Source organism: Homarus americanus, unplaced genomic scaffold, assembly GCF_018991925.1.
Source record: "Homarus americanus isolate GMGI-L3 unplaced genomic scaffold, GMGI_Hamer_2.0 scaffold58748, whole genome shotgun sequence".
In the NCBI taxonomy this organism is placed as follows: domain Eukaryota; kingdom Metazoa; phylum Arthropoda; class Malacostraca; order Decapoda; family Nephropidae; genus Homarus; species Homarus americanus.
The window spans coordinates 474,577-546,665 of record NW_024729645.1 but is presented as its reverse complement, the minus strand read 5'-3'; the positions used below and the strand labels follow the sequence as shown (position 1 = coordinate 546,665).

The following is a 72,089-nucleotide window of genomic DNA, read 5'->3' as shown; positions in this document are numbered from 1 at the left end:
AGAATGAAGAACCCAGGGTAATATATAGTAAATATCAATAAGTGTACCAAATTCAATGTAGTTATTTTGCAGTTGTAAATGATCACTAACCTCCTCTTCTAATTTTTCACAGTTGGTCCTCAGTCGACGATTCTGGTCAACCAAGTCAGACGAGTGTTCTTTCAGCCTTAGTGTCGTGTCGTTGACCTGAAAGAGACGGATTAGTAGAGGGCGAGCCAGTTTAGATAACGTCAGGTAAGTGTACCGTGTTGTTATTATTTTGTTAAGTTACTGATTAGCCCCGTGCTGGAAGGGGGGGATTGAGGATATTGTAATTAGGCTCAGTGCCCATGTAGATATTTCTGTTCCATTAGTTAAATTGAAAGAAAACGAATATTATGAAAAAAATAGAGACTCACTGATGGTTGAAGGAGAACTGATAATGCTTTTACCAAGAGCAGAGAGAGTTAGCAGTATTCCAGTGACTTATCGTTAGAAATAAATGTTACAGAATTAAGTGATCCTATTGACCAGATAGTACGTGGTGACCTGACAGTATTAGTAAACCTTAGCACAGTACGAGGCTACTTACATCATCAAGAGAGGCCACGGTGCCCCTGTATCGTGCGGAGAGGTCAGAGTAGCGTCTCTCTAGTTCAGCTACGGTAGAGTGAAGAGTTGATAGCTCATCCCGAAGCTCCTGGGGAATGGAATGGAATATTAATCACATGAAAGGTTAAAATTTGGGGGCTATTTTGTAGTAACACTGCATAACAATTGTTTATCTGGAAGCAATGAAAAGAAATGTACTAGTTTTGAGTTTGTTTTTGTTAGATATACCGATATACAATTTGTGTACAGCATAGCAATTTATGACGGTAAACACGTACCAGCCATATCCAGTTTGACCAAATTTAGCCTAACCTGATTGTCCTGCGTTAGGGAGAGGGGAAGTAGGGGGAGTGTAGGGATAAGAGAATAGGGATGAAAGGTAACAGAGATGGAGAAGGCTGAGGGAAGAAAGGGGTAAGAGAGGGAGAGTTTCTACAAAATATAAAAAAGGTCAAAACTTTTAAAAAATTCACAAATTCCCCCAAATTAAAAAAAACGGTGACGTCATTTCCAACCCCTGTGACGCCATCAGTGGCTGTGAAGTCATCACCAATTGCTATGACGTCATCACCATTTGCTGTTACGTTATCGCCAGGTTACAGTCGGTCAGGTTAGGTAAAGAACAGTCTCAATTTATTCTTTGCATTCATTATTTAATGCCTTTTATGCTTGCTTTATATGTCTGCTTTATTTTCTTGCTTGACAGTGTGCACAACAGACATATATCAAGAGTAGATGGAAGCTTTTAGAGGGAGGCCGGCCCCTAACCCCCTGAATTTGTCATATTGTTATGGGATTAATTGCTTCGCTAACCGTTGATTCATTAACCAATAACTTTTCACAGTCCCCTATATGCGTCGCTTATCGAGGTAAATCTATTTTGGTTGATTTTTTCACCATGTGTATGCCGGAAAAAATAATTACGTTGGTCAGATTATTTTTTTCCATTCTTTATGGACTTGTGCGAGAGGTTTGTCTTGGCGTTGTTTTCCCATTTAGAAAAGGAGTATTGAAAATCGACTCGAGATTATGATATACGACTAACAATTTACATGTAACAGAAAAGAAAATAGGAAAGTAGTATTTTTTAATTTGTACGGAAACACGAGATTTTGATATTAGACGAATATGTTTTTATTTATTTATTTTTTTCATAAATGTATTTTTGTTTTCGAAATTGTCACACACTTATGATATTATTTAGCGTTATAGAATATATTAAAGTGCGTATATCAATCAATCGTCCTGTTTTCGTACAAGAATTTGAGCAGAGACGAAAAGTATGGGGCGGACCCAAGACATTGCCGGTATTTGTACGTCTGGCAAGGAGTACCTGTTTGAAGGGGCGTTGATCGCGTGTTGTACAGACGTCATATTATCCTGACATATACCAATTGTCGTGAATCGTCACCATTAGGGGAGATTATATGACGTGCTAGTCGCTTTGGTCGCTGTCTCCTGGAGATCTTGACGTCAATAACTTGTGTTCTGTTAGTCTAATGCCAAGGAGAAAAAAGAAATAGACAATTCGAAGACCTATTGACAAGATTAGGTTGGCAGAATGTTTGATTTGTTTATATATCTACCTATAGGAAGCTTCTTTACCTATGATGTTGTAAACTGTGTAACATGTAACCAAAGCTTGTATACGACGTATTCCAATGACCTGTTACGACGTTACCTAATCTTGTGTGACCCGAATTTATATATGGCGGCCTCTCCTTATCTGACCTCGTATGACCAACCTGTATGTGTCTCTGGTAGCGGGTGTTCTCCTCGAGGGTGGCCTGGTGTCTCGACCTCTCCAGCTCCAGCTCGCTGAGGGCCCAACACCCACACCGCCGTCCACACCCCATTCCCGCGGCCTCTTGACTGTGGGACATTTTATACAAAAGTTAGAATTCATGTTTGTGGATCTAATGTGATATATAAGCTGTACACTGGGTATGTATTTTCAATAAATGTTGAGTAATATCTCAAATGTTTAGAACTTTTAAAATTTTTGGAAATATTAAGTCGTATGTAAACTGAAATTGAAATTTAAAATCACACGAATAATAATAATGATAATAATAATAATAATAATAATAATAATAATAATAATAATAATAATAATAATAATAATAGTGATGATCAAGTATGCGTATTTGTGATATTGGCTAAAAGAATCATTGTTTACATTAGTTGGCACAATTATAAGAATTCAGAGGGTCACTGTTCAAAGGATCAGGCCCTTAATTATATACTAATTTTGTACTATATTGAATATACAATAATTGACCAATACTGTAACTATATAATGATAAATGTCATACTAATGTTAAGTTTACTAAGTTAGAATATTCTGTAAATGTCAATGAAATATTATGTATATTATTAAACATTTAAATTAAGTTAAAATTTAAATATCACAACTGAACTACACAAGGAGGAAATATTATTGGCTAATATAAAGAAAACACTGGCAACGAGATATGGTTTTCTGTGCGCTGTTTTTGTATTATTATTATTATTATTATTATTATTATTATTATTATTATTATTATTATTATTATTATTATTATTATTCTCTCCGCTTTTAATAAGATTCTTGTGAAAATACTTCGATTTCAAGTTACAGCCTATATCCCATATAGTTTTGTAACTGCCGCAACTTTCCGTGGACATTGGTCAGTGGAGCAAACAATTTAACACTAAAAATTGATAAAAAATAAAATAAAATTGTACGTTTTACGTATTTTAACCACATATTTTCCCTCTTCTTCAAAACCCTGCAAACAAAGGGACCGATGTTTCTATACAATTACCATATTATTTAAGGACAAAAAATTAAATTACGATCGCGTGTATGTAAATCCATTCAAACATCATCAATAAATAAGAAATTGTCATATGAACAAAAATATTTTAGTATCAGTTAAATGTAAGTAAAGGAATAAAGAGAAGTTAGATATTAGGTAAACATTTAAGTAACTACATCATTTACATATTAGATAAAACGCAAATTTTAAATATACATCAATTAGATATTAAGTGAATGTCGTTCTTATTACGTGAATGTCGACTGAATATCATGTAGAAGTAATTAATTAGCTCGTAACCCTCGAGTAACTGTCAGAGAAACTCACATAAAAGTCAGTCAGATGAAAACAACCAAATTAAGTACCAAACAAACATAGATGTATTACAATTAAATAAATATTACTAAATATCAGGGAACAAGAAATAACGTAAAATCGGAAAAATAAATATAATCATAATATCACTGAACTTGTTTATTTAATTACAAGAATAAAATAGAATTCAAACCACAATTATGTTAACTCCTTCATTCATCATAACAGTAAGTTAACTGTGTTCATTAATTGCAACAACCAGGTAGTTTATGCTCGTTAATGGTGCTACTTACGTAATTGGGATTATTTAATATCAGTATGGTAATTGCATGCGTTAATTGAGGTTGTAAGGCAGTTGAATTTATTAATAGTTGCTCTTGGCTAACTACTTGGTTAACTACATTGTATTTATTATATTACGGGAGCGGAGTGTTGGTAATTGTCCTTGGTGAGTACTATTATCCTTGTGATTTATGACAAGGTGAATATTTATATAAAAAAAAACACCACTAGTGAACTTAATTCATTCTGCTTGTTACGTCCACAATTCTCACTTTCTTTAAAAAAACTAAGTACATAATCACTAAAACCTTTGTGATTAATTGCCTCATTACTACATGAATTTATTTGATCATCATATAGGTATTAAGGAGTTTCTATGCGTTCTTAAGCTATTAAACTGATATTTCATCGATTGAAATGTGTGTAAAGTTTATTGCCCCAATAACTTATGGAAATCTTTGGTGCCTGCAAATTTTATTTACTTCTGGTTATTGTTACTACACCTTTTGGAACTCTAATATCTGCTGTCGCTCTTCTATCGATAACAGACGACACTCAGTTTATCATTCTAGATACATTTGACTGGCCTAAGCCATTCAAGTCAGCTTCAACATTTTGGAAATTACCGTTTACATAAAATTTGAGGGCCACTAAAGCTAGTGCGGGTAGGAGTGGCACGGGGTCTCGTCACTCGACCAATATCACGGTGCAGTTCATCACTGAACCACATATTTCCCTTCGAGCAAATCCATAATATCTGAGAAGACTGAGATGTTCATCACTCACATTTAAGGGGTCTAAAGAATCCCTAAACACACTCTCCCTACGGAGTGCTCGATCGTGAGCTAAGAAAACTCATAACTTGATCCTCCTCCTAGTTTGAGCTCACTACTGCGGTGGAGTACACCGTATGTTATGCTACGACTGGTCCAGACCCGTCGTAAAATAAGGATAAACTTGGTGGTGTTAACGATGACCGTGAACCTAACTAAACATCAATTCCCTATAAGTGACACTCCTCAATCACCGCTTTCCTTAACTCATAAATCCGGTTCCCATATATCCTCCACGTTCCCTTATATTTCCTCCACCTCGCTCCCCCCACACACCTTGATAAATCACGTACTTCCACTACAGAAGCCTTTATTGATTTTGGCTAGTGTTGGTAAGAAGTATGCGTAGTTCTCCTCGTTCGATTATATTATGAGGGCTCCCCACTGTTTCGTGTGTCCATGAGAGGCAATAATAAGACTGTTACCCCTTCGAGTAACGGACAACCATCACGTCATCAACAAAGCCCGTAAGCTTATATTCTTGGTGAATAACTAGACCTCTATCTGTTTTTATTGTTGATAACTAGAATATTTATTAATCTAGAAACATTTATAATATACTTCAATTGGAGCACAGTAATGCATTATATATAACTTTTTTTAAATATTCTTATTTTTTTTTAGTAAGTTTCGAACTATGATTAAAAAAAAACCAGACGTTATTAAACGCTTAATGACAGTAGAAGCACCTGAAGCCCCCAAAAATTATTTCGTGTTTTTTATAGTGAGAAATACCTGAAAATATATAAAAAATTTCAGTAGACAGTTATTTGCTAACTAGTTTGGTGTCGTACAAATTAATAACATCAGGTCCTCATAAACTCATGTGTCTATACTTTTCAAAAGTCTTTCGCTTGGTTTAATAACACGTTCATGGTTCTATTTTCACATTGTCGAAGGATAGCTGTCTTATACAATAGTGGGCACCACATTTGTTACATTACACTACATTAATGTCGTACAAGGGGAGGCACAATAGGCACTGTTAAGCATTGGTCCAGACAATTGTTACTGGTGTATTATGTCAGACAATGGCTATCACATCACGCATGCCTTCGATTTCAGAGGCATATTAACTGTTCTTATAGTGAAATTGACCTTTCTATGATATCGGTGCTACATAGGAATTATTCTATATGTACTTTCTTTTGTGTAAATCTTCACTTGTACTTACACATCCAATTATGTACCTAAATAGAAAGCCTATATACGATCATCTGAGAATCTACTTGAATTCGTAAACCTGTGTCCATGTAACCTTCTTGACTATGAGATGTTGGCTTATACACCCACAGTGACCAAACTATTGTTGTCATATATTATTGTACAGGTGTTTCTCCCACGATGTTTAACACACACACACACACACACACACACCATGACAAAGGTGATGACGACAACCAATCATTACCAAGAGGAATAATGACATAAATAGTTCCTGCACCCCAACTGATCAATACTAAATAGAGTTTGTCTGGAGGGCGACGACTACAGGGTCATCAGTCACGGTGTCACCTTTATTTACGTACAGTTCCTCCACTCGGTACACAGTGTTTTAGTGGGTTAAGTAATAAAAAAATATCTTAATAGCTAAAGCATTCAACATTAGATTAACTGTCAATCATATCCACTGAATTATATTTCTTTTGGTTCGTTACGCGTAAATTATTTTCACAGTGAAATAGTATCACAAATATCTTAAATTTTAAAATGTTGTGATGTGGAAACTAAGATATGGTGAACAATGGACGTTGATGGACATTAAAATAACAATCTAATACAAGATAATTACTCCTTTGTTTATCGTTAAAACATCAAGAGAAATACATCTTTATCATTTTTTTGGTTTTCTACTGTGTTTATTTTCTTTTGCCTTTGGTATTCTTACCCTTCGCCTTTTCTGTCTCTGGTTTCCTTCCCTTCCTTTATCCTTTTATCTGATCCCTCTTATCATTTTTTTTGACTCCCTTCCCTTCCAGCTGTCTCATCCACTTCCCCTACATCTCCTCCTCCTCCTCCCTTCATACTCCCCCTCCTCCCCTTCTCCTCCCCTCCCTCACCTCAACCAGACATTGATTCTCTTGGGGGCGTGTTGGGGAGGGAGCTGCCACGTGATTTTGAGGTTCGTTCGTTCATTTTTTTCTTCTCCTGAATGGGGACGTAAAAACGTAACCCTTTCCTAGCTACCCGAAGTAAATGTACAGAGTTGAAAAACAAAAAGGTTGTGAAATCGCCCCGTGACTATATTGTAAATTACGCGCTGTCTTGGCTTTAATTAAGGAAATTGAAAACAAAGACTAGAATCTGGGTTTAGTCCAACTTGGGTACACTTTGTTAGGTAAACTCGCCACTGACTACTGGTGACTAGTGTAAGGTTGGTATTTTTGGAAACGTATATTACTCCTTAGCAAACACTAAACTTGTTTTTAATCTGGGGTTTGTTTATATACACCTGAGTGGAGCGAATTATTCTGAGCCGTAAAATTTTATTTTGAAACCTTGCAAACATTAGACTCACGTTGCTCCAGAATAATATGTAGTACTAATGATTTTCCTTTGAAGAATCCAAGGTAAATTGTTCCGAGAAAGCTTCTATGCTTGGATATAAATACGTGCGTGAAAATTGCTTTTTACTGTAACCATTTCCTCATAATACGCATTACATATTATATATACAGAATACAGGGGTCTACCCTCCCATTATGTCAAGAATTTTTCTTCCGTGATGTTGCCATCACGAGCTGCAATTATTTCTGCTTATCATATGCATTTTAGGTAATTTTTTGTCTTGGATATTTTCATTGTATTTCTGTTGTCTTTTGTATGGTGAATTTACGTTATTATGTCGGCACGGATTTATATCGGCTCGACTGAATAATCTGCTTTAATATGACCATAATTTTAGGATAATAAGCATCTCGACAGCGGGGGAGCCCCGAGAATAGCCCTAAACAATGTAAGCTGAACGGGGATCACACATCAACGTGCGGTCTCCACAACATAATCCTGGAGAGGAATTCTGTCTTGCTCCTCGAAGGGACTTGATGTTGATTTCCGTACTTTTAGAAGCTGTTTTTTTATGAAGATATGAAGTTATTTTGATTACTTAACTATCTTATTACATGTTTTTGAGCCCTTTGCTGTGACTGATCAGAAAAAAAAAATCACCACGTGGTATTCGCATCAAGGATTTTTCTTGTTCTTTTTTCAAACGTAACTTTACATTTTCAGGATATATGTTTTCTTTGGGCGTATTACGGTTGATAAAGACACAATAATCGACATCTGTACTACATTTGTGTTGTAACTGAAGAGATTTTCAACCCTTAAAATAAAACGTTTCGTGGTTGGTCGATCCTTGCCCCCCCACCCTGTCATTCTCCAGCACCGCCTATGGTTCGTGCACATTATCCACAAACAACATACTTTTCCACAGTTCCCCCACACGGAGAGGACACAAGTAGTCACTCAACGGCCAGTGTTTACTGTCACATCTATGACAACAACTTCTGTTTTGGTTTCATTATGGTCTTTAGCGTTTGGTTTCATGATCATTTTTGTCGAGTAATCATTATAATACTATCCTAAAAGAATTATCACAGAGATATAATGACTTTTGACTTTAGAGATACAAACATTACTTGACTAAATATCTAAGTTACTGTACCTTCTGCCGCTCACTCTGGCCTCCCTTTTTGCTGCGATATTTTTAATATTCTAAAATTAGGAACACCAATTTGGGGGTTTAGGTGAGTTACCCAGACAAAGAACTAAACTCTCTCTCTCTCTCTCTCTCTCTCTCTCTCTTTGTTCACAGTAAACAGATACATTGTTCATTATAAGTCACCAAATTCCCTTACTAGTTTTATTTAAGGTAATTTGATTAATGTGATGTCTCCCCTCAAACGCAAAATAAATAAATAAATAAATAAATTATCCAGTAATGCGGTTTGTGAGTAGTAGAATACATAGGAGATGAACGGTAACATTTGTTCTCCAATAAATTGACCAAGGCTAATTCTATGTCTGTAGGGTAAATAACAACGCCCATCTCCCCGTCACCGTACCCCATCCCCTCCCAACAAACCCCACTAGGTGTTTTAAAGGCCCACGAGATATTTTAAAGACTCCACAATATGTTTTAAAGACTCCAAAAGATGTTTTAAAGACCCCACAAGATATTTTAAAGACCCACAATATATTTTAAAGACCCCCACAAAATGTTTTAAAGACCCCACAAGATATTTTAAAGACCCACAATATGTTTTAAAGACCCCACAAGATGTTTTAAAGACCCACAATATATTTTAAAGACCCACAATATATTTTAAAGACCCCCACAAAATGTTTTAAAGACCCCACAAGATATTTTAAAGACTCACAATATGTTTTAAAAAGACCCACAAGATGTAACAGAGACTCGAAACCTCACAAAATGAAAAACAACAAACGCCACTGCCTAGGATAAGATTTTTTCTTTTCTTTTTTTACTTGGAAATAAGCTCCTGGGGTTGTTCTTCCTGGGGGGGGGGAGATAAATACTAGGTAATCAGAGGGCGAAGAATTTCCATACGAGAGAGAGAGACGTTATCAAAGGGATTATTTAAGCTACTCTGACGGCCATTGTCATCGTGTCTTTTGGATGTAGTTTTATTTATTTTTGTTTTTTCGTATCACTTTACACTCGTGATGGTCAGTTGGTTGTAAGTGGCTTTTGTGAAATGTTTTGTAAATTATATTATGTTGTATTTTGTGTTGTGCTGTGTTGTATTTAGAGTTGTGTTGTATTTAGGGTTGTCTTGTTGTACTGTGTTGTTTTAGGGTTGTGTTGTGTTGTGTTGTATATAGTGTTGTTATTATGCCAAGTTTTGCGTTGTATTGTGGCTTATTCCGTGTTGTATTGTGCTGTATTTTGTGTTCTATTTGTCGTATTTTGTATTGCGTGTTGCTGTACTTTGGATTGTATTGTTCTGTGTTTAATGTTGTATTTTTGGCGTTGTATTATGATATATTTTGTTTTTCTGTTGTTTTTCTTTTTTGTGCTATATATAGTGCATATTGCATTGTGTTGTACTGTAGTTGTTATGGTGTAGTGAAAAGTATTATAGTGTGTTATAGTGTGGTGGACTGGCTCTCTATGTACCTGAAGACTGTAAGTAAGACAGGTGGATCGTTGACTGTAACTGGTTGGGAGTGACTGCTGCCCCCACCCCCCTCCCCCTCCCCCCTCCCCACAGAGCTCTAGGAATAAAAGATGTACTCTTCACTGTCTGCTCTCCCCTGCCTTCTCTCCCATCACTCTCCCCCACCACTCCCCCCACCTCTCCGCACCTCACCACTCTCCCCGTACTTCTCCCCCCTACTCTCCCCCGCCTACTCCCCCCCACCTCCCCCACCTACTCTTCCCACCTACTCTCCCCACCTACTCTCCCCGCCTACTCTTCCCGCCTACTCCCCCCACCTACTCTAACAAGCAACGGGACTCTAATCTCAGCTGCAGTAGAGTATAATTAAATCTTTCTTGACTACGAGACTCATCACCAAGGAAGATTGAGGAGTCGAGAGGGCCGTTCTCCCCCCTGTGTTATTCTGGAGACTACTTAACTAATATACTCCACTTAATTGTCAGGGTTGTGATTGGTGCTCTTGTTACGGCGAGCAAAAGGTAATTATTGGTGAAATAGGGTGGGCGGGGCTTACCGAGGGTAGTGGAACTTAAAATAGGTTTAAGGTTATTCCAAGGGTATCTGAACCTAAGAATAAGGGCGAGTCTGACGGTGGAGTTGAACTTTATATAAGATTAAAACCTACTAGAGTGGTGGGTGTAGTCATGGGGACGGACGTGTAAGTTTTAATGATTCAAATGGATGTGTGTGTGCAACCGTGTGTGTGGGGGGGGGGGTATGTTTGTGTGTGTGTGTGCGTGTGTTAATACATTTTTCCGTGTATATGTGAATCATACGTAATCATAGAATGTGCTCAGTCGTGTAGGTTACGCTGCTCTGTCATGAACTCCAAGCGGAATTTTTCACCAAATCTCACAAAATCAATATACAACACTCCACAGTACACGTAAATGCGTATTATTCATACACATACACAAATTCCAATACTCTCATGCATACAGTTTTGGCCACTTGAACACTTGTATAACTCGCTACACACTCGCTCACATAACCCTACACAAGTACATAATGGTACAGTACGTATATACAGTACAGTACAAATACAGTACATCCATATAGGTACAAGCGTTGACCTGTTCTTCTATTAAAATAATATCGTCATATTAATTAACACTTAAACAATCAAAACCCATTAGATACGAAAATAAAAACAAAATCCACAGTAATAATATATAGTGTGTTTGGTAGGGGTGAGTCTACGTTTCTTCCGCAGTGGGGTCACGGGGTCGAGGTGGCCCGGTTACCCTTGCCGTGACTCACCCAACGTGTCGTGATGCCCAGGACGTCTTATCAGCTGGTGTCGTGTCCCAGAATGGTACTTTATGTTCCTTCACATGTGTGGAGGATTCTTCCGGGATTTTAAGTGACGTGGTAAAAGGTTAAATATGCTGGTTGGCCTTGGCGGATTATTAACAAGCAAAAAGTTGTAAACACCAGGGAAGTCTCGGGCGCGCTGATGTAAACATATAGTTCAAAATTAGTAGTGTTATGACCGTAGTGCTGAATTTAATGGTGCTACTATTACCACTACTACTACTATTAATAATAATAATAATGAAGGAACAATTATGTGCTGTACATGTCTACGGCGAACTGGGCATTCCTTTAATATTAAATTTCATTATATAACTCACAAATGCGGTCAGTCAAGAAATTTTTACTTTCAGTTGATTTCCTGTCTGCGGTCATGTCTAAATATATCGGGTAAAATCCAAGACAGAAGGATTATTTCTAAAACATTAACTTGATATTCGTGATTCATTGCCGTTCATCTAGACTCTCCAGCAGTGATGAAATGTAGTGTATCAGAGTACCATCCTTATATCTGAGGGTTGGCGACCACAGCTCTCCACGCTAAATGTTCTTGGGCTGTTTTTACCATCCCTCTAAGAGTCTAAGTTTTTGTATCTCTCTGGGGTCCCAGTTTTTAATTTCATTCATCCATTCCACTCTCTGCCTTCCCCTGGCCCCCCTACCCTCAAATTTGCCCATTAATATTCGTTATTATTTCCTCATCCCTCAAGTAACTTCCCAGAAGCTCCCTCCCTCAAGAATAAATTGCCAAACGAGATGCGTCACCAATGATTTATCCGTTTCAAATTCATTTTGCACAAAGTGGATAATTCCGTCGCTTGTATCATCCTAAATATGCAAAATTAGGAAATGTGGCTGAGCAGGAGGTAAATGACCAAGACAAACTGTCACTACAACAATGCAAACATCTTGTGAATGTTTGGCTTATAACACAGAATGACATTCAATAAATAACCAAATACTACGAAAAACAGGTCCACAAAAATACACAGAAAACGTATAGACTTATAGCTTACAGAGACGTTGTGGATCAACAAAGTGAAGTGTAAGAAAACAATGATTCTAACAGCAACATATCACGACCCTTTGAATTATGAGGGAGACGAGTAACCTGACACCTCGGGAACAAGGCTTGATACACTCCTCCGTGTGTTGGTGATGTTAAAGACCCACATCAGACCCGGCAACACACACTGATAGATGAGGGTGACAGGGAGCCCGACAATAAGGGAGAGGTGCGTAGTAATGTTGGAGCGAGAGTGAGTGTTACCTTCTCCTGGGATGTACACCCACACATACACTTCAAGATCAAAATGTAATGTAGATTTATGCAGAAGGTATAAGTAACAAAACCACGTGGATCAATGTAAGCTCTTCCCTTTCTTATAGTAGACGATAATGTATTACATATGATTTGATTTTATCAGTAACTGTACACGGAAGAACTTTGGACCATTCTTGAGAAAATGCTGAACTACTGGATAAAAGATCCTTCAGGAGTGTCCGCCGCCCTAAGACTAAAGATCCTACTATTAATTTTTCTCTTGCATCATTGAAACAGTTTAGTTAGTCGAAATAATCCAGATACAAAGCGAGTAACAACAACAATCAACATGACTGAACCCTTTAAGAACTGCATCTCTCCTAAAGTCTGTCAACACGTAACAAACAGTATCATAGTAACACATTCCAAAGGGTAAAATTGTCTCGGTATACGGTCTACTGAATATTCCGATTTATAACGAATAATAATGTTTCTACTTGAGGAATTGTCTTTTTCAGCATGATTTTTAGTAATTGTCTCGTGAGACTGAAATGTAGGTGTGATGTTTCAGTGCTGTGTTATTCCCGTGCGTGCATACATACCACCGCCTTTCCTACTGTGATCTGTCAGGCTAATCTACAGTCACAGATCGTTCATTTTACTCATTCTTCTGTTAAATGATTACCACAACCTACCAAACAGACATATAGCCAATAGTTCTTCAGTCGTTGTTGTCGTTCCGCTGTAGAACCTCCATCACGACCCTATCAGACAGACGTATAACTCCAGGTCGTCCTAGCATAACCCTTCATCTTATTTAACTACTTATAACAGGTAAACTTACAGCCACAGACCGTCCAATCATGAGTCGTATAATGCTCCTTTACCACGACCCCCATCACACTTACCTGTGCTTCCCCTACTGGAGTGAATGTTGGGTTACTTGCGAATCAATGAGTCCCCGACATGCATTTTTCAGGCCACAAGTATCACAGATAACTCACACACACATACACACACACACATCACACACCGTCATGTCTTGAGTGATTTATCGATTAAAACAGCACACGTCGTTAAAGCAGTGTCCTGGAATGTACTCTCGGTGTTGTGTGTGTTTTTTTTGTTTTTTATGCGTGTAGATCCATAGTGAGGGTGAGACAGGTAGGTAGTACAAGTGTTATGTTGGACGCAACATGTTCACCCTTCTACCGCCTGGAATAAACTGACTCCAGAACTCACCGCTCCCTTTCTTTCGTACCCCCCTTCCTCCTCCTCCTCCTCCCTCACGCACTCCTTCTCTACCCCACGCATTCTCCTACTAGTCTCCCCTCTCCCCACCGTATACTCCCCTCTCCCCACCGTATACTCCCCTCTCCCCAACGTATACTCCCCTCTCCCCTACACCCTTCCCTCCCTCTTCTCCGTTCTCCCCTCTTTCCCACACACCCTCCAGTCTCCCCTCCCTCAATAACACAGGTGCCAGTACTTCCACTTCTTCCTGGTGTTTACATTTAACCCCTTAAGAAAACTTGTCCTCTGAGGTCAGGTGTAATGTTTACATGGCGTCACCTGTTGTGTACTAGTAGAATTTTGTGTCAATTTGTCGAACTCTCATTGCAGTAGTAATAGTAGTACGAGTAGGAGTAGTCTAGTAGTAGTGGACTAGTAGTATAAGTAGAAATAGTATTAGTAATAGTCTAGAAGTATTAGTAGTATTAATGATAGCCACTATTAGTCATGTCAAGGGTAATCATTAGAGCAGGTCTCCACCCAACGCACTGTTTCACCTTCACATGTAATATAGTCCTTGACATGTTTTCTTCGTCAATACATCAATTCTACTTTGGTCGACACAGATCTATCCATCGGTATATTTTTCTGAGACATTGCCCACATACGGACACGTAGACACCGACACACAACGACACATATAAACAGACATAGAAACACACGACGGGAACACACACACACACACACACACACACACACAGATATAGACTCATTGACAGTAACACAGAAACAGACATATACTGTAAATGTCGCCCCTTGTGTTTAAGGTGTAGAGCCTGTCACTTCCTCAGCCACACGCTAGGTTAACGAGCCGTTTGAACTAGTACCAATGAGGAACTGACAACCCACCAACCATTACCCCGAACTCTATCTACCAATCGACAAAAATTCAGGTTCCCAATTATTGCTGCGTAGACAGAGACAAATGGCTTAAAATCGTTCATAGCATTGGACCACTAGCTTGCAAGGCGAGTACACCACAGTTCAGAGACTTTGCACTATATCTGTGACCCTCAGTCACTGTAAAACTGAGGTCATCTCTTAACAAAAGGAAAATATTTGTTATGAATGATTACAAGAACGAAAGGGGATAATGGCCAGGATAATATTAATTTTAAACATATAGAATTCGATTATTTGTCTTCGAGGATAAGTTAGGAAAAGGTGAAGTTAGGACCAGTGAGAGAGAGAGAGAGAGAGAGGTGGTGATGAGGACCAGTAAGGTGTGTCAAGGTGGTGATGAGGACCAGTAAGGTGTGTCAAGGTGGTGTTGATTGTTGTTGTTTATTGTGTGTGTTAGTCATCATCTGAGCGGAGGGCATTAAAGGAATTCGGTGAAAGCTGGAAGGTCATGGCAAATTTTATACTCAGTGGTTTGTAACAGAGTGGAAGTAGTTGCTGCTCCACATAGTAGACTAGTGGAGACACGCTAAAGAAGGTCATGTATGAGAGGCCCCAGTACTTAAACCTCTTCTCATTCACTTCCTCTGTTCCTAGTGTTATTTGTTGTTGTTACAGGTGTTTCAGTTGCCAGGTCACTAAGCAATTGTTCACTGGGTATTAAATCTCCACAACACACAACTTTTGGAAAAAATCGATCTTCGTTTGTTATTCTTCATTGCATTCAGGGTCTTCCAAGGGTCACGGTCTGTAACATCATAATAATAAAAAATTTAAAATTTATAGATATACTGTAGGTAGTTGTAGTTCAGACGGTATTTATGAAAACAAAGATGACCGACCTGACCCTGGCTTTACCCCTTAATGTATTCCGGTAAACAAACGAAGAATTACTTATGGAATAAACATATTGACATGGAGGCCTTCTGCAGAGGGAGAGTTTTCCACGTCGTAATATCAAGGAGAACAATTTTCACTTCCTTCTTTCTTGTTTCAATATCTAAAGTACAGAAACATTTTTATGTCCCCATTACTATTTGCCAAAGGTCAGGGGCCAAAACCAAAAAATAATAGATGGGAGAGTAAGTGAAATAAGGAGAGTGGAGTGCGTAGAGTTTTATACTTTTACAAAATTGTATACAACACCCGTACGTTCTTTGTGTGTGTGTATATATATATATATATATATATATATATATATATATATATATATATATATATATCTTAGCTTCCAATATGGGACAATAACTTTAAAATCAGTAGAAATATTACTTTTTTTCCTATGTTAAGGTACTTTGGCGGCTATGATATTTCGGCATCTTTTTTATTCTTCATTAAACAGTTCTGCATTAGACTGTAACTAGATCCGGGGACTTATTATGGCCGATGCGATCTAGAGTCTGGGGCTTGACTGATGAGGCTTGTGTTGCTTCATATCTTGGCTAGTACACTACTCGTCTACTGTGTGTGGAGGGCTTTACTTACGCTCTGGAGGCCGTTAACCGCTCCCTGGTGTTAACTAACGAAAACTAATGATTCAATGACTCTAAACAATTGAGTTAAAAACAATTAAAGGTGTAGAAAATTTCATGAAATATATTAACAAAGGAGGTGTAAACATTGAATAAGTAATGAATGAATGAATTATATGTTAGACGAATTAAATTTTACACACAATTTTGATATATTATAAAACATACCAAAATTATCCTCCTTTCCTCTATTCCTCTATCCATCCATCCACTCATCCCTCCTCCTTCCCTCCTCTCTCTCTCTCTCTCTCTCTCTCTCTCTCTCTCTCTCTCTCTCCCCCTCCACCCCCTATTCCTCCCTCCATTCATCCATCCCCTCCCATCCCTCCTAAATCCCCCTCCCTCCCTCCCTCCCTCCCTCCCTCTATCCCTCCATCCCTCCCCTCCACCGGGTCAAATCCTCCATTACTACTTCCTCCAGCCCTTCCTCCCCTATCTTACTCTAGCTTTGCTCCTGTTTCACTCCATCTTACTTCATATTCTCTTCTTACTTTGTTTTTCTTTGTCCGTCTTTTATTTTACCTTTTTTTGTTTACTCGTCAATTGTTATATTCTCCTTACTTTTCCTTTTAATCCTTCTACTCCAATATTTAATCCTTCTTATTTTGTATCTTTCTTTTCCTGTTCTTACTCCGTCTCTTTACTTTTCTTTATCATTTTATTTATTTTTTCTCCTCCGCCTTAACGGTTTACTTTTACTACTCTGGCTTTTGGCGTTTCAGCTTCCATGTTTTTCTCTTTTTTACTCCCTGATTTTATATTCCTTGCTGTCTTTACATCTTTTTTATTTTCCTTTTAGTTACTTTCCATTTGTCCCCTGTTCCTTATTTCCATTTTTCCTTAATTTTTTATTCTACTTGGCTAAAAAATTATATTAATTACACAGCTAAATACTTCATTCGACTTTCTTTCTCATGATTTTTTTCCTTTTTCCATCTTGTTGAGCTTTCTGTTTTTTTTACTGGAGAAATTCAGAAACAGCAAGACAGGTTCAGTAAGCCGCTAATACAGGTACACCTATGTTAACAAGACAGTGATACAAAACACTACTCACGATCAATGAATATTATTATTAAATGGTATTGTATTAATATAAATGTTTTAAACGTACCTTAGTTGAACCCGAGAAGTGGATGATATAAACTAAACGACCTTCCACAACCTCCCTGACGGCAGTGTACTGGGGCGACCCTCACCATCCTCCCTCAGCCGTGTTAAGACGTATCAACACGCAGGACCTCCGTGCAAATAATACCCTGATATAACTGTGTATGTAAAGACCGTCAAGGATTATACCCGTTAGAACAAAGAGTTTTTGATACTGTACAGTGGAGCAAAATGACAGCAATTATTATTCATGTGTAATCGATGACACCAACGTGCACACAGCAGTAGATGTGCACTCGCGCCCGTACATGCAGGTGAGGTGCACATGGGGTTGTGTACGTGGCGTTGAGTCACGCGGCGTCAGTTTCACCACGCCATGAGCGCCACTCATGCAATCACTTGCACGGGACACTGACTTCAGCTTCATTAATACCTGTGTCGCACTGCCTTATAATTCATTAGAAGTAGATAGATGAACAATCTTGGTTTTAGATTAATTGGATAATACTGACTAAATAGTTAAACAGTTATCGTACTTATCCGATAACTGTCATGCTTTTTTTTTAACAATTATGTTTAAAAACTTGTTGAAATTATTTATAAAGAAAATATATGATATTTGATAGAATTAACTCCTTCTGGGAAGCGTGTAGTGTATAAATTTATCTAATTGCATAAACAGCCACAAGTAACCAAGCACTGAATATAATGTAGCCAAAGTCGAAGCTCTTGTACTACGATTCGGAGACACCAAGATCCCAGCTGATCAATGTTTTTGTTTTTGCTCCTTCGTGATCGTGAGGACACGACCGTACTCTGACCTGAATCTACCGCGACACACGAAAGACGAACGGGTCTACAGATAGATGGGTTGAAGGATGAATGGCTTTACAGATGGATGTGTTGATAAATGAATAGATAAAAAGATGGAAAGGTATTATGGGTAAGCAGTTTGAAGCATGTTATGGTTGACACAGTAGTGATGGGCGAGTGAGCGATTTGGTTGGTGAACGAGTAGACGGGTTAACTAGTTGAGCGTGATGGGATATGACAAGAAAATAGCGAGACTGTCTACAGACTTCTAAACTGTGTCAATGAAACAAAACAACAGGTAATTAGTGAGGATCAAGGTCAACCAATTAACGAGATGTGGGAACACCTCTATTGGGTTCCATAAGCTTGGACATGAAGATGGATTCAGAAAGGTTCTTAAGTTAATATTTTGGCCCCGAGAACGGATTTGCGAAGTTCAATTAAGCTACGGCATGAAGTTGGACTCTCCGTGATTCGTACGCTATTTCCCTCAACTGGGGATAAGCGGACACACCACCTCAATAACATTTATATAGTAACAAATCCAAGCATTTTTTGTAGTATCGTGTGGCGTAACTTAGCGACCCAATTAGTTACGTTACTGATCTATACTTTGAGGGAGGATTTAACATGCAACTTATGATGATCTTTCTGTGCTGTTACGTAAGCAGGAAAATTCAGTATATGAATATTTTTGTTTACCTTTGTTTAATTTGGTTACTATATATTGATACGTTCTTACTTCACCAGTCAGCGTCAGAACTTTTAACTTAAGAACTATCCAGAATCCATCTTTATATCACAGTTTAAGTGAGCAATTTACAAGCATTGCCACATCCTTCTGAATATTAAAGTCATATTTACTTTCCTGAGTACAGAGGGAAGTAACTGCGTGTCCCCTCCCTCCCCCCCTTCCTGACGAAATCCCCGGTTACCCTGCGAATGATTGGCGTCGTGGTGGTGGTAATCCTTGGCTGCTCTACTACCAGGACAGAAAGGTCGGAGTTCCTATACCCTATGTGGCTTCGAGTGTGATACCATGAAGATCATTTCTCTGTTAGCTTTGGCAATAAATGGATTGTTATTATATGTGTTATTAACTATAGCTTGATTGCTGTTATTTTGGTCTTAAAGAGAACTGACTTACTGTCATTTTACTTTTAAAACTGGTTGAACAAGAATAGTTGACCTTAACGATGGGTGTCGTTGTTGTTTTATCTTGTTCCATAATTACCAGAGTAATTATCAAACACCATTAAAGAATCTTAGTTTCAACAACAGATATCTTTTAAACATTAAGAGTAATAAATTGTCGCTCACCAGTAGTATTTGTTTTAGGTTTATGATTATTAAGAACCAAACACAAGTCTTGGTAACCTACAGCACACAACTGTTATTATTTTTTATGGCTATTATTCTGTAGTGAGGTGCTTCAACTGCAACTATTAACCACCAAATAAAAGTCTTAGTTTTTTATACAACAAACAGCTTTTAAAAAATTAAGAGTGACTAAATTTGCTGCGCCTTTTGGGTTTAAAGCAGTCTGTGGTCTTTATCATTATGGAGGAGGTAGCAGTTAGTCTTTTATGTCTTTTCCACGCTTTAGTGGTTAATCAGTGTGTTAATGTCTGTCCTATAACGCTGGTCTGCCGCTGCCACCATTTGTTTATTTTCTTGAGAGTATATAATAATTCAAGCGACTTGTTATATTTTCTGAGTTTATATATCGACCAAAAATATTCCATAAAATTTTAGCCTAAAATATTTTGTTTATTCTACACTTGTCAAATTTTTTCAATTAACTGATCTGTTCTCCTTAGAGGCCATAATTTACATGCATTTATTTTTTTTCTCTACTGCAATTTGCTGTTTCAACGATCAGGCTCTTTAAGTACCGTTCACAAAGTCTTAGTTTTTACACAAAACAACCGACAACTCTTCAAAGATTTTTTAATTAAGAATGACATTTTAATAAATTTTACTATACAATCACTAATTTTCAGAAGATTCAGTTGCATAATGGTACAGCAAGACTATTATTCCGAAAGCTCACGACATACTGTTACTAATATTTCTGAATTAATAAAATAAAACTAAATAATTAAACAACTTCAGGTTACCTTGCTCGTGTCGACCTTCAGTTCCAGTAGTGTGTCGTGTGTGCCGTGACCACCACAGCAGGGCGGGTGTGGGTCACCTCAGAACCACACTCTCAAAGAATCATACGTTAATATCACTCTTGGTAACTACTGTAGAAGACCTACTCACTCATAAGTCTCGGTGAGGTTTTGACGCTATAATAATTAACATTTCTGTGTCATAATTTAAGAAAGCCGGTAAAACACGCTACCGGAAAAAAAAATAATTAACGTACGAACTTGAGATAATATTGACTGGCCGGGTGACGATGGTGTGTATCAGCTGCCAGTGTTCGTGCTCCTGAGACACATTACTCCTGGGCTGGCGTGCGAACCTCAATGCCCACGTAGTATAAGCCTACAGTTACGTCATCATGGTAAACATTCATTTACATTGATTGTTAAAATTTGCACATGATTTTAGTTTAGAGATCTATTGAAAAAACTGTCGAGTTTATCAGTATCATTTTCTCTATTAAACAGCTTGGAGCTCAAACCGCATCTTACGTCATAACTTTAATATAAAACAATACTTCCTGGTGTGTGGAGAAACTCGGCTCCTTGACGAAAGTTCATGGCTACGGTGTAACATGTCATCCTTATAGTCAATAAATCCCCTTTTAACTATTATCTTCTTTTGGTGTTTTTATTGTTTTCTAGAGCATGAACTGTCGACTCAGTTTACTTGCATAAAAAAAAACATTGCTTATGAAGCACAGAAATACAAATATAAAGCAATATTAACACGTAAAGGTAAATCACAGATATCTCATCACTTAGCACAGAATGGATAGCTTCTGACAACTTGTAACGAAATAGTACCTAGGCCTGCCCGGATGCAGTGCCAACCATGTTACCTCTTTGTGTACTGAATAAAGCTTAAGTCTATAGTGTGCTGTATCTGCACTGCCTCTACGGGACCCAATATCCGACGTTTTTGAATTAACGTATCATCAAGTAAATACCAGATCCACAGAAACTGTACAAAGTCAACAAGTGAAAACGACACAAACTAATAACCTGTTTGTCTGCACTAGGTCATGGTGAACACCCGAGCTGCAGAGGACATCCAACTTAAATGCAACCAAGTTATAAATAGCTTTCACAACAAAGGTTCATAGATTACAATTTTTCTCCCGGCGGTGGAAGTTCAAGGTTAGGTCAGCCAGGAGTCGCGTGCCAATGACGACCTACCGCGGGCTACACTATTATCTTATTGATTCTCGTCCTGCATAGATGTTCACAGAGGCAGGGACTTAACATCTTACTCTCTTGAAATGTGTTAGCTGATGCCATTATTCCCTACTCAACTATCAGTGCATTAGGAAACGTTAGACCGTAGTGTTTTCAATATATTTCTATTACCACAAAACATAGGTTAATATCAGCATTTATATACCGTATCAATGTACCACGTAAACTTGACAACAAATCCACTAAAAAAATGCATCCATAACTTGATTTAATAACCACTGGCAGTTGTGGGTTGACATTAAGGTCTCTGTATCTATGATGAGGGTTTGTTAGTCTTCGTTAATCTTGTTCTCTGATTAGTTTAATTTCGCTCAACATCTATGTCATCGTTCGGCTCTAAAACGTCTATGATCTTGATGGCGATTTTTTTCTTTACTGGTTTCTCGATATTGATAATTTTTTCTCGTTAATTTTTATACTGAATATCACTGTATTCCACTTTAAGGGGGGAGATGTTTTGCCGTTTCATTTTTCGTCTTGTAAACAAGTAACAGTCAATTGTCATTCCTTTAGATCTAAGGTAATTGTATTTTATTTTCCATTTAGGTTTTTTTTTTTAAAGGTTGGATACCCAATTTTGAGCAGCTGTTAATTTAACATTAAGATGAAACTTAGTGCAAATGTAACTTACTATGAACCCCACACATTGTTACCAATTATAAGGGTCAAAGGTCATGCAGGATTATATGGGGGAGACATACTGCATTCTCTATCATTTGTTAACAACTGTTCAAACAGAAAATATAACTGAATGTTATATAATTATGTCTCGGCACAAGGTTTCTCCTCCTACAGAGTTAACGTCAGAATCCTCCCTATTTATCATCGCTGCCAGCTCTTGGATTTTCTGTCAAAGCCTTTATAGTGTTTACCTTTACATTTAAACCAGTTTTAATGATACCACAAGAGTGTCTAAGCACACCCTGCCACTGTATTATTTTGTAAACACTCCACGGCTGAGAAAATGACGTCAACACATAAGTCCCTACATAAACATGGTGTATTCAGTAGGATAATAACAGCTAATAAAATAGTTAAATTAATATTAATAATTTATATTGAGATATACGTAACATGTGAGCTATCTTCGGAATATAAACATCGAGGTTAGCCACAGCATTGAAATAATATTTGATGCAAATACAATTCTCCATTCAGGTGAAAAGAAAAATTATACATCAATAATACAAATTTATTATAGATATTAAAGCATTTATATAGATGTTCACAGTCAGTCCAGGAAGTTCTCAACTTGTGTGAGAATGATGAACGTGAGTAACGTAACCTTGCTCTATAACTCCGCTGAAGCGACACCGTGCTGTTACCTATAATCGATGCCTTCTTGTCTATAATCGATCCCTTGTTGAAAATCGATTGTTCTTTGTTTGTAGTCGATGCGTTGTTGTTTATAATCGATTCTTTTTTGTTAATGATTGACGCCTTCTTAGATACAATTGATGTTTTATGGCATTTTATAGAGTTCTTTTTTGTAACTGATGTCTTCTTAATAATCGATGCCTTCTTGTTTACAGAAGATGATTTCTTGTCTATAAACGATAAAGTCGTTTGGTTTCCTTCAAGCACGTCAAAAGTAGCTGAGTGATGGCGTTCACTTCCATAGTTCAGAGTAAGAAATGAGAAAAAACACTTTGGCGAGACACGAAGAGTAACAATTGACGCGAGGTTCCACAGAAGACGATTAGACGAGACACAGACACCTTCCCCTCCTCCTCCTGCTACTCCTGCTGGTAGTGAGCCAGTCCTCTTACGCAGCGACTGCGAGGGGGAAATGGTAACTCGGTGTTAGATTAATAGTCCAGTAGTGTTGTGTTCTTGTGGTGTTGCTGTTGAGAATCTTAAGTTGTTGGTGTTGATTTCGAAGTTGTGTTTTAAAATTTAAATTAATGTTGTGTTTATTACTGAGAATCAAAGAGGATATTTTGAGTCTCGGTTGTTTTTGTTGGTGTTGTTGAGAGTCCAGGAAGTTTTTTGGATGTCCTGAAGCCAAATATAATAAGTTCTTATGGTGCAAGATGAAGTGTTTTTATACGTGCCTGCGTGTGGTTGAAGAAGGGTAGTTTAATGCAGGAATTATGTTCTCTCGAGTAAAATGAAGAACCTTTACTGTTAGATAAAGTTGCGCGATATAAAGGCTACAGTCTTTTGAATTATGTGAAGTGATACGGAACAAAGGGAATATACTATTGTGTAACGTACTGTGGTTGGAGGGAGGCAGGACATCTCCTTCCTTTAGTTGAATTCAGGTTCTCGTGTTTGTTTAGGCAAGAGTTATAGTTTATTTGGAATTGTTTACGTCGATGTACTTGTTGTGTCGATGTTGTAATATGTATAGAGAGCCAGAAGTATGAATCCCTATTCATTATGAAAGAAAATAGATTTAATTTGTGAAAATCATTGTAACATTACAACGAGATCTGCAGAACATTAATGACATTTAACAAGAACATTACCATGAGATTAATAATACATTACTGTTATGTAGGTTACGTTAGATTCATAAAATCAATATAAAAGAAATATTTGGCGGTTAGAAAATTATTTGCTTTTAAGATTTGAACCAGAAGGTAAGGATTTTAGAACACTGAGAATTATTGAAACAAGAGTGTAAGTGTGCGAGAGGCAGATGTGTGATGAGCGTGGAGACCACCAGCGAGGCCAAGGGCGGCATCACAGCGGCGTGTGGAGAGTCACTTTACCTTCCTCAGCAGGCGGGGCTTCACCTTCAGCTGGTGGGGGAGCCTCGCCCTCGGCCGGAGTGGCCTCTGAGGGGACCTCCTCCGCAGGGGGCTCGGCAGGTGTTTCAGCTGGGGCCTCCGCCGGGGCTTCCTCGGCGGTAGGGGGGGCGTCACCCCCCTCCGCCGGGGCAGCCTCGGCAGCGGCCTCTGCCGGAGCCTCCTCGGATGGGGTCCCCTCAGCTGGCGCTGCCTCCGCCGGGGGGGCATCTTCTGTTGGGGCACCCTCCGTCGGTGCACTCTCACCTCCTGTTAGTGTCAAGTTAGTGATGGGAAAAAGAATGGCCGCATTATTTACAAGATTAGCTCGTCAAGAGAAAATCAATATTATAGCTACAACGAAACACTGACAAAGCACATGGACGGACAGAAACTCTACAAAACAATAAACCAAGACAAAACATTATAAAAAAGTATAGTGATAATTCTGTTAGCCTGCAAGAGAAGCCGATTAGCTCCACGGGGGAGTGTGGGATGACAACCACGGGGGAGCGGAAGGGGTGAAGGACCTCCTCAGTGGCTGTGTCTTAAAGTAAGGTGACGCAACTGGGAACGTCGCCTTAGTGATCCCCTTCCTCCTGATCCCATCCAGCCCCCCCCCCCCCTTTACGTGACCAGGCGACGTCCCCGAGCTGGGGTGAACGTGTGAGGTCAAGGATCAGTACTCAATAAGACACCGACTCACCTTCCTCTGCAGCGGGGCCGTCACCCTCCGTCTGTTGGTAAAAAATTATTCATTAGCAGAATCAACATTGTTCTTATACTGGGGACAGGGAGAGCCCTTATCATCTGAAGGCAGCAGGATAGTATGATAGTAACTGTTGAAGGCCTCGAGGCTCACTTCAACAGTTACCATTATGACGCCTGACGCCCCAAATGCTGATGCAGGTCTTACCTTTGTTTACATTTAGCTTAACTTCCTCCTGATTGGTCGACACGCACTATTGCCTTGAGTTGCATCGTCAATTACGGAGGAGGAATTGCCCAGTTAAATAAAGTGCCTCTTACTGCAAAATCCACTTAAAACATGATATCGAATATATCAAGCAGAAAATGTAGCAAAATAGGTTCCCCTGTCCGTCCGTAAAGATAGACATCAAACTTCTATGTTAGGAATTTGTAAAGGTTACTTGATGCTACAGTTACTCTGCTATACACCAAAACATTATGCCGAAAACAAAACCAAAGAGAAAAACAAAATACTTATCCAAGATATTGTTCAAGGAGAAATTTGGATGGCAAAAAATTGTGAAATCTCGAAAAATAATAACTTTTAAGTCGAATTCAGAGGAGCGTCGTGGAGTCTGCCTCTGGGGAGACTGAAAATTCTTTTAGTCTTGGCAAAATTTATTTTCTGTATAATAAGGGTGGAACTATATAGCTCAACTCTCATAGTTATAGTTGGGAGGGAGCCGAGGAGTTATAATTGCAAATTTAGGTCTTTGAAGTAGAGGTTCCGTAATACGAGAACCGAACAAAAATATAATAGTTTGAGGGGCTAATGAATTTGTGGAAAAATCAACTAAAAATGATTTATAAATCAGAATTGGGAACCTCGCATTGACAATAATCATAGCCGGAAAGATGGTGGAAATGCACTACAAATGCATTACTTGACTGACAGTCCTTTATATTGTCATAAATGCAAATTGAAAACTTATCTAAAATTCGTAACTAAAAGGGCACTTCAAATGGTGAGATGAACTTCAAAAGTGAAACTAAAAACACATGCAGACTCAGAAAAAAACACATTATTTTCTGTACGTTCTTAGTCCTTGACACTTCAACTTGTAATATTTCTTTAAAAATATTTACAAGAGGGAAAATAATCAAATCAATATCAAGCAAGCTAAATGCAGAGAAATATTGCCTATACATTTCTCTCAATCGGTATCAATGCATTGGTCAAGTAAATAAATCTACTCTCCTTAAAAGTCTACTAATTCGGCTGTTGCCTTCTTCATACTTCTACAGGTATAAGGGCTGATCTGTGCTAGCAAAATAGGAATAATAAACCATTCTCCTTAATTGGAAAAATAAAATAAAAGAGAAAAAAATTCAAACTGAGTACCGGCAACCCACCCTCCCAGGACGCGAGCTGCGGGCGGGTTAACTCGGCATCATATTCAACATGGACAGGCCGAGTTCATAAACGTTAAAGAAATCAGCACTCGGTTCAATAAACTGCCCTCTGATCAGCCATCACATATTTTCTGATCTTTTTAAATACACTTTTTTTTATTACAAGAATTTCAATATTTTTCGATGTTATTACTTTCAATTCTTTTTATTTTATTTTAATTAGTGTTTGTTTGATTTTGGCTGATGAGAGAAGCAGCTGATGGAAGGAGTGTGTCTCTCTCAAGTCTTTATGAACCTCAACCAGATAAGCACTTACCGGAGCTTCGCCCTCTTCCCCTTCCTGGAAGAGGGAGAGAGGGAAAAAAAACATGTGTTATTTGCAACATCTGTACACAAACACATGTCCAAATTCTGGAACAGCACTTAATAGGTTAGTAAGAAGCTCAATTTTATTTTTTGAGTTGGACATATCCTGCGATAGAACGAGGCTATCCCAGATCACCGCGCTCGCTCTCACAAAATTGGAGGTCCGTACTTTTTTTACGATATTACTAGTGCTTTTCCAGAATGCGGACGCTCTAGTTAACTTACAACACCTGATGTATTTCCAGCCACTCCACTTTGCCCTGCCCCAGTACGATATTTGGACCTCCACTGCTGTCTACGTGTGTGCTTTGTAAACTACTTTTTTAACAATTGTTTTTAAATCTCCCAAAATTCGGGTGTACAGTAAATATTCGTAGTAAAAAATTTGTCTTTCTATCAACAAGAACTAGTTTATATATTTACCTATTCGGATGTGATGTATTAAAATTCTTTGGAAAGTACTGAGATTATGCAGTGTGCGTATATCTTTTTTTATTATTATTACGTGTGAAGTTTTTTTATATAAATGTAAATTAAAACAGGAGCATAACTCCAGCAGCGTAAGACTGCTGTCAAAGCTAATATCTTAGGCAAACTTATATAGCAAATTTGATTTAATAAGCAAGTCCCACTGATTGAAAAGAAATATAATTTAATCAATAGAAGAGAGCGATGCAGATCTACCGAAGCCAAAAAATATGGAAAATAAAATTATTGTACTGTAGCTAAATTGAGCCTCGTTACTGCAAAAAACATAAAACTGGTTTCGGGTCGCACTAGTGGATGCAGGAACCGAAAATATTAAGTTATTAGTGCGGCATTAGCCTAGTCAACAAGAAGAAATAACCAAACTGATCATCAAGTAATAATGGCAAACTGTCGACATTCCTGAGTGAAAATTAACGACACATTTTGTCACAACTAAATCATTTGTGTTTTGAAAGCATAGGCCTAAGCAGCTGTTATTTAACTAAGTTTATTGAATAAGTTGTTTATTTAAGATAAAAAAAAATTATTTATAATATTATATTATTTAACGTAGTAGTGATGCATTCTTTACCACCTCAGGAAGTATCGACATGACAAAACGTAAATAAAAGATTAAAAAACTCAAAGACGAAACTTGTAAAAGAAAACTGCTTTAACTTCATTAGCGCACCAAGTAAAAGTCAGATATCCCAAACGGCAGTACAGTAGTAGGGTAGTATAGTAAGAAGATATTTTGGTTCAAACAAGTTAAAAATTAGCATAACAGTTACCAATTAAACTGCTTTTAAACCGTGAGGAAAAAAGTGCAGTGTGGGTTGGTGACACGGATTTTTAAGAGATATTGCTTACCAGGGTCTCAGGCAGGGGTGGAGGTGAAGGAGGGACCAAAAAAAAACATTCACATTTTTTTCTCAACTTGATATTTACATATAGAAGGATCAAAACAGGACAGTTTGATAATCTTGAGGAAAATCCAACTAGAAATTGTGTAAATCACATTGTGAAAATTCCAATGGAAAATTTGGCTGTCATGTGGAAATTTTGAAGGGAAAATATATGGTCATGCAGTTTTCATAGAATTGTCTTGGATATACAAAAGATAGGTTCCTTTTTTCTGCAAAATGCTGGATGACAATAACAAGGAAGAAAAATGCAATAAAAGTATAAAAAATAGATAATCGCGCGACAAAAATTGCAAGGGGTGTTCCAAATTGGACTAGTAAAAAATAATCCGAAATTAACCAACCCCGAGCCCTCGACCCTGACGTGTGTCGCACGGAGTGACAATACAGTGACAAGAACAATAACACAGGATATATGACACAATCAGCAAAAATGACCCTAAGGTAGCAGCTAAGTAAGGGTCATTAACTCCTAATTTGCCGACACTTGATAATGAACCTCTCTGCTGAACTATCTCAGGCACAAATTTAACTGAGTTTGTCATATATTACAACAGAGGGTATAAGTGTCGTGACTGGAGACTACTTAATATAGCCTAATTCTATTTTATTATTATTATTATATTATTATTATTATATTATTATTATTATCATATAACTGAAATATTTGTGTATCTCCACAAATAATGATATAGCCTATCAAACAAAACTTGAAGATATTTTTCAATGGTATTCAGTCTTCTATTACTCTTCTTAATACATGATTTAAGCTTTATGTTCTGATAATTAATGCTTATCCTATCCTTACATAGCCTGTATATCAAAATGACATATTAAAGGGCCTTTTTTCCAACTCGTTAGATGAGCTTACGAGTGGGAAAAGCTTGCCCTTTAATGTTTACTGGAAGAATAATTCTGTTACTAGTTATGATAAACATTTTGTTCATGCGCAAACAAAATATAAAGAGAATTGTTTTAATCTAACATATATGCAGGTTTAGGTACTGAAGCGGGGTATGCAGTAAGACTTGCTTGAACAGATATTTATGCTAAAAAGCCTAATTCCTACGAACGTGATTAATTCACATGCCTGGTCTCCTTAAATTACCTAGAAAGCTATAAGCTTTCAGGTATTGCATGCAGTTATGCTACTCTATCCTAGAAGTATTTATATGTACACACTAGACTAGAGCTGCTAACTATTCCGACGACTATGTTCGCTGGTAGATAGATCTACTGTATGTTCCAGAAGCTTGTTGTTGGGCGGACAACACAACACAACACAACACAAATAAGCTGTTACTTTTTCGATGTTTTATCACAACACAATATATTGGTAATACAAATCACAGTTAAACATATGTGTGCGTGTGTTTGTATTCCAACAAGTAGAGGAATTAGTAAAAGCGCCAGAAATTGTGAGAATTAGGAAAGGTTTTCGAATTGTCGCGGAGTCGGTGGTGGCCCGATGTAGGCAGACAGAAGGCCTCGATCATCTCATACGCCGGAAGGCTTGACTGATGATGCTGCTGTAGATGAGGGTACATGTAGCGACACAGGGTCATCTACATACCTGGAGCACATCTACGATCTACACGAGCCACCGATGACTGGTTAAAAGGCCAATTAGTAGCCGCTAAAGTTGGCAGAGTATGCTTGTACAAGGAATTCCCCCATCAGACGTCCTTGCCACTCAATGTGGCGTCCGGGGAGAATAGCCTTGTATGATGTGAGTGTAGTGGTGGTGATGAGTCTTGTGTTATAGTTTAGGTTTTAGGACCCGTCATGGGGGCGTAAGGAAAAGTTCTCAAGGTTTTCTATATTTTTTTTAACACGAATTTATGTGTTATCTAGCCAGGGAAATTCAAGTTTATGCATGAAGGGCGTATTGAGATTGACGCTGTGAATTAGCAACCAATATTGCAAAATGTTTAACAATGGAAAATTAAGAAGAGATTTATTCTAGGGGTTTTCAACATAACCCCGTGAGTAGGACCATACTGATAGAGTATGCTAATTATGAAAGGGGAACTATATTGATGTCTCTGACATAACTGTATATAATTCCCAGGCGTAGTTACTTATCAGATACTTTTCCATACTCCCGTGGTTGGAGTATCGTGTTAGTCGGGTCCCAGGTGTGAGTAGAATATGGTTGTGTAAGAGAAAACTGAACTTGTGAATATATGAAATGAATTAGTGAGTCTGGTGATGAGTTCAGTGAGTAGCCGGGCATTAAGAGGAGGATCAACCGAGATCATCCTTAGAAGACCTCACAGTTCACTGAATCTAATCCCTTGTCACGTTTCATAAATAATTAAACTCTATTAATGAAGCTTCAGTATTGTTAAGCTTTCACAAAACTTTGCGACTACTTTTTTTTTCTGTTAATAATTATCTACGTCTATGCTGGCAGTTACTTACAAATATAGCCAAAGCTGACACTAAGAAAAAATTTCAATGTATGTGTGTTTGGGTGACCTTATGTAACGAGAAGTCTCACTTATGTCTGTCAGGATGACCCAAGTTGACCTTCCTTAACCTCGTCTGTAGTGGAAGTTCAGGTCAACTCCGGCCAAATAGTGGGTGTGCAGAGGTGGGGGTTGTAGGATAAAAAGTGAATATGAATGATAATGTATTGGCATGTGCTGTACGTGGAGTGAATGGTAAACGGGAGAAGTAAAGGTTGATGATTCGGTGGGAAGGGGAAAGATAAAAGAGGTATGAGAGAGAGAGAGAGAGAGTATCTATAAATACAAGTAAGTGATGAAAAGGGCGCCAACACTGAAGAGAAGAGTTGATAAAGAGATAGAGGAAAGGAGATAGAGTCAAATAGAAGAGAAATAGTACAATCATAGTCTTTGAATGTTTTTAAAGGAAAGATAAAACGAAAAAGAAAGCTGAAAATTGGAATGAGAAAGAGTTCCATAAATATAAATTTTGACCAGAACAAGTAATCCGATGTCCAAAGAAGATGAGAAAGTTAAAGATAATACGAAACAGAGAAAGTAGAAGAAATATGTGATTGATAAACAGAATTGAGAATATTGTGAAGTGATAAACAGGAAGAGGAGAGTTGAAGAATAAGACGGTGAGGAGCCAGTAAAGAAGAGTAGATTAGATGAGAATGGTTTGGATAGAAGTGTGGAGAAGTGTGGAGTGAGTGTGGAGTGAGTATGTTGAGATAGTGTGTTTTAATGGTATCGGTGAGTAGTGTCTTGTGAGTTGCATGTTATAAATTGATTGTGAGGAAGTATGTTGTGGGAATGTTATGACTTGTGTTGTACGAGTGTTGTGAACATGTTGATGGTAAATTTGATGTGGAGTGTTTTGAAAGAATGTGGTGGATGTGAAGTGAGTGTGTTATAAGAATGTTGTGAGCACCTTTGGAGTGCGTGAAGCATTTTGTAGGTACCGGGAGTCTGTTCTGAGTAAGTCGCTGTAGGGTGTGTTGGTAGGGAGTGTAGTGTAGAGATAGTATTGTCAGTGTGTTGTGAGTGTGTGGGGTCCGCGAGGGTAGGGCCTTGGCACCCTTGTTCTTTACCTTCTTAGCGGATCCAGGACCGCCGGCCGCCCAGTCAGGCTTTGTCTGTATCACGGAGAGAATGGCGGCATGAACAGGAGTCGCTTACACAGACAAAATAGAAGAACAATTGTTGCCATCAACTCGGACAAGAAAAGAAAAGGAAAACGAAAAAAAAAGAAAATCGTTTAACAAAACCCACGACAATAATAACAACAACAACAAAAGCTGAACAGATGCTGTCTTGGAGTACACAAGAAGCAGGAAAGTGGAACAGATGCTGGACAAAGACAAAAAAAAGAAAATAAGAAATGAACTAGACAACGACAAGTGATCTCTTTTATCAATCACAATAAAACAGCAGTTTTTGGGTTGGACAGACCTGAATGACTGTAAACTGAAAAGGGACGCATGAATGCACAAAATAGATGACCAGTTTATGATCTCAACGCTGACGTAAACCGACAAAAAATCTTAAACAATATTTCGCAGACTGCAATTTGACAGCTGGTAATGGTTATACTGTAACATATATCAGTCAACCGTGAAAGGGCTTCCCTAATCTTACAGTATTTATACTGAGATTGAATGGAAGACATTTAGAGGGGGACTGAAAAACATAGATGGTGAAAATTTTTGTCTTTGATCTTCAGGGGTCCGCGGAGAAAACTGAAACTTTTGTACTACTCGAGGTCATCCATCTCTTCGGTACAGGGTTCCTCTGTACTCGTGGAATGAGCGAGGGAGCATTTACCGTCTCCGTACAAAAAGGTTCAGTCACAATACACGATGGTAATAAGAAATTAATAGTAGATTGATTGACCATGCAACGTATCGACCGTGTTGAGATGTCTTCTTCATAGTCGATACGAAACATTGTGATCCTCAAACCTACTGTACTGTACATGAGACGTCCGCCGTGGATTGAAGTATTGCCGATATTCACTGATTATATCGCCATTTCTTCCAAAACAGGGGATACTCAGGGGCAGTTGGTTTGATATATAAGCCTTTGATAAAGTTTCATTGTAAAAAGGATCGTAGAAATAAATCACAATGTGGAAAGTTTCTGAAATGGGATTGGTCAAACTATTTTCATAGGGGGAAGGTTCCTTGTTCACTTTTTTGTGACTGGATTCCATAGGGCCAAGAAAACAACAGTTAAAGCATTGGTGGGTGGAAGGTCGCAGAGAGGAGGATGCTTATTCAAGATTTATCTGCAGGAAGGACAACGTCTTGATAAGCCCTTTCACGCAAGTTTTCTTCTTTTTTTTTTATCGAGGGGGGATCTTCGAGATTCAACTGTCCATCAGCCCAATACAATGTCTTAGCATTTTACTCTTTTTTTTTCATCTATCTGATAATATTTACGTGAAAATAAATAAACAAACCAAATAAATAAAAAACAAATGACATTAAAAATTAAAAATTAAGGAACATTTTAACGAAAAAGACTGGAAGGAACATATTAGATAGGGTGTAATCTTTTTCAGATATTCAAAAGCAGAAAGACAACTGAATCTTGTGAAACATATCCCCAGGGGGGTTCTCTAAAAACAGACATAATATCCACAATATAAACATCATGAAAACAAACTATCTTTATACATTTATAGCAAACACATCGAGTCCAGCGAAGTATTGTATCAAATTCTCACAAAATTTCACACTCATGAAAATTTTGTATATGAGAATCTGTTGTTGTGCCCTTCGTTGTTACTCTACTCACCGCGCCCTTGTCGTCCTCAAGCTCGAACTCCTTCTTCTTCACAGTCTTGAGCTGATTCCTGAAGTTGAATTCAGCAGCCTTCTTCTGAAGCTTGGCGAATTTGTTCTCATACTTGGACACCTTCTTCAGAGTAGGCTTGATGCTTGAGTGGTACGAGGAGGGAGAGAAACCGTGAGTAAGGCAAGTTAAGCAAGAAGGGAGGAATGATAAAAAATAACAATTTGCGAGAGTAGACAATAACCAGAGAGTGGAGAGGTGCTGTGGAACATGGGGATGCTGTTGGTGTGGCGGTAGAATGGATGGAGTCTGTCAAGAGTAACTACTTAAAGTGGGTCTCATGGGTATGACTACCCATTAATGACAGTGTGGATACAACACACTGTTTACTAAGCTTTCGGTACACAAAGGGGCAGCGTGGCCATTACTGCTATAGGTGCTTCTAATACGGTTACAGAAAAAAAATAAAAAGTTAACCCAAGATTCAGTGCGGCTGTTGTAGAAATAGTGTTCCTTGGTTCACGAACACTGTGTATGATAACTCGAAAAATAAAGAAAAATTAAATACGAGTTTGCTTCTACGCTAGTGTTGCCTTTTCGTGACATGGCTAACTTATCAATGACAAATCAACCCGCGTGATGGACTGCAAGGTGCAAGTAATACTGGGACATGTGAACTATAGGACTCATAATTTCCGCCGAACCTAACCTAACTTAACCTATCGTACGAAGCCTTGTCCCAAAATAACCGAGCACCGACTGTGAATGGTGTTTTTGTTCATAACCTTGCGGTGTCTAACATGAACGTCGGCCACAGCCTTACAGTTCACAGATTAGATTTAGAGATATATACAGCACACTGCAGCCTGTGGCAGTATATAAGTGATCGTACTCGTGTAAAATCTATCTAGGGAGAGATGATTTGCGAAGATGAGAATGAATGTTAGCATGTGTATATAGGTGTGTATTCCATAGCATAGAAGACTCATATTGAAAATAATTGATAAACCAAATATAATTATTAAGCAATTAATATAAACAGACAAAATAGCAGTGATTAGCGAAATGTAACATCAAATGAAATATAATATATTGATAACAAGGTACACTTGAGAAGTGATGTGACAAACTGAAACATGGGTAAATTATCAACACGGTGACGGTAGAGTATGCTGAACAAGCCATAAAGTAACTCGTCGCGACACACATAACCTCTACAGCAAATTCCGCACCAGATAGTCCCTCAGTTCCTGCCAATGTATTTATTGCTTTAAATTCTGTACACAAATTTCTAAACTAGACAAAACCTTTTGAATTTTTTTTAGAGTATTTCTAGTTAATTATAAAGATTATGAATATGTTTCTGTCCATTTCTATTGATTATTTTTTCTAACTTGCAAGTTTTTTAAGTATGTAAGTATAGTAAAGTTGCAGCAAGGAACTTTTTTATTAAATTTCCAAACACCTGTTGGATACAATCAAATAAGTGAAGATCATCTAGTGTCATAAACTTAGTCTACTCTGAAATTCTGACGACGTGGGAGGAATCTGTGCGGAAGTTGTATTAAGTTATAAAGGTCTGTCGCGAGAGCTTGAAATAATAACTAAAAATCAAGAGAGGGACTCAAAGTCATAAGGGTGTTATTAGAGAACAAAAGAGGCGTACAGACACCCTTATCACCAAGAGGAAAATGAGAGGTCCGTCCGCACAATCAGACGTTGTGAATAACTCGGAAAGAATGCATTCCTTCTAAGATAAACATTGAATTAAGAATTAGAATATTTTATTATATCTTACCATTTGTTTGTATTAAATAATCTTTTATATATATTTTGATGGATTTATCTTAGATACTAATGTGAATCTGACGCCATTTGTTTACCGCTGATTTCATCTGTTGACATCAGACGTCTCTCGCATATATTCTAATTACACGAACGGACCAGAAGAATACAAAGTATTAAATACTTACAACTTGCCACGCAGATCGTTGACCTGAATGTTGAGCTCGTTGATCTAGAAGATGGTGGAGGTCAGTTAGACAAGAATTAAGATTCGTGCACATCTTTGATTTATGTGGTTGAAAAGTTTATTAGCTGTAGAAGGACTGATTTGGAAGAATATTTTACCGGTGACTAAACCAAATAGATTTGTGATGGGATGCATCTTAGAATTAATTGAATTTTACTATACTATTTAATGGGATGTTCTCATGACAATTGATGTGAGTACTTTCATTTTTGATAAACCCCTTGTTATGAATTACAGTCATTGCAATACATTAATAAATCTTACCTCAAAATGTTCCATTAATAAATTACCCAAGATTTTGTTTATTAATAAAAAGAGATTGATGTAGTGGTGGTGAGAAGGTGGTTATAAAAAACAAAATACTGAAGCTTTGCCAGAGCCTGCGTCAAAGAGTTTGAATGCCAAGCATAAACACTTGGAAAACTTTTATTCCAGAAAATGCATGAAAGCGAATTATTGCCATTACTTAATTTAAACATTATATCTTAAATAGTTTGAGACATGGATTGGAAATTCTTTTTGTTTATATAAAATGAAAAGATGAGAAAAGAATATAAAATTGAATATGAGAAAACATAATATAAATTAAACTTAAAGTAAACTTAAACTATATACTGACATATAAACTATAAACATATAGTGGTTATTAGTTGAGTCAGAAGATAGTTAAAAGATACAGAGGAGGTAAAAATTTAAATAATATTTCGACGCAACAAAGAATGAAACTGACGAATCAAATAAAAAGAAATAAAAAGGGGAAACGATCAAGAAAGGGGATACAGGAGGGAGGTGGAAAAATTTCACGTACAAAAAAAGGCGAGAAAAAATCACCAGTGAAAGCATTATATGAAGAAAATAAAGACTTTTTTTTATTGTCTTTCCACCATTTTCTTTTACTGGTTTATTTATAGCCTGTATCTTTTAATATGTTCTACGCCAAGTTGTGCAACGTTTTAGTCTACACATAAACATTTATATACTGCAGTCTACTTTACATAGTCTACTGTAAAAGCTAAGACAAGACTTCCCAAATCACGGAAGCTCTCTACCTTATTAACACTAAAACTACAACAAAAAATGCCTTTCACTCCTCCCCAGTCTTGAAAAAAAAGTAAATAATAATAATAATGATGATAAAACAGAAAACACATACCAATAGGATGATAAATAAACCTGGAATGTCAACAACCGATGAGAATGAGAGACAGAGAGAAACTTTGTATGCTTTACTTTTAAGGCCTAAAGTTTTTATCTGTCCTGCTCATAGGACATGGGATCAAAATGAAGTCTTCAAGTTTGTTGGTTTAATGTATCAATGTTTTTATTTCCAATCTTTCCTTCAAGATTGGGGATAGGAGGAAACACTAAGCAGCCAGGAGAGCTTAATTCGACACTTTAGATGATCCAGTGCCAAAGTTAATTGTCGTTAAATCCGTTAATAACTGTCGTTAACCAAGTATTAAATAGTTAGTTGTTAGGGTACTTGATCGAGGCTTCTGGTTGATCCATCTTTGAATGGATTTTGGTTCATCCAACTATTTTATCACTGTCCTTTCGTGAGGATAATCCGTCAGTGATTAATAAATTGGAAGAATTTATTGATGAACTGACGGCGTCGAATTAAAGTTTCTTGGCTGAGCTGAATTAATACTACGATTTTTTTAATTTGCGCGACGCTAAAAGAGAGCGTGGTCACGGTGTCCCGCATAGCCCACTCCGCCCGCGTGTGGCCCACCACGCCTCTTTCAGCGGTAAGAGAGTTCTGCTCCAAGCTGTCTGCAAAATCTAGAATATCTGCTGTTAGTCACTCCGTTTGCCACCAAGTAGGGAGTTGCGTGTTCGGATTAGTGGCTCTAAAATGTCCGTGGTGGTTATTTAAGGTTTAGGTTTTTGACTGGACCAACACCGGCCGAAGAAAGAGCAGCTTCGCTATTCCTTGACCGTGTCCATAAGTGATAGATTGTTCAGAACGGCCGCGACTCTAAAACTCTATACTTTAATGACCTCTTCGAAGATATGTGCATATATTATTGATACAAACCGAGTGTTAAGAATGTGGGGAGTCGAGTTTAGAGGTGGTGATCTTGACAGCCTATCAAAGTATGAACACGGTTGTGTGGGTCTGCTGGTCCGAACTGACACAAGTCCCCAGGGAGGCAAAGTATAAAACCAAACAGTAACCCAGGTTCGCACAAGAGGGGGAAGGACTAGACGATACCCAGGCCTGCTTCTATGGAGGAATTCAACAGTTGTATGGCACTTCCTTCTTTTTTTTGTATATTTTACCTGTTGTCTGGTTGGATATGAAAATCTTACACAACATCCTTTTTTTTCGGGACAGGTATAGATAATCGTAAAAAAAATTTCTTATGTGCCCGTTTTCGTAGGTAAAGCTCAACAAAAACAAAAAACAAAAGGTTTTGCAAAATAAATGCAATCAAATATCATTCAAAAATAAAAAATATGCAGGTGAGGAAAATCTATAAGATAGAAAAAACGAAGAAAGAGGATAATGCTTGAAAAGTGAAAATGAAAGTCGGCCTTTGGCTGAGTATGAAGTGCCATACATGGGATGCTGGGTTGACCTCAGAGGGCCGCGTGCTGCCCTGGGGACTGCGAGGGAGGGGGCTCACACGGGGCCAGGTCAGGTATGGTTCACGCTATAAGGGGTTAAAAAATGGGGCTCAAGACGGGGCCCCCGAGGCCCCGGGGGGCACCGAAGGCCCCGTCCCGATTCCCCGTCGCTAATGGTGGGGTAGAAACATGCAGAGGTTACGTGTTGTCCGGTTAGCAAGCGAGGAGGAGGCTTGAGAGCCTAATATCCGCAGGCTCGTCCTACACCTAAGGACTTAGCTATACAACTGGAGGCGTTGGGAATTAGTAATAGCCCTCCACAGGTAACTTCTGGTTCCATTAAGCTCAACAAACGGTTTGCCCAGCCCTGGACAAGTGACAAGAAAATTGAGAAGCAAACGAAGGTACTTATAGAAACTGCAATTATTGTTGTTTGCACAAAGCAGTGGAAGTTAGTTCAAAATAATAATAAAAATAACAAGAGAATTGATGCCTCTCATAATAGTGGGAACCGAACGCAAGTGTTTGGGAGTTTTTTCTGATAGGAAGCTTTGCTTAACCCTGAAATTAAGGGACGTATACCTACGCACACTGCCTGTGTGTTATCTGATGGTGCAGCCCTTGGCCCTGACAGCCTGGCTGAGCATCACCACCTGAGCAGGGGGGGCAGGAGGGACCTGCTGTAAGGTTTCAGCAGGCGGGCAGTACTAGCCTACCCCCGCCCACCCTCACTCTTGCGTTATTACACTCTACTCTCACAGATCACCACTATGGTGGTACTTTATCTCTAATATTTGGTAACAGTGAATGTTTTAGTAGTCTAGAAAATTATTACTTAGAAAAGTCTACTTAAAAAAATTAAAATACTTTAAAAGAGTGTACAGCGGATTTTAGAGAATTTTTTTTCCTAAAGAAGTAACTGTAAGAAACCTTTGCCATCGCTGAGGCATCTCTCTAACACAGGGACAGCCAAGGCATCTATCACAGAGCATCACAACCAGTGGCATTAATAAGCACATATGAAAGGGAGGACTAAATAAGCTTGAACACAAGAGAAGAGGCTTGACACACACAAAGCGCTGCGGGGGTGCCAGAAGGGTGGTACCAACGTGGGGGAAAAGGTGTCACAACAACCAGCCAATGCTAATGCCAGTGTTCTTGTACACTACTAATGTACATTCAGTACTTGCGTACCTTGGGGCCCTTCAACGGACTCTAGTTACTCTGAGCTGCACTGTACACTAAATTCACAAGATCAATCAACCGAGTCACTGTGCGTCAGGTAAAAACGTACAGCGCATCGGCAGATTGACACCACTACTTAACTAAGCATGAGTATGCTAAGGTTGTGTGTGTCGGGTGGCAAGGTGATGGTGGGGTGGGGTTGGGTTTGAGGGTCCCACGCACCCCCAGCTGGGTCAACAGCAGCAGCAATATGAGAAGGAACAGGAGCAGCGTGTGTGATGGTCAACCCTTACTTCCGATAAGCGTGCACTTCATACAATTCTACCAGTGGCGGGGCACTAAAAGGAGGAGGAGGTGGGCTGCGCTATCATCTACGACATCCTCACTACGCGATCTACTCTTCTACTACAGCCAGATAACAGGAGCTAGTTGGTAGCAAAGGTGTCCCGTGTGAGAAGGGCAGTGAGCAAAACTGAGAGCAATTTGGGGAGTGAGTTGTAAGATACATTGTGGGTGTTTGGGGGGGGTGTTGGCGAGTCACTACTGCTACGGGCGGGCGTGGGGACGGACGGATAGACGAACTAGAGGCGTTGACGGGACGAATGTTGTGTGGGGTGGGCGGCGTTGAGAAGAGCATCCAGGGCTGGTCAAGCCGTGGTAGTCACACAGTACTACTAGCACTCCCGATTGGTACAAGGAGGTCGGGCCACTGTACCTCATAATCTCTCCTGCGAACCTCATACTCAAGGTCCCATTTCTGGGACTCGCAAAGGAACAAACGCTCGTGGTATTCCTTGCAGATATCCCTAAGTGCGTCTATAACAGAATGTCTCGTTAAGGTATGATAAGTGCGAGCCCAGAGGCTCTCGGGGAGAAAATGAAAGCAGTACAACAGGTAAAACATACATACATATGAATATCGAATTGAAATTTAGCCATAACTAATGGGTAAAAACGATGATTTAGAGTGATATCTTGACAAGAGATATCTTAGGAAGAATGATTTGTGACTATCTATGGATGAAGTGAAGCCCTCCATAAGAAACAGCCTGCAAGGGAAGAGAATTACTAGAGGACACTGGCTGAGGTAAAACCCTTGGGATAAGGCCAAGAGCCACTACTAGCGCGGCCGCAGGAGGCCAGCGACAGCCTAAGGGCCAGCCTGCAGGCAGCCAGCGTGCACTAGCTAGCGAGGTAGCTTGCGGGCACCTCGCTGTTACCTGATAGTCCTTCATTTTGATCTGGTGCTCCAGATCCCATTTGTCACCCTCAAGGCTTGCAATGCGTATATGGAAATCCCTACACAGTTTTTCAAGCTCAGCTATAAACAGAAAATAAAAAAAACTAAATTAGGGCGAAATACCCAACAAAGTTTTTCTTTTTTTTTTTCTTGTGGAATGGTGACATGTAAAGGCGGTCCTTCAAACACCTCCGACGCGCGGTCTCTGGAAACACATAGAGGGACTGACACACACAAACACACACACACACACACACCGCGCTACACACACATGTTGGAGTTCTGATGTCCAGTGCAGGGGTGGAATGAATGCAGGGACCAGATAGAGGGATTGGGTGTGTGGAAAAAATAAAAAAAATAATAATAATAAAAATAATAGCTTCTCAGCTAATCTCATCACTCGAACTAAAAATAACAAGGCCAAAAAAATAAGTCAAGAAACATCACATTGTTGTGGTAAACGCTACTAAGACACTCGGAAATGACACACGGTAAAAGCTATACGGTCGTCGTTGAGCAAATCGGGTTACAAGCTGAGAAAATTATGAAAATAAAATCGAAAAAATATAGAGATCAACAAAAGTATAGAATTAAAAAAAATAGCATTCCGCGTCACAATAGGACCGTAAGATTGAATGAAGGTTTGAGCTGGTAACATTCATGTCAATCCCGTCTTATCTCCCCTCTTTCCCCTCCCGACCAACCATCCAACCATACGACGTCCAAACTGGTTGGGAAAGTAAAAAGGTAAAAAAAGGGAAAAAAAAAAGTAGACAGCGGTAGTAGTTTGGTGAAGGGTGGTTGGTTGAGGGTAGTTGATGGGGGGGCAGTTAACTATACAAACCTCGTAGTCCTTCCTTATGATTTCCATCTCGACATCATACTTTCCGCTCTCTATCTTCGCGATGTGTTCGTAGTATTCTTTAACAATAGCACGCAGCTGGTCTGTTGAGGGAGAATTAAGTGGGGACGTTCAACATCTCAGGGGAACTTGACTCAGAGGATTAACTTTCGATGATGAGCTTCGGCCAAAAAAATCACCAAAAAAATGAAAGGGGTGAATGTGTTGAGGGTAAATTAAGTGAACTTGTCTCAACATTTTAAGGGTAACTAGTTTCAAGTGGGTAGACTTCGTCGATATTAAGTTTAAGTGGGCAATGTTAACTTTTTAAAGGTTCGACAAAAATTTTTATAAGAACTGGGTATGTGTGTTTAAGACAATTTCGTTGATTTAATATGTTAGATATTTTCAGTATCTTGAGGATTACTTTATTGTGGAAGGTGACCTTAGACGGTGAGGCTCGTCTATAAGATAAGATAATAGGACATCGGAAAAAAAATCGGTTTAAAGATTTTTTTTTTCGAATTCGTCGAAAACTCCTTAAGCATAAATGGGTTTATTATTTAAAAAAGTGTACTGATTAAAGTAAAAATGTGAGGAGTTTTATAATTTTGTTATTGGGTGTATTAGAAAAAAATTACAAAATATTTATCATTGCCTTTGTAGTGACTTAGAAACATTAAGGGTATATATCTGATAAAAATTACTAGGAACTTCAATGAATTTTACAACAGTTACTTTTCTCAGGGCTCGCAAAGGCTGATGGAACAACGAACTCATCAATACGGAGCCATAAACGAGTTTTTCTGTACATCAAATATCCACTACTGACATCTCCCTTGAAGGTAATTCCCCACGAGAGGTAATAACTATCTCTTCTGGGGGTAAATTCTCTTCTGAGGTAAAGATTACCTTAAGTACTTAATTCCTTGTTTACTGTTACCGTCTTACGATTGAGCGCTGGAGTACAGTACAGTATCTTGGCCCAATATTGTCGTTAATATCGAAGTATTAACCGAGTAAAGGTAGATGTTATTAAGCCTTGTGATGCATAATACATGGCCTATCAATCTATATATATGACTACTCAAAGTTATGATGATAGTAGACACTTACTGTATATGTGACTTACTGGACGTTGTGATGTAAGATTCATTTTTCTTTTCTTTTTTTAACTCTCGCACGTGTGTCTGCTCTGCTCCTCAGCAATGTAAACACAGAGTTCTTTAAATTTGAAACGAGTTGACAGTTGCAAAAAAAACGATTTTCCACTGTAATTTTTTTCTGGGGGGGGGATCCCTCTCTAGCCACCCTCGATCCATATGTATACTGGTGTGTAGCTGTCGCGTGTGTGTGTAGGTCGAGACAGGGTGACGTATGTGTCTCTACCAGGCTACACATGAGCTAACCAAACTACGTAACTACACATAGAGAGATACAACACATGGCATCAGCTGCTGCTCTCACCAAACTCCTCAGCTAATCACAGCCCGTGGTGGTACCTGTCTTGTTGTGGAGGAAAAAGTGGTTAATATTATATCTGTTGCATTTGATATAAATAGCCTAGAGGTTCCTATATACACCTAGTTTATAGTCCCAAACCTATAGCTAGTTTGCTATTTTTCCAAGAATCCCTCTTTCGAGTTGTTGTTGGTTGTTTTTTTGTTTTCATTCCTAAACTTTATCGTTTCATTCTGTACATTTCATCTTGTTGCTCTTTTCGTTTTCCCTCTTTATCGGGGTTTAATTCGTTTATTTTTTCTTCAGTACTTCTTTCTTTCACACCTCTTATTCCTCTTTGTATTATTTCTCCCACTATCTCTCTCCCCTTTTCCAGTTCTCGTTTATTCCTCACATTCACCATTTTACTTATTTTTCCCCCTTCTCGAGTTATCCATCTTCCTATTGTTTAGTATATTCGCTCATTTCCCCCACTTTTTTTTATATTTTTCTTCCCAATCTCATATTCCCTTCCTTTATCACGTAATTCTTTTTTTTTTGCTTGTTTTCCCTCCTATTGATTTCTTTTATTCCTTGTATCTCGCTTCCACCCTCACTCATGTAGGTACATTCCTACTCCTTCCCTCACGTAGGTACATTCCTACTCCTTCCCTCACGTAGGTACACTCCTCCTCCTTCCCTCACGTAGGTACATTCCTTCTCCTTCCCTCCTTCTCCTTCCCTCACGTAGGTACATTCCTACTCCTTCCCTCACGTAGGTACATTCCTTCTCCTTCCCTCACGTAGTACATTCCTTCTCCTTCCCTCACGTAGGTACATTCCTACTCCTTCCCTCACGTAGGTACTCCTTCTCCTTCCCTCACGTAGGTACTCCTACTCCTTCCCTCAAGTAGTACTCCTTCTCCTTCACTCACGTGGTACCCTTCTCCTTCCCTCCGTAGGTACTCCTACTCCTTCCCTCACGTAGGTACCCTTCTCCTTCCCTCACGTAGGTACTCCTACTCCTTCCCTCACGTAGGTACTCCTTCTCCTTCCCTCACGTAGGTACTCCTTCTTCTTCCCTCACGTAGGTACTCCTTCTCCTTCCCTCACGTAGGTACTCCTTCTCCTTCCCTCACGTAGGTACTCCTTCTCCTTCCCTCACGTAGGTACATTCCTTCTTTCCTCACGTAGACGCCTTTCTTCCTAGATAGACGTCTCCCTCCCCCCTCCCTTCCTAGGTGTGTCTTCGTATGCCTCGCGCAGGCAGGACAGGGTGTCCCCCTCCTTGGATCTCTCACCGTCCTGGTCACTATACCTTCGTTGGCACCATCGAGGTTCTTGGGTTGGCCACAACGCTGGTCAATGATCTTGCGCCTCTCAGCGGCCTTCCTCTCCTGTTCCTTCTTCAGTTCCTCAGCGGCCTTCTTACGGAGGAGCAGCTGTTGGAGGAAGGGTCAGTAGGTCAGTCCAGAGATTAAGATTTACTTCGGCTTTGCATGCTATACCGTGGAGTCTATACGCTCAGAGGGACAGGCTACATACAGAAACACTATAGTTTTATATCCAAAATGTTAAAACTCGAGTACTCCACTAAAACACCATCTTCTGCTCGAGTCATGAAGTCCTTCCGCTTAAGGCGGCTTTCCAAAAAGCTCTGCCCCAAACCTAGCATCTTTATACACAAAACAATCCTCAAATCGAAGCCAGAAAAACAGAAGCTACAGTACTTAACCCGAATGTCATCCTCATGGAGCAATTCTCCTACTTAAGCCCTCCCCCTCTCCATCTCAATACCCAGTAGCATTATAATACAAAGCTAAACTACCAGCTTTGAACTCCAAAAAATAGAAGTTTGTGTACTCACCCTGAGCTTCTTCTTACGCTCGGGAGTCATGAAGCCCTTCTTCTGCTTCTTAAGACTCTGCTCTTCCAGGCGCTTGCGCACCTCGGCCTTCCTCCTGTCGATGTCATCCTGCTTCTTCTTGGCATCCTGCGGAGCGTCTCAAGGAGTCAGTGACTGCTTGTAGTAGGGTGCCTCGGGGACCTTACTTGGCCCGCTTGTGTTTATATTTAAATGGGGGACTACCTTATATAGTTACATTCATTGTTCCTATAGCCACTTGAAAATGGCCCTTCGAGGGGGATATAAACAATGATTATCAAAGAATTATAGTGATTTTTAATACCTGGTTGAAATTCTGGAGATTGTGAAAAGATAGTTTGAGTCATAGTCTATTTTTATACTATGTGAGTTTATTAGTTGTATTTTTGACATTCGGTTTCTAACGACAAACTAAAAATGCAATTTAAATTAATTTGTCTCTTTTATCTGCGGGTCGATACAAATTTATTCAGAGCGACTGAATGATTTTGAAATAGTTGTTATGAATATGTTTGTCACTGAGAAAGGGGAGGTGTGTAAATTAATTATCAATAATTTAAGAAAATAAAGAAATTAGTGATGACTTGATCTTAGTTTCAGTAATTAAAAAGGGATGGTTAAAAAATAAAACAGGGTAGGGCAGTGCTGAAATGGGGAAACTTAGATTATCAGAAGAAACTCAAAACTTTGGGAGTAAAACCGTGCAGAAAGAAAGAAACAAACGCTATTTTTTTCACGAGATTTAATCGCTTTTATGGACTTTTTTGTGGGATTCTACACTAAAGTGACAAAATTGTTAAGTATATTATCAGGCCGCCACCCTTCACTGCTCAGTTTGTTCCACGGCGCAGTCTTACACCTGCGCTTCTAAGCTCAAGAATAAAAATTTGATAATGATCTTAAGGCTAATGGCATCGCTGACTGACTGATTGGGGTCCTAGAATTACGAACTTACAGGAACTGAATGCCTTTTGTGTCATCTCTATTTGCAATGAGTTGATCCAATTTGTCGAACTTGCAAGAACCGAGGCCAATCGTTTTGTCACTAACTGGATGAAACTGATTGAAGAGTCAGACATGAGACTTAGAAGTGGAGATTTAATCGCATCTTCAATGACGAGATGAATTTGGTTCAAGATTCTTAAGTTAAGTATGAACACTGAAAGCCAATCAAACCTTCACCGACTGTATTATTTTGGTTATGATTCAGAACGTAGGTTATAAGATGCTAAGAATGACTTTTGACCCCAGAATCTGAAGTAATAATCAAATTTAATCAATCGTCTTTATGTTGACTGGTTGACTGGCAGCGAATCGGATGGCGCTCTGACCTCCTGACGCCCTACGAGTGATGGGGGCTGGTGGGAGGCCGACCCTCGTGGTGGCCTCGACACAGCCCACAACACTAACGGAGGGCCGAGGAGCTGACCCACTCACCACCCTCGTCTTACGAGTGGGACCTGCTTAAGAGGAATCACTCACTGTGGGAAGAAATTTTTGAACATATGGCGTTTTGAGCACCTGTTGTAAGTTTAGTGCGTTTCTGAAGATGACTGGATGCTCGTATGGGTCAAATTGTCTATATTATTATTTTTATATTAAATTTGGGGATAAATGATCAAAAAGAGAAATATTAAATAGAGGTAATTGGATCTTTTGTTGAAATTCTCTAGTTTGATGGACCTTTTTATTGAGAAGAAAGAGAACAGGGATAGAATAAAACTGATTATTGGGGTAATAGGGATATCAGAAAATAATAAATAATGGGAAACAACAAACATCAAGGAATTATTCTGTAAGGGATTATAAGTTGACAGGGAAAATTGGAAGATTTTGACATTATTCTACGAGAGAAATAATGTCAGGACACTGAAACTGTACAACATGGAGGTGATTATTGTTATATCGGGTGTGCAGTTCCTCAGACAAGACAATATGAGGGGGTTGAGTTGGGGATGCTGCCCCGTGGCCGTCCGTCGCCCGTGGGCCGCTAGGGTAGGAGGGGTGTAGCCCTGGCCTCACTGCACATTGTGCCTCTCTCAACCACCCAAGACACCACCATCATCCCCATTGTGGCCAGCACTGTCCACATCAGCTGATCGAGAACTGTTGTTATGCTCGCTTCTGGGAAGTCGAGATAACGACAACTTTTTGTTGCCAGCTGACGAATGGTATTATTTTCGCTCCCTGACGAGGGTTGAGATAATAACATTACGGGTCGGCTGACTTACAGTATGTTGTTATATTCTTTCCTGGCCTGGGTGTTATACTGTCTCCGTGGCACAAGGACTGATATAATAACATGTTTTAAGGGGATCAGCTGACTAATGGTGTTATGCTCGGTCCCTGGCATGGGACTGAGATAATCCCAATATTGCGGATCAGCTGATTGATGTTGTTATGCTCGTTCCCTGGCTCGGGTGTTATCTCGCTCCGAGGCACAGTGACTGAGATAATAAACACCATTATTATCAGCTCTGGGATGAGGTAGGCTGGTAGGTGGTAGGTTGAGGACACGGTGGGCGTGGGTAGGCGTGTGGTGTGGTGAGCAGGTGCCACGCCCAGTACTATGGCGGGCAAACCTGCTGATTACCAAACATGGGGTTGCTGGCAGGACGACCAATGACCTCACGTGGCGTCACATGACCTCACTTGTGACGTCAGGTGACAACAACGTGGTGGCGGTGGTCCTCAACTCTGGCTGCTGGATGCTCTCAAGAGCCTCAACTTCAATTATCAACAAATTTCTTATGTTATATCAAAAGTTGACAATTTAATAATCGTGAATAACCTTGGTTTTATATATATTAACATTCAACCATAATAACAAATGGCAAGATTATGTTTACCTTTTATAACTGACATAATTACATTAACTTTGCTGTTTTAGCCAAGGATGGATATTTATTGTAAGGGCCGTAACTTTATCTTTACAATGTGTCTCAGTTTAGAAAATGTTTATCCATTTGATGTCATCTTTGCATTACTTTTACTTTATCTTACAAGCATTTTTTTTTCTTAGCCAATATTCCCCGCATGCAGTTAGTAGGAAACACTCAGGACATACTTCCAAAGCGCGTTGTCTAGCTAGTACCTCGGCCGCCTTTGCCTTCTGTAGGGAGAGAGGGTGGAGGTGCTGTGAGTGGGTGTGTGGCGCGGAGCGGTTACTTACAGCACCGGCGTCCAGCCCACACACCGCCACACATGCCCACAAAACAGGGAGAGAAAACGGGTAAAAAACGAAGGTTATTCATAGATACAGACAGACTCGCAGGCGTTCTTGTAAACAGAAATGCTGCACCATGTTGACAGACATTCACATGTACAGTTTACACACCCGAGCGAAAAAATATGCATACATACTGTACATAGTTGTACACTGACACACACACAACGTGTATGTCAGGATTACTTATGCGTCCTAATGCATAAATAATAGATCTCATTCGTGTTTCTTAAAGTCATTCTGAAGAAAGGAAACGGCGAGAGCATTCACACGTGTGTGTGTGTGTGTGTGTGTGTGTACGTGTGTGCATGTGTGTACGTGTGTGCATGTGTGTACGTGTGTGCATGTGTGTATGTGTGAGCCCCGCCACGCTCACACACAATTACCACTCAGGGACACGAAGAACAACACTCATAAAGGGTCAGAATAGTCGACAGGGTCAAACAAGGTCGAACTCCTTTCCTGTAGGGGTTCTGGTATCCAAACATTGACCGTCAGTAACAGGGATAAGTGACCTTCGCCTCGAGGTCAATTGCCGAGGTTTATTAAGGTCACGACACATTCTTACTGTATAAATGTCACCAATCGGAGTAGTTATGTATCGATCAAACGAGCTTGTCAGTCAAAGACATTATGTAAGTAGTTGGTGGTTGAATTTAGTAAACTTGGATGCAATAGTAAACCGTCTTATAAATTTGTGGTTTGATTTAGTAAACTTAGGATAAAACAATAAACCATATTAAATATTTGTAGTTGAGTTTAGTAAACTTAAAATATAAAATAAATAAATAAATGTATAAATTAATAGATGCCACTTTTTTCGGGGTTAGGATCTGTAAATGTTTGAAATGAAATTTATGACATTAAGAGGAAAACTTAAATGAAATAAGTAGTTAGGAAAATTAATGAAAGTAGATGATAAATTGAAATTTTCCAAGAGGTCGAGAGAGTAGTTGAAGAAGCTTTATGTTAGAAAATGTGAAATGAAATTTACCGCGTAACTGATTATTCATTCAACAAAAACTGTTTGTGTAACTAGAGACTGACTCATAATATGCTTCGAAGTAATTTCAACAAATTCAAAAAAATAAATGAATCTGGAATTAAAAGAAAATTTTTATTAAAAGTATAATTCAACCATTCCTTCGAAATTAAGAGGTTTCGTTTTTTTTCCGCGGACAGTGAAAGCTGAATTTATTTTTTATTCAGAATATATTTTTTTTTCAAAATACGTGAGAACATTCTACTTCGAACATTGCCGGCAACGATGGCATGTTTTCATATTCAAAACTGGCTTAAAAGGATTTTTAAAGAAGCTTTTTTCACTTCCGATTGACTGACAGCATTCTTGTTTGACTGATTTTGTTGCTGCTTCCAATCTTCGTTTTCGGGATTGACTGACTCGAGTTTAATTTGTTTGCAGTCGTTCATAAACCTGGTTCAACTGAATTTATCAGTAGTGATATTTGTTTAGTCATTGTTTTATTCGAAATTGACTGACAGTGCTTTCAAATTTTAATTTTCTAATATTTTCTTTGCATGACACTGCATTCGAATTTTGACTGAATATGTTTACAGGGGTCACCACGACAGGGGAAACAATTAAACAAGACATAAGTGACGACGGGGTAGAGGGACTGCGCAGTGTGCTGTAAAAACCACTTCTTCAAAATATATTATGCAAGATAAACTTCAAACCTATTTCATTTACTTAAAAAAAATGTATATATAATCGCCAGAAGACTATAGAGCAAAATGACCCTGACGTTTTTCCTAAATCTACTTATTTTTTTACATCTACTGTAAACAGATCTATTTCAAAGCTACTTCTACTGACATATAGTTACCATGACTCATCTCATTTGATAACTTCCTGTAATGTATAAAAATGATTATTAATATTATCAGAATTTTCTTAAAAACTACTTTACGTAAGTACTGAAGATATATATTATATTATATTGAAAGTTATTAATTTTGAAAAGATAGTTATATTTACAGTTACTTTACCATTATATTTGTTTTACTGTCAAATTATGAGTTTTTATATATTAAATTCAGAGTTAAAGTTTTGGAACAAACGAAATCCCGGGCGGATACGACTCTCCTCCACGACGATATATTTAAATACTATAAAAAATATAACACAATTCCTTAAATGCAAAAGCAAGCGGATTTACCATAATATACTTAACGACGATAATTTCGTCATGGATTATTATATTATTTATGAATAGATACACGAAAAGTTTGCTCAAATAAGCTTAATTCAAATAAAGTTTAGCCAAGAAATTTAACACCATATGGCACAAGAACTAGCCCAACCGTTCGCTCATCTTTTTACCGTTTACACTTACTATACTTAATCTAGATCCTCAAAGTTTGCACAATGAAGATTTCCAGTAAATCAAGTTTCAAGGACGCGCCTCACTGGTTGTCCTCAGGTAAACCGCAAGACATCAAAATCCTATTCACTAACTTAGAACCAGACAATATTAAGTATTGTTTCTAATTAGTTAGTCTTAGTGCAGTATTAATGCTGTTTTTGTACATTGTTTTTTTTTCTTATAGCATAAGACAACCAGCTAGGAACACTGTTGCCTCTTCAGTTCCTGGGGTTATTCACTATACGAACCTTTTGGGAATAAATGATCCTTGAACCATAAACAAGATTTTTGGTAATGGATGTTGAGTTATTGTGTTTTGTACATGATTGATGATCTTAAATGGATACAGTATAAGCAGAGAGGTTGCCCTTGTATTTTGGATGTACAATAAATCAATTGTTTTGAAATTTAAATTGCAATGGTTAATTTTGCTTCTGGGTGAAATTAGGCACATTTTGATGTATTTTGAGCTTATTGGTGTTGAAATGTGGGCAGGAGACAAGAGTTATTTCCAATTAATAATAATAATAGCATTACTCTTATTATTAATAGAGTAATTTTTTAGTGACATACAATTTGTAAAGTAGTGAGCGGTTGGGCTGTGTTCTCGGAACCAGGCATCACATTCTTTAAGGTTCACAAGTTAAATCTTCCACGTAAATGGAAACTCAAGAACGGATATAACTGACTCACTTAGTCACAGACTAATTGGAGTCAGACTTATAATGAAACTTTGTAGTCACCAACGGCGCTCCCTTCTTGCATCCCCAATTTAATGAGAAGAAAAAATATCGTGAGAACCTTTGAGAAAGTGAGCCACACTGAGCCATGGAGGAGCGTCGCAGCTCCGGTCTATGACTGTTGAAGACGCCCGTCCAAGTGAGTCGCTTTTAGTGGGTTAGTAAGGACGACAACTTACGACCGCGGGATCCTCCTCCTCCTCGGACGACTCCTCCTCGCTGCTGTGAGAACCATCACAAACATTCCAGATTAGTTCCCAACATGCACCTGTTTCTTCCTTAAACCCTTTCCTCCTCCTCCATATGTTAATAAAAGCCTCAATGACAAGTTTTACCCACCACCCCCTTCAGCAGACACACAACAGCTGGGTCAGACAGTGTTCTCGTGGTTGATTCCAGATCTTTAAATATTTGTACGGTAATTTGTTCCTAGTTCGAGGTATTCAAAACTCATCAGACTGGCTCATTAAAACGACGTCATAAAGTTGCCTTAGAAATACAGACAAGAAACTACTGTATTTAGCTGCGTCCTCTTGTCCCCTGTACATGACAACAATTGACATATTAACTAATAATAATCTGGAACTTTTACGAGAACATCGGCAATCCCTCAGCGATCTGTTCACACCAAAGAAACGTACAAACAATACCTCGAGTCCTCTTAGGTTCTTATTAAAGAATACGCTTTCGTTAGAGTAAAGCTAGACTGTCTCAAGAGTTAAGTTTGGTAACATTATGCGAGAACAAGAGTTACTTATGTTTATCACCTAAAGACGGACTCAATGTCAACCTTCACCCACACATCCTAACCGCTTGGATTGGCTGGGCGGGTGAGCGGTGTGTTGTCGTTGAGGCATGTGGATAATCAATACCGGTCTTGTGGCACTTGCACAGTAGATTTTCAAAATATTTCCATCATCTAAAAAGTTTACTACCCACAATACCAAGTTTGTCATTAAAATCATGCAATAGTTCGGAATGTACTAAGTAAACCCAGGAATACAGCTTGAGTACCAGTGCAAGAACCAGACAAGACCAGTGCCGGGTTGGACAGCCGTCATGGTGGGCTCGCTTGTCATAGGTTCCGAGTCGCAGTACTGAGGGCTGCCTAGAGCAACATGAAATGGCCTCAAACATCTTATTAATCATTTATCCTTGTTTATCTAGACAAGCTTAGATTCAGTTATATTGTCCTTCATAGGTCGCACAGTTATGTGTACCTCCCTTAGTCCGTCACAATAAATAATAAGGCAGTGCATGATTATACGCGTGATATTTTTACTGTGCCTCTATGTAGCTACAGCAGCTCTCAGTAGTGCTAGTCTTTGAAAGTTTTTGATTGGTTGTACAATTTGCATCGAAGGTAAAACCACCAAAGAAAACGTAAATTATCGCCATAACAATAAATTTAGATATATTCAAAATACATCTTCAAAATATTGACAATACTATTTAAGTCGTATTAAGTTTTTGTCGTCATGGCTTATTCTACGTTAACTTTGAATCTAGAACATAAGTAAAATTGAACACAGTTGGAATGTTTCATTGCACAAATAGATCAATATGAGTCTTGGAATCGGAAAGGTCAACCGATTTCGATTCCTGGTTTGGCGTGTCTGTGCTATCCTTTGCTAGGCTACAGCTGTGTTAGTAAAATGAGACTCATGTTGATATACGGTGCAGCTGGGTGGTACAGGCTAGGAATCATAGCAAAAATAAATAAAACGGCTCTAGTGTTGCCTGGGATTTATCTTATTCGGTGGCCACTAGTAAATAAAGCACCAAAATAAATGTTCAACTTAAATTATAATCGATCGCACTAGATGCCTAAAATGTAAATAAACATAAGATACCATATATAGTTGTTTATGTATGAATGTAGGCTGCTAAGTGTGTACGTATAAGTATGAATGCAGAAATTATAAGTAGATGCATCAGTTTTGTGTCTAGAAGCAGATAATGTATTTTACAGTTCGTCCGAATAAACACAGTTGTATACAGTATTGTCGTCTATGTGTGCGCACGAAATGTCTTTCAAATTCGGCACAGTTCTAAATGTACATCATGCAGGAAAAGAGACTTCTGATGAAGAAAATAAATACATTAATAAATGAAAATTTAAAACTAATCTCATCTATTGTAAATTTTTCTTTCGTATTCAAGTTAGTTTCATGTCTGATAGTGAGTCGCAAGGTTAGTGAGTCCAACTGTTCCTTTACATCTCTATAACTACAGTAGAAACTAAGCTTAATAAAAAAGAAAATAAACGTTATCTCTTGACAAAAAGCTAGACGGGGTAGAGGAATTATATTAAAGAAAAGTAAAAAACGGAATATTAGCGATGAGGAGAGGATGTGGTGTGTGACGTCACAAACAACACACGAGATGGGTGGGGTAGATGATGTCACTTTCTGACCGTCACGTCCACCAGAAGTAACTCATCCATCCATTCCATGAGGACGCCCACTCGTCTACTTACACCGGGGAGAACCACCTGACTGTAGACTGACCCGCTGAGGGTACACTGGACCAGCTACAGAATAGTATATCGTAATGATATAATCTATGAGTGCTTGGTCTTTGGTCACCCGAGCAGAAAAACACATTCCAAAATTTCCCAATGTCCAAATGTAAATTACTTTTTTTCTTAGGTATTAGCGTTCTTGATGTTGCATATGAATTACCCAAGGAAACGACTACCCTGATCTGCAAAATTGAAAAATAAATTGAGATTTTGTTCACTTGGCTATTTGAAGTTGTTGAAGGTGATTGGGCTACTAGCGTCTTGAGCAACCAGGGTGACCAAAACTTTAAGTCTCACTTAGGTATTGGTCAGGAGCCTCGTGCTCGCCTTGATGTCGACATCCTATGGTCTAACTTGATCTGGAGTCTCATATTGCTACTATTTCTTATGCTTTTCTTGTAAGATAATAGTAGCAATATGCAATGCGCAGCACGAGGTAGGAAGACAGTCTGTAACGTCTGGGTTGGCCTTGTTCAGGGTTATGTACCTACCGTTTGGTACACCGTCTATGCTGTTCTCGTTGATGGTCAGTTATTTTCCTAGACTACAGTCAGACAAATTTGGTTTTGGTCAGTTCAATGGTATTAGACGTGTGAGTGTTAGGTTTAAAGAAATAAGTTACAGCCTGAAATGAAACATCATTTGTACCTCGTCCGCCATGGTGTCTTCTTCCTCTTCTGAACTGATTTTTGGGGGAGAAAATGAGAAGATTAGTATACAGTTTTATAGGTCTCCATCTACATTCGCCATCTCGTCGATTTTCTCTTTAAAACCTAAGGGAAAAAGCGGGATCCTTACATTGTCTCAGATCCCAGTGAAGTTTCCTTTACGTTTTCACCGAGTTCTCATAGTGGCCACCTCCTCTACATCTTCAAACTTGTAAAAAAATGTAATACGTATGTTTATGTGTGGATCGACAAAGAAATAACGGTGTAAAACCCTCAAGAAATTGGAAGTGTTCATGGAAAACTATCAGTGACTGCAGTGTTATGTCGCCTGGTTCCTGCTAAAAGCAAAATAACATAGAGTGTATATCTTGTCTACTGTCAGTGATGCCAGTGTCAGATTGTGCTAAGATACTGAAAAGAAGAATTTTGGTTAAGTGTTCTATTATTATATATATATATATATATATATATATATATATATATATATATATATATATATATATATATATATATATATATATAGTAAATATGTGTAATTCACATCTTCAGGGGTAGCACAGACTCACCCCTGAAGATGTGAATTACACGAAAGCGCACTTCGTGTTTTCTTCTTTTGTGGTTATATATATATATATATATATATATATATATATATTAAATTCCCTTGGGTATTAAAAAAATCACATCACTTAAATGTGTACGATTATACAAATAAATCATGATAATCTCCCGTCATGAAGAACTCAACTGCCCTTTAGTGTAAAATTGTCAATTTGACAATTATCAAAACTGTTAATAATTGTATCGATAAAAGACTAAACTACCCTTTGCAGGGTGACCAGATTTAGCATTTTGACAAATTCAACACTTTTTGGGATCTTTCATTTTATATAACATTTAGTCTTGCATTTCGTGATTCTTTTTGTTTTCATTTTTTTTTTACGAAATCGTAAGGAAATTGGCATTTAACTTTTGTGAGCATTTTCTTGATTCGGTTTCATAGCATACTGGATGTGGGAAGAAAGGAGAGCTGCGAGAATTTATGTAAAATCTCCACCTCTTTTTTTTTTAAATATAGCACTTTTTTTTCCGTGAATCACTTTTCCGTCGGGAAAATCTGGTTACCCTAACGCTGCGTGAAATCTGTTGTGATCTGTTATAGTTTGGTTTACTTTAATTTTTGTGACTCCCACGTACTTCTGTCTGTTGTTTCAGGTGCTCATGTTAAGATTACTTGCACTGTTTCTAAATACTAAAGTGTATAGTCTGTGTAATCTAATGTTTTCATATAGTTTCCTAACAGGTATCCTTAGCTGATTAGCCTTGTATACTACGCATCCAAATGTACGTTCTCTTGCTCAACTTTGGGAAGTGTGAGTATGTTGTGTGCGTATCTATCTTACCTGTACTCTTCCTCGTCAGACGACATGGTTGAGGAGTGTGGGGGGGTTTAGGAACTGGAAATCAAAGAAAGATGAGGAGCGTTAGTAAAAATCATTAAAAAAAAATAAAGCCCCTAGAAGTTAATATATAAACTTGGCAACAAATAAATAAAAAAAACAGAAGTAGATGTAACAACAAAATTAAATAAAATCTCGAATTTTTTTATTTAAAAAATAAAACTGACATTTATTGGAAAGCAACTGAATGAATGTTATAATTTCAAAATAATCTCGGCGTTCATAAGTAACACTCCAAATAATATGTAAGCTATTATTAATATCTAATGTTATGAATCAAACTTGTTGGAAACATTAAAAAATTAATTCGACGCCTTAAAATATTTATATTTTAGATTTTATTAACCGGATATATATATATATATATATATATATATATATATATATATATATATATATATATATATATATATATATATATATATATATATATATATATATATATATAAGGTGTTTTCATGCAGAAAATATAATTTAATACTTCAGGTACAAAATGGATAGAAAGGGAGCTGGACATTTTAGGGATTTCAAATTCTGAGACAGCGTCAAAGGTTCAAAAACAATCTAAAATTATTATTATCTTGTTCTTTGGGGAGTTTTTGTTTATATTAATCATGGGACTGTGCACCTTGATTTTATCAAAAATTTTATTCATTTACCAACTTTTCGTTTATTTCGCAATTAAGTTTATCTCGTTAAATAAAATTAAATAAAATGCACAACAAAAATGTGTAGGAAAAAACTCTGGTTTGAGTTAGAGGAGTGTTTCACCATGGACTGGTCTAGTGTCCCTCAACTCCGGCAAATTACAAACAGTCATCTTGGCCAGTCTATAGCGAAACATCTAACTTGAAAATATATCAGTCTGGAGACGCTATTTTGACTCGTATTGATATTTCCACTGGGTATTTTGTCTCCCATACCATAAATAAAGAATTAGCTGTTTACAAACGTACAAGAGTCAGAAGAACATCTCCAGGGGCCAATATAGGGTAGGCTAAAGAAGGGAAGTGGTGAAGTAACTGCACTTCATAAGGTTGAACAAAATGCTCTATATCACAAAGGATCAAAACCTTATTGAATAGAAACAATAATAACGATTATTTTTAGTTAACTCAAAGTAATATAATAATGAAATGTAAACCAAACATCTTAACAACAAACCGGAATGCCCAAAACTAAATCAAGGAGACTTGATTTAGTTGCAAGCCACTCCAAGGCCTTGTAGATGATGACGTCACCCACGACTGGCAAACTTGACATCAAATTCATATACTTGACTGTCATTAACAATCTTCATATCAAGGCTGTTTAATTATATTGTAATTGGTAGTACTGATTAATAAGACTTAAAATGAAATTAACAGCAGTGTGATTTGTAGCAAGAATTATTCATTCGAAATAATTATATTTCATTTGCCAGTTGAAGGTGATTTCTTTTGAGGAGTAAGGATGGGAGAGGGGGAGGTACCACCACTCCAAACTATGACGTCATCACCGCTGAGGCTACTTACTAGTCATGTTGAGGCTACAGTAGGCTAGCCTGGCCACGTTAGCGCTCACAGGGAATAAGAGAAAAATGTCACTTGAATTTTTTTTTAATGTCACACGATCAGTATTCAGAGGGTTTATATGGCTATAGGTAGAGTCACTTTTTTTTTCAATTTGTACTGATACTGTGAGGCTCTGAGTAACTAGGTAAGGGATACTAATATCAAAACTGGTCCTGTTGTTATATACAGAGACAGCAGTTGGTCACAGGAAGAACGGCGTCGTCTATACGATTGACCCACTTTACAGTAGAAACAAGTCGCAGTTGAAATGAGCATGGCACACGAGAGCAAATAACTATGATTTGAGAAACAACGCGTTTTGCCTCTATCACATAATATAATTTTTCTTCCGCGGGCAATGTTTGCTTTTGACTGCGACTTACTTCACTGGTCATCAAATCTACCAATCAGACGCTCTCCTTCCGACAGTGGATACTTATTGTCTTTGTACAGGGTATTACAAGAGACCAATTTATCTTGTGTCTAGCTTGGGAATTCTATAGGATGTTTATATCTACAACATATTTACGAAGTGGCAACTATGAGATTCAATGTTTATTCTCCAATACTGTATAAGTATTCTTTATCTACTAGGTTTACTAAAACATGAGTAAAATCGACAGAGGGGTTCAAAAATTGTTAAAATTAACCTACTTGAAAGCTTAGGAGGTTTGATCTACTGACATAGGAATGCTAAAATTTGTCAAAATAACTAAGAGTTTTCTGCTAAAGCCAGTTTTAGTTTTAAATTACTCTTAAGTTTAGTTAAGAAGCTTTTGGCTAAAGCAAAAAACTCAAAGTTCAAAATGCATCTACAACTATGTAACTCTCAGTATAATCTACTGTCAGTCATTTATATCAAGATTGTACTGTACATTGCATATCACTGCAAAATATTGACTACAAAAACAAACAAATATTCATCTATTGCATGAAAACTACTAGATAACAGGTAAAGAGAAACTAAGCTACATCTTGAAATACACTAATTCAAAAAAGCACACGTCTGAAACAGAAAGATATCAGGATAAATGCAGGTGTTGCAGAGTTGGAATAAGCTAAAGCAGTCACTTGTTTTCAGTATCGTCTTCATTTTCAGAGATGTATCTTACTAAGGTCATTTCGAGATGTTTTCAATCTGTAGGATCTTTCTGGCTTTAAACTTATTATTAAAGAACTTTTCATAAAATCACTTTTGTAATAAACAAATGACTGTCATGTCGTAAAAGGTTAAATATCCATAAAAATGTATCGGACAAATTGAAGTTTGAAGAGGAAGTGTTGGCACAGTCTTTGGGGTTTTCACGCATTAAATTATGTCATTAACACTTTATCATCATGTCGTACCAGCTTAAAAAGTCATAAAACCCAGTCAAATAAATGAATGTTTGAGAAGGAAGTGTTGGCAACGTGAGCATGTTGGCGCGCCAACACCCAACACTGCCACCCTGCCAGCCCATAAATGGCGTCTGATATCTGACACTTGCCAAACACGGCTCTAAAATACACAATATACTCTAAACCAAGCGAGATTCAATTATCGATCTTTCCATTTGCAGTTGTCTTGTAAATTAATTAAATGTAATTGGTCCTGTTTTGATTTGTTCTCCATAAATGGAAAATTGGCGAAGTTCATGTCCCAATACAGAGTTTTTGCGCAACGCTTAATGGGTAAAACATATCACATTTCATTATTGATACATTATACAAGATCTGGAGGAATTTATATAATAACTCCGTACTTATACATATTAAACACGGTAAGAATTTTAAATTATATTGTATGGACGATAACTGTGAGTGCGAACAAGTTACCAAATGTGACTAATACTACTAAGATCTTTAAGCATTATTTTTAAGTGTCAGTTTCTGGACTTGACAACAGATAAAGAATATCCCAACGATCGTTGTTGATATCATGCATATGTTTCTCTCGCAGTCAGGGTCCTTAAAAACTGATCGTTAAATTTGGGTTTCTATTACTGGGCAGTTTTGAAAATAGGGCCCCATACCATTGCCAGGCTGAGATTTTTCTCATTCCTGCATCGGTGTAAGACGTCTCCACCATCAGTCTTTTAACCCGCTGAATTCTTTTACTATTGCTGTTTACTTCCCGACACAAATGCCTTTGAAAAAATGTAGTTTGTAAATTATCAGTACCTTTATGACACTAAGTCGCTTCTCATGAGTATATACGAAGTGGAGTTAATGTCGACTAATTCTCAGATGAAGTAAAAAAAAAATGGAGCCCCCATTCCCAATTTACGTGCAATAAATCCCCCCTTGACTATGGATAAAAGAACACATCTGGTTAATGTGTCAGTACTTTTTTATTCCATTTCTACAGCCAAAACTGTGTCATAATGGAGGGGAACCAGCTGGATGCTTTCTTCAGTTAGGGAGAAAATTTAACGTACGAACCTATGAGAATCTACCATCATGAATGAGAAATTTGATATTTAAGACCAAGATGAGAGGAAAGGACGGTGAAAGGGGGGTGGAAGCTGGGAGGTGAGGGCTGGGGGAGGTTACTGGCGTGCCAAAAGTTCCGGCAACGCTCAGCCAACTTGGCTATTTCTGGGCCTGGCCGGCACAGAGAAGGGGGGGTGTGGAGTACCGATAGACTCCTTCTCCCCCCCACCCCTTCCCCTGTTAACTCCTTAAGAATAGAAGCCAACTCAGCAATCCCCACCTCGCCCCTCCCCTCCCACTCATTGCTGCCGTACCCAATATTTCCTAAAGGGGAAAATGTGGAAAATCGTCCAGCTTACTTGTCTAGGATCAATTTTCCTATGACTTCAGTTCTACTCAATTAAGATAGCGCCATTGAATTTAACCCATTCTCATAATTACCTTTTTGTTAGTCCAGGTATTGATAATAAACACTCTCGGCAGACTGGAAATCTATTGCTGTACAGTATTGCCGTACGTGACTGCACCCCCCTCCACCACTAGGCTATAATGTAGCTACAATAACCTTACTTTAGAGCGATGCAGAACTCATTTCAATCTTGCAATTACCAGTTATTAATATATATTGTTAACAGTGTTAAGTTTATGAACTTTAATTGTTGAAGGAGAAAAACACCTACAGCAAGACGATAAAATATATCTTCCTCGATAATCAATAATTGTTTCAATCATATCCTATTTAGTTACGTATACAAATGTAAAAGAACAACGCTCTTCATATTTACTCCTCTAATTTTTCTGGTGTCCTTAAAAACTGTTGTTGTTAAAACAAATACATTTAAACAAAAGTGGTTGGTGAACATGAGATTTCATAATCTGTAAGATTGTTGAAGCATATTAACCAACCTTGTGTTCTGAGCTAAAACACCTAAAATTGATGAGGCACGTTAATACATTATATCAACAATGATTAAGAGAAAGATGAATCTTCATTATCAGTTTTTTTCTAGTGTATACATTTACTAAGTGTACTGTACATACGTTAAGATCTGTCATTGATTCGGCAGGCGTGTACTGTATAAGAATAATAATGATAATCGATTCTTGAACGGCAATGAAAAACTTTAATGAATAAGTTTACGATAATGTCAATTATTTCGCTTTGATAAAATAGATCTCTAATAATTTACGTCGGCTATCAATTCTGTTCCTCAATTACTATAAGTATCTCCAATTACCATGTAATGGATACATTTTGTGAAATTTGCTTTAGTTTGGCATTTTTCCGTGAGCTATATTGGCGCGATGCTGACAAAGTATGTCAAGCTCACACTTGGCGCAGTTTCAAAGGTACTTAGGAATTCCTAACCCACATGGTAGTCTTGTACATTTTTTTTTCAGACGCAACCAAGAATTTGAATACGCGGACGAAATCGCAATATCGACTACATATATTTTGAAGAAAATCCCGCACCTATATTATAAAGCAGGGAATATTGCTTCAGGTAAATATCGTGTCATTAACACCCTGACAATTTTAAATTTTCCCACATATGCACCTCCAGGATTGCCAGTTTCTCAGATTTTTCCCGGTGATATACTGTACTCTATTTAGTTACTTAGTTCTCAGTATACAATGAAAGCCTTAAACCTTTTCATAACTCCCCGAATTCTTGAATTCTTATTCGTTACTTTCTACATTTTTTTTTTACAAAACTAATCTGAATTACTTTACCACTAAAGACCTAGAAACTAATTTCTCTCTCTAATATGCATTTGAAATTCATATTTTCATGAAACTGAGTTATTTATTATCTAAGAGCTTTGCCACCTCGCTTTTCCTGTTCAACGTTCCATCACTCCCATGTTCCTTCTTCCCCTCAACCAGGTCTGCTACAGCCGGCGGCGCACCTGGTCCCAAAATACCCCGGGGCAGCAGGCGTGGCTGGCAGCTTTCTCACCCGCTGGTAATTTTACTGCTGTGAGTAGTTGGGATTATATATTTGGCGACTCTTGCCAGGCTGGAGGACATTTGTTTACATTTGCTGAGGGTGCCGAGTGAGATCTTGCCACCAATCTTCATTTCGCGGATACCCTTACAATCGTGCCTTTATAATACAATATATTCATGTATTGTATGTCCTTTTGTTTAAGATCCATTAGCCTAACCATCATTTAAGTAACATATAATATTGTTGATAGTCAGGACTTGAGTTTTCTTTTTGCATTATAAATTCCATATTTCATCGTTCCTATTATGATTTTTGTTTTTTCACGGAAAAACAGATAACTTATAAGAATAATTATTCGATAATTTAAATTCGCAGTAAGCTTTGGTTTCTGAGGGTTAACACACCATGCTTTTTTCGGGTGGTAAACCAACAAATAAACCTTATTCATAGTATAGGTATACCGCTCTTGCTCACAAGAGAGGGTGCTGTCCTGGTGTTAGTGCACTACGAAACGTGCCCAGGCGTACCACCACGCTTTCGGTTAACAGGCAAAAGGTGTTCACTGATAGAATTCCCGTCACTTGTCTTCACAGGCACTTGCAATCACTGTTAACGGTGTTTATAACGATGTTGTGGAGGCATGTAGGACGCTACACACTCGGCACGGCTCCTGGTCACCACAGTCCACTTCACTGTCACACTCGTTGGCTTCCACGTTATCCTCTTGGCTTCCGACTTACCTAAAAAGATTGGGCTTGAGAGACGCGGGTGGCGTGTGCAGTCAATTCGCCCAAGGGACTGACTGTACCGGTCCAACAGCATACTCTTACGCCCTAGCTTCGCCCATGCGCTCATTGGTCCGCCAGGGTCACGTGATTCGGTGATCATACCGGGTTCTGATTGGCTGGGTGGCTTCACGTGACCCACCTTCACTTGCCCAAATAGGAGGGGGCCAGCGCTCCCCTCCGTCCCGGCCTACTGTTACCTCCACCCAACTCTCTCCCTTCCGCTCGTCCCTCACTATGTATAATATGCAGACATCACTGTTTGTTGTAGCAATTTGTTTATTGTTCATCTTCACTGCGAAGTCCATGACGGGCTTAAAGATTTAGTGAATCTTATGTCAATACAGGACACCCAGACACTGTTAACTCTATTCATGATCTACCGTATATCTCTGCTACTTATAACATTGTTTCAAATTTCAAGGAATTTAGTATCTGCATTGTTCTTTTTTTAGCATCCAAATTATATGGTGTGCATATAAATTCATGTTCAAATTATCTGGATTATTATTTCGAGAGTAGTCAATAATATTTTTTTTTTTCGGTCATAACTTCATCTGAGTGTGAGTGACCGACTTTATATGCAAGGAAATGCCAAAGAGATGGTGCATTTCGCTCTGGACGTCATACAGTGATGAACTTTGTGGAGATATTAATAATAACTTTTTGCGTGTCATAAAACTCTTATTTTTTGTGGTATTTTACACTTATTTTAAAATATACAGACAAATTTCTAATATAGTCTTGGTTTAGTGTATTGGTCAATGTTCCATATACTCTGTCTCTTTTAGATGATTTCATTCGACCATATAATAATCATACAAAACAATTTTGTTCAGATAAAAATGACAGAATCGTATATTCTCTCTCTCTCTCTCTCTCTCTCTCCTGATGTTGAGTTAAGAGTTGTAAATACTCGTACAGCTGCGGCTATTGAGAACTAGTACTACTGTATAGTATTGTGGCCTTACATGGTGTCTCTCTCGTGGCTGTTGAACATTTATTGATAGGTGAAGTTCAAACCATATCATCATATTCTATTACCCAGAAGCTGCGTGCAATGTTATCCCAGAAAAGTCCCAAAAATCAAGAGCTGAGGAATCTCAAAAAATTTTACATTAATTTTCCCACTAAAGAACACGGGGCCTCATTTTCTTGGCTCGCTTCAGCTCCGATGTAAAGATGGTGGTTCAATGGACGTTCATAATTGTATTGATAATCCACCATAATTAGTGTTATTTTATACCCATTTTAGGATGATCGTAAAATAAAAATGTTGATGTTGTGAATATTTGAGGTACTGTATTTAATTGATAGTTTTTATTTTGTTTTGTTTTTCAAGTCTTGGGAGCATAAACTTTTGTTCCTTCGTCACTGTTGCTAAAAGATGTAGAGATGCATTAACATAGATAACTGAATGAAGAAGATTATTTGGTTTTGCGTCTGGTTGTGGTTTCTGCCCTTGACTATTGGCGACACCCTTATCTCACTTGACCGATAGCAGCAATCCCCATCTCTCTCTCTCTCTCTCTCTCTCTCTCTCTCTCTCTCTCTCTCTCTCTCTCTCTCTCTCTCCATGACAACAGTCCTCATCTCTCTGTAGACTCGTAGTGTTAACCTCCATTTCTACCTAGAATAGCACCAATTGTCATCTTGTTACCAAAATCCTTCACTTGTAATATATTTCTCTTCAACCCAAATGTCTGCATATCAAAAAAGATCTTAATTGACAAAGAGAGCATTTGGTCCTTAAAAGAAGTAGTTGTTTAATATAGAGACTGATATATATAGGGAACGGCAGTTGAAAGACCTAAATACATCACAACAATGAAAATTCATCCCTTGTAATAAACGTTTTCATATAACAGACTTTGTTATTCGTTCTTCCTCCTTTAATTCCTATGTTTTCAACATCTACAATTTCAAGAACACTCATGTTATCCCTGCTAATTACTATCGCATTTTTTTAAGTATAAGAATCTCCCCTAAGCCGTAAACCAAATCACACTACTGCACTCGGGCGAAGTGCCAACTGAGGCTATAGGTGCTGACTTTAAAACCTGTGTGGCCTTCCCTTGAGACTTGGAAAACATTCTAGTTCCAGGGATTGTCTGTGTGAATATGTATACCAGATTTGACCATTTTAGCATTTCCGGTTTGACCTTAACCTTGGATCTGTTGTTTATGACGGCCAAGTATGCCTATTGTTACATAGTTTCTTCCGTCATCGCGTTATGCCGTGAAAAATCCGTAAATAGTTAAAGCCGATAATGACTCCCCGAGCACCCTACTCGTGCGACTCCATCTGTGTGATTTAACCTCCCCAGGTACAATGAACGTACCACCTGTTATTAGTAGTCGTAAAAGTAGTATTAGTATTGCCAGGTGAACAGATGTATATTTAATAAACGGTGTTAAAAGATTCTATCCTCTGAAGCACTTAATAAACTAAACACCTCCTCCTCCGAGCTGTCAACCTGAAACACTGCAGGGGATTTTGTCAGTGTTCATATCTTACCAAACCTCTTATGTTATTGGTTATCCTTCATTCCTCCCTTTTCCTGTTATTCGTGTTCTAAACTTTATGATGGAGTAAACATATGATAAAATAAGTTGTTTATCACATGAATTTTATTGAATTACTATCAATTTCTCTTGATAGTAATTATGAGTATCAGCCAATCAGAGTCCTTCTTGTCTATTGTGATTTTCCCATTAAGTAATTGCTAAGATATCTGTATGTTCATCATCCTGTGTAATATGTTGTTATTACGTCACGAATAATTAGTTATAACGTATAAATCAGTATCGTAATGTAGCATAATGTACTGCACGTGTTGTTGCTTCACAGTGCATCAAAATGTGTCTTTGTGTTAATGCTGTCTCACGGGATCGATAAAAATGTCGGTAATTTTAACTATATCAGTATTGGGTTGATAGTTTGTTTTCGCTCTGTCGGTGGATTAATAATTATTTTTTATTTGTATTCTGTCTTATAAGATTATTAATCATCTTGGTGTTGTGGGTCGCTCATAAATCTCATCATTAGCTTCTACAGAGTTACATAATGTGGATTTACCCAGTCTGGTGGCTACTGTACTGTGCTGTACTAGTTTGGCCAGACAGTCGAGAACTTCTGAGGATCGGGCTCAAGGGCATAGAATGATGTCTTCAGAACCTGTGTTTGGCAAAAAAAAAAAAAAACCTAACATTTCCTATCGAAGTGTCTCCTCCATCATAGCCTTTTCCTCTAATTAAAAATTTTCCACCAATATTTTCTAGTCCACATTTATTACAACACCTATCCTTTTTTCCACCCCATAAGCATCACTGTCTTTTTCCCTCATTTATTTCCCTTACACCAAAAATTATCCACCAGATTCCTTTTTTTTTCATAGTTATTTTCAGTACATCATTTCCACCCCACAGTCACCACCAGTCTACCTTCCATCCCCCTCTCATCTTTTCCTTCAACTTTATTACCCTGAACCTGACGTCTTCCTACACACACACGCACTGGGGACCCTACCAACATGTCAGTCATAGCCAATACGTGTACCTCTCCTTACAGCCACCGCCCACACTCCCGCCCACACACACACACTCTATATATGTCTCAGACCACACACCCTATCTGTGTATCCCTACTACCCCTCTACTCAACCCCTACTTGTTTATATGACCACAGCTCCTCTACTTACCCATCCCTATGTGTGCCACGCCCCTCCACCTATACATCACATCTCTAATTGTGTATATGTGACCACGTTCCCTTCACCTACACATCTCTAATTATGTATATGTGACCACGCCCCTACCATTTACACACTGTTAACGACTCATTTCGACCATCATACACCCTCACTTACACATTCCCAAGTTTTGCTCTCAGGTCAAGTCGCTAACACCCCCCTCCGGCTTCCACCTCCCACTGATCTCCTCCCTCCTTCATACCTACCCTGATCTTCCTCTTCCTCATGCATGTCTTTCCTTCGTTTCCAGGCATAATACTCCCTTTCCTTATCCATCTCGGGCAATATTCATCCTGTTCCACCCTGTGCTCATGATTTTTTGAAATTTGTAATCCCCTCACTAATTCAGATTATCCACAGTAAACATCAGATTAATATGTTCTTTAATTCATAATGCATATAAATCGCGTACCTCCCACCCACCCACCCCTCTCCCCTTCCCTGCCTGAGTTCCACCCAGTGCCCCACCCACACTAAAAACTCCTCTTCCTCAGCTAAACAAGGTCACCAGTCTTTCATAAATAGTCGTCACCTCACACACACACAACAGCCCCATCCCCCCCACACACACACACACACACGCCTCCCACACGTACCACAAGAGCCTCCAGGAAACATTTCATGCTAACTTCACACCTCGCTGTACCCCCTCGCACTTCTTCACATCTCGCACCTTTTCGAGCCTCTTCACACCTCCCTGCGTTTCTTGACACCTCCCCGCACCTCTTCACACCTCCCCACACCTCTTCACACCTCCCCGCATCTACTTAGCCTCCCCACACTTCTTCATACCTCCCCGCACCTCTTCACGCCTCCCTGCACTTTTTTACACCTCCCCGTACCTCCTCACACCTCCCCGCACCTCCTCACACCCCCCACGTACCCCTTGCCAGAGGGGCAGCAGAAGGGGTGCACGCTGCCTCGAGTGGTCTATTTTCTGCCCTATACGGAAGTGGTAGGCTCACCCCAGCCTTGACACCCCAGCCCGGGGAATCCCAGGGGGTGTACCTAGATTCCACAGCCCCAGAGAAACCCCAGGAGGTCTACCTTGGCTTCACCTCAGATAAATAAAAAATCAGCCAAGGCTCCTCAACCCCAGAGAATCCCAAGGTATCAACGTAGGTTCCTCAACCCAGAGAATCACAGGGATTAACCTAGGGGTCCTAACTCCAGAGAATGCCAAGGATTAACATAGATTTAATAAAGAGCATTTGAATTCTTAGGGCTAGGAACCTCTGGGACAGTAGTTATAGAGTCCTGGGATCTCTAGGCGTGGGGAGCTTGGGGAAAACCTTTGATATAGACAAGGATTTATTGCCATTTGTGAAGTAGTAGTCATTACCATACAATAATTAAATTTATGTCAAAGTTGTCCAGATATACGGCACGAGAGCACCACCACACCATTCCCCGCGACCTTCACTGTGACTGACAACTCCTTCCTCTCGTTGTCTCGTACAATAAAGAAGTTAATTAATCAAGACTTTAATAGTTTCTCTGTCACTGCGATGATTCTAACGTCACGCGATACACAACCTAACAACACACACACACACACACCTCCTCTGGCTCAGGAGTCTCCAGGGATTGTACGTCAGTTGTTGGCTGTGTTACTTAGCCCCAGTGCCTTGCCTCTCCTAACTGACTGACAGCGTTTTTTTAAGAGGGGAGATTGTTGTTTTTTTCTTTATCTCATTATATACACTACCGGGCGTACGATTAACCCCTTTCTAACCCAGATATAACCGATTCTTTGTTTGTTTACTCTAGTTGAGGAAGAAATAACACTTATTGGTAAGGTCGAGTCGTGAGTTTAATTACAATGCTATAATTCGCCATCATTGAGTCATCATTATAAATCGGTCATCATAAGTGTTGTTTAATCCCTGAATATGGAGGAAAAATTAACGTGTGACTGCTTGAGTGTCGATGTGTCTACCAGTGGGTGAGGCGATGTATACTGTACCTTCTCCGGGACTCGTAAAAAAGCGCCACCACAAGATACTAAAACCGCCTGACGTTCCCTTTCACTCTGCCTTCTGCCTTCAGTGGTGTTTCTTTATAACACGAGTATTATGTAATTAGGACGGAAGCAGACAGTGCCCAGTGTTTGTGATCTGAGGTACTTCGGGTCCTCAATCTTAAAGCTCCATACAACACAAACTCGGAGGACATTGTAGCGTCAAAATTGCACAGAGACTCTAACATTGCATTTTTATTTTCTGTTTTGATTTTAAAGACAGAGAATTGACGGACGAATCTTTGAGAAGCCAAACTCTGCTCCCCTGTGTCTCATTCATCACCTCTCCCCCTCCTCCCTGAATCATTGACCGTCCCCTTCTCCCCTGTTCCATGGGTTGTTCCCTTCTCCATCATTCACAAATCCCTCGCCCCCCTCTGTGTGTTTTGTATTTTTCTGTTACTCCCCTTGGTTTCCTCCTCTCCTTCCCCCCTTCGTTCCTTCCCTACTCAGCGAGCACCTGCCAGGGGTGGAGCCCTCGTTCACTACTGAGGTTATAAGAGAGAGACAGAATACCAAGCCCACTCATCGACCAGAAGAATAATGGAGCAACTTCAGATCCGCTCACCTTCACACACACCAACTACCACTATATGAACTTTATGTCGTGTGTAAATTTATAGAAAAGTACAAAAACGTTCGAGCTCTTTTCTCCATTCAGCAAATCTTAAGTGGAATTAGTTTCCTTAAGTCATGTTCCCTTCTAACAATGACTACTGCCAATCCGGAACCAATGTCAACAAACAACTAACAGACATATTCTCTCCCAATTGTGAGTTATGAAGGTTTGAAACCAGTATGTCAGCAAACCACCTCACAAACCATAGGATTCAGATGGTCTTTTATATCAATCGTTTAGTATTCTCTTATATTTGCCTTCCGTAACTCTTGTCATCTCATGGCGGAAAAACACACACATAAAATAGAAAAAGTAGTAACGAAGCAAGTCAACAACGAACACCTGGTAAGGGTCGAGACGCTGGCCACAGTCTCGCCATCACCAGTAGCAGTAGTATAGGTGCCCGGCAGTAGCAGACGTTGAGCTTGAACCCGAGGCCATATCTGTTCCTTACATAGCTTACCGCACATTCAGCTCCCTTTCACCTGCTTGTGCGGGGGTGGGGGTATGTGAGTTGTAGGAGGAACCGGAGAAAGCTTAGGGCCCCGGATGAGGGCAAGAATCTCAGGGCTATACGAGAAGGCGACTGATAAATTCGGGTCCAGTCCTAATAAGCCCTAGTTCTCCTGGGCCCCAAGCTAACATAACCTAATGGATCCCAGTCCAAAGGGACGCCAATCCTAATAGATGACAGTAATAGTGGGCCTCATCCCTAGTTCTTAACTTAGTTTGCTCCAGGGCCAAATAGGGCTGCGGCTTGACAAGACTGAAGCACATTTGACTTGAAAACTATGAGAACCTCAGGTTTTGTAAGAACCGGAGTTGAACCTCCAGTTTTTCAGAACCTGACTGAACCACGCTGAACCACCGTCTTTTCAACCTATATATAATAGTTGGGTCCCTTGGTCTCCTGTTTCCTCTGGGAGAACTTTGGCTTTCTCAGAACCCCAGAGCTTTAGCAGAACCTTCATTCCCTGTTTGAATCTCATAACTCCAAGAGAACCTCAATAAAGAGCCGTATATTCTCCGAGTACATCTTAATTGGGTCTTCTTAGTGTCTTAAAACTTCAGGTCATTCTCAGAACCTGGGGTACCTCATGTGTCCGCTCTATACACCATGCGTGTATCCGTCACTTAGCCTCACTGGGGAAAATCTCAGGACTCAGAACCTTTAGAGCTCAGTCAGAACGTACTTGACTCTAACAGAATCCGATGAAGGTACTAGAAAAGAATCCCTTGGCTGTAGACGACTCCCTCCCCCCCACCCCCCATGGCTACTTTTAGAACCCGGGGGCCTTAATAGAAGTTAAATTGAAGGACTCTGGTAAGTTACTAGGAGATCCTTAGACATCACGAAGGTAATGAAGGAGAACCCCAGATCCCAAACAAAACCTCAGAACCCCTCTTAGAACCTCAGAACTTGGCAGAATGGCGCTGATTCACCGTGTCTCCGCCGTGTAGGTCGTGGCTGTTTCTCCCGTGCTCCTGTTGGTGAGGTTCCAAGGTCTATTTGCGTCAAGGATGACTGACCTGCTTCTGAACATTACCCACAATCCTCTCTCTCACCCCCGACACTGAACACACGAGCACAGAATCTTATAAACACTGAACACCAGAACACTATAAACACTGAACACTAGAACACTATAAACACTGAACACCAGAACACTATAAACACTGAACACCAGAACACTATAAACACTGAACACCAGAACACTATAAACACTGAACACTAGAACACTATAAACACTGAACACCAGAACACTATAAACACTGAACACTAGAACACTATAAACACTGAACACCAGAACACTATAAACACTGACACTAGAACACTATAAACACTGAACACCAGAACACTATAAACACTGAACACCAGAACACTATAAACACTGAACACTAGAACACTATAAACACTGAACACCAGAACACTATAAACACTGAACACTCGAAAACTATAAACACTGAACACTAGAACACTATAAACACTGAACACCAGAACACTATAAACACTGAACACTCGAACACTATAAACACTGAACACTAGAACACTATAAACACTGAACACTAGAACACTATAAACACTGAACACCAGAACACTATAAACACTGAGCACTAGAACACTATAAACACTGAACACTAGAACACTATAAACACTGAACACCAGAACACTATAAACACTGAACACCAGAACACTATAAACACTGAACACCAGAACACTATAAACACTGAACACCAGAACACGGTATACCATAAACAATGAACACCTGATAACAGAACTTTATTAAACATTGGGCATACAACTTTAAACACTGAACTTAGAATTTTAAGTATTGAATGCAAAACTTTAGACTATGAACACCAGAACACCGAACTTTAGACAGTGAATACCTAAATACGGAGTTTAAACAGTACATCATTAACCTTATGAACACAAAACACCGTATACACACCAGGAAACAGAGCACACTAAACAGCTAACATTTGCCAACATTCCCCCATCATCACCCTCTGTTTTATTCACTTAAGCTGCCAAAACTGTATGTATGTATGTATGTATGTATGTATGTATGTATGTATGTATGTACTCGTATATATGTGTATCCGGTTTAGGTTACTGTCTGAGTACTGACAGATACCACGAGCTATGTTTATACACAGGATCCCTCGCTTCATGGTGTCACTTTCGCCTTGCACCCTCCTTCATTCTTTCTCGTTTTATTTAATTATTCCTCCTCTCCCTCTTTTATTTAAATTTCAATAGTTTGCTTGCATGGATGTATATGTAGTGTGTCCATTTTTGTTCTATGTTATCAAGTGTTTACCGAGCCCAGCGCCAGCAGGCTTATGTCAGATATCTCCGTCTGTACACAAGATCCCTCGCATGATTACGTCACACATCCTCTCCGCATTCTCTAACTTGGTTGTTTTTTGCCTCTCCCCCTTTTAACAGTCAGTATTTTTAATTTCTACTGTATTATCTTCGTTTTTCCTTACTAATGCTATGATATTTATCTTTCACCTATCTTTTTTCTTAATATTCCACATCCTTCTCCGTCTTCTTTATATTTCTTCACTTTTGTTTTAATTCCTCCTTTTTATGTATACTGACCCCCTCCCCCAGTCTGGGTGATAACTCGGCATAGAGTTGGCCCTGGCAAAAACTTCTTCAAAATAACTGTAAGCTGTCATGGAGATCATAATCAAAGCTGTCAATTATGTCAAAAGAGCGGCTGTCAATACAACGGCTCTTCCGCCAGCTCTGCCCCGAGATGGACTCTGCCCTTCTGGAACTCATATTCCACACACAGGTTAGGTGGCTTTCAAATG

At 38.8% G+C, this 72,089-nt stretch overlaps 2 protein-coding genes across 17 annotated transcripts in view; both read right to left on the bottom strand.

The window, feature by feature from the left end:
- LOC121866782 (paramyosin-like) overlaps positions 1 to 13,821 on the bottom strand; it is a 15,398-nt gene extending 1,577 nt beyond the window's left edge. Inside the window, exons 1-4 of the mRNA XM_042366512.1 lie at positions 13,495 to 13,821; positions 2,337 to 2,463; positions 572 to 679; positions 91 to 186 (exon numbers count right to left, since the gene is read on the bottom strand). Coding sequence (XP_042222446.1) covers positions 91 to 186; positions 572 to 679; positions 2,337 to 2,447 — 315 coding nt within the window. The 5' untranslated portion in view covers positions 2,448 to 2,463; positions 13,495 to 13,821. The remainder of the gene's footprint in view (positions 1 to 90; positions 187 to 571; positions 680 to 2,336; positions 2,464 to 13,494) is intronic.
- Positions 13,822 to 22,801: 8,980 nt separating this feature from the next.
- LOC121866781 (troponin I) lies at positions 22,802 to 62,439 on the bottom strand. Of its 16 annotated transcripts, none has more exons than XM_042366495.1 (14): positions 62,324 to 62,423; positions 55,610 to 55,663; positions 51,194 to 51,236; positions 47,729 to 47,773; positions 44,644 to 44,769; positions 44,095 to 44,218; positions 40,476 to 40,576; positions 35,438 to 35,481; positions 33,468 to 33,609; positions 31,760 to 31,804; positions 26,775 to 26,798; positions 25,062 to 25,092; positions 24,341 to 24,625; positions 22,802 to 23,399 (listed from the first exon to the last, which is right to left on the bottom strand). In XM_042366495.1, the coding sequence occupies exons 2-14, from the start codon at positions 55,633 to 55,635 to the stop codon at positions 23,389 to 23,391; spliced, it is 1,047 nt and encodes a 348-aa protein (XP_042222429.1). In that variant the 5' UTR covers positions 55,636 to 55,663; positions 62,324 to 62,423; the 3' UTR covers positions 22,802 to 23,388. The 16 variants fall into 16 exon arrangements, with proteins under 16 accessions (XP_042222429.1, XP_042222430.1, XP_042222432.1 ...); XM_042366496.1 differs by lacking the exon at positions 40,476 to 40,576 and adding an exon at positions 39,971 to 40,071; XM_042366498.1 differs by lacking the exons at positions 40,476 to 40,576; positions 51,194 to 51,236 and adding exons at positions 41,340 to 41,440; positions 54,187 to 54,220 and having other exon boundaries at positions 62,324 to 62,419.
- Positions 62,440 to 72,089: the final 9,650 nt, after the last annotated feature.

Excerpts from the sequence above, each read along its gene's own strand:
- LOC121866781 (XM_042366495.1), bottom strand. The coding sequence starts at position 55,635 with ATGTCGTCTGACGAGGAAGAGTACAG. Across the intron at positions 47,774-51,193 it reads AGGAGGAGGATCCCGCGGTC|AAGGCAAAGGCGGCCGAGGT; the intron begins GTAAGTTGTCGT and ends CTCTCCCTACAG. Across the intron at positions 40,577-44,094 it reads CCTCGATGGTGCCAACGAAG|CTGAGCTTGAAAAACTGTGT; the intron begins GTATAGTGACCA and ends TTCTGTTTATAG.